This window comes from Diadema antillarum, unplaced genomic scaffold, assembly GCF_040938485.1.
Source record: "Diadema antillarum isolate AM-2024a unplaced genomic scaffold, OU_Dant_1.0 seq00000368_RagTag, whole genome shotgun sequence".
In the NCBI taxonomy this organism is placed as follows: domain Eukaryota; kingdom Metazoa; phylum Echinodermata; class Echinoidea; order Diadematoida; family Diadematidae; genus Diadema; species Diadema antillarum.
The window spans coordinates 3605574-3677662 of record NW_027271369.1 but is presented as its reverse complement, the minus strand read 5'-3'; the positions used below and the strand labels follow the sequence as shown (position 1 = coordinate 3677662).

Here is a 72089-nt window from a genome sequence, read left to right as displayed (position 1 = left end):
GGTATATAATACATTAGCTTTCAGCCAAATATTCTATGAGAAATCTAAACTTGAAAAAGCGTTTACTTTCTTCTTTTGCTGAGTGTATATATACATATATATAGACCTACATAATACACACACATATTATATACATATATGCATATATTATAAATATATATATATATATATATATATATATATACATACGTAGAAAACTTTATAGTTATAAACACAATTACGTGCCTTACAGATATGAGTCGCATTCCTCTCTCAATTTACTTTCTTTTAACAAAATAAGAATGGAGACTTTTTATCTTTTATGATGGATTATTCGACCATTATCACATTGAAACCAGCCTTTCCTCTTCATCACTCAGAGCTTTGGCTCTTCCAATATTTAAGCCCTTTAGATGACTTTCCGTCATTTTCTTTTTTTCTTATCTGGCCTTTTGCGTGCTTGGGGTCAATCACCGCAATTTCCTGTGGACGTGGACGTGGTCTCGTCTGCTTAAAATTTACATCTTTTCACGGACGCCATTACAAGCGGTTTTCGCTTCGTATTAAAGATGAAATTCCTCTGATGACGAGAGAAAATGTATTTTTGAATCGAATCTTCTTTCTTCGCAGGTGCGTAATCCTTTTAACCCTCATGAACCCTTCACCTAACAGCTTTTGATTTGAGCAGGGAGGCGTCACCTCCCTGATTTGAGCGAAGCGAAAGATTGTATCTTTGCGATGTGTTCCTGATGTATTTGCCCCCGTTGGCCCCCCGGGTCCCCATATTTCATCGCACGTCATTTGCACAGCACATCACGCATCGCCTCACGCCCCAATGCCAACCGTCCCTGACAGGCGGAGGTGATGGCGATGTCCGACACTGAACCAACAACCCTGCTATCTATGGGAGGTGAGAACGTTTTCCTCTCGGTGCCTGTCTTCCTCCGATGACCTTTCTCCTTTGACATGTCTAATGACAGCCGGATATCGCTGTAGGGGTCTAGTAATTTGGGATTATGACGACAAACTGTCTGGTTATTACATTCACGATTGATTTGTGTTATTTTTATGGTTCCATAAGAAAAACTTAGCAACATCCAATGACGTCGACGCGATTGAAAAAAAGACACACACACACACACACACACACACACACACAGAATACAAACAAGAAAACTTACCGAAATCATCAGCAAATGGAGTGTGAACCACTGGCGTAGCCAGGGGGGGGGGGGGCGATGGGGGCGGTCGCCCCCCCCCCCCCCCCCCCCCCTAAGATTTGGACCGGGGATTTGGGAGGCGGAAAAAAAATGCGTGTATACTGTATGCATGCACATACATTTCACTCAAAGTGTGCACCAGATCGTTGAATTTCAATTCAAAATATGCAAAATCTCTCGTGCTTGGGAGGGGGTATCCCCCTCCCAAACCCTCCCCCTCTGTGCCTCTTTCCCTAGCTAAGTACACTTTTTAGATTTACAAAAAATTCTGAATAATTCTGAGTGCACAAGACTTATCACTTATATTCCGAAAACTGAAGGTTCCCTCATGTATAAGGGGAATTTCCCCTTTTAATCGACCCTTTCCTCCCTCAGCCCCCCCCCCCCAATCAGGTGTTTTCTTTTTTTTTTTTGGTGATTTCCCAAATGTTGATTCCATCAAATATGCGTATATGAGATATCTCAATTTCAACCTTAAAAAGATAAAAGCTCCATGGGAAGGGAAGGGTGGAGTTAACACTCGCCCACGCCTTCTCCTGTGGCTATACCCAGATCGCTTTATTTCAATTCTAAAAACGCAAAAGCTCCGCGAGCGGGAAGAGGAATCCCCCTTCCCCTAAGCTCTACCTCACTAGACTTTATACATACGCACAGATGGTGCACATTCGGAATAAGAGCTAAATTCCGTGATTTTAACACTTCGATGAAAAAGTATCGCACCAAAAATTTGCACCAGATCGCTGAATTTCAGGTCTGAAAACGCAAAATCACCTTCGTGTGGGAGGGGATATGCCCCTATCTACACCCTCGTGTGCATGCTTTTTCTGTTTGATTGCTGAACAGACAGCGTTCATGATATTCAGTGTAAGAATTAGTACAAGAAGACTAGTGTATTCATATTATACCATTTTATAGGCAAATTGTTCAATAATAATCTACACTAAAATATACTGCAACCTTAAACAAGTAGGACTGTTTCAACTCGTTAAAACACGCAAAAACATGCATCAAATTGCACCATTTGCAACATCAAAATGCAAAAAGTTCTCACCGTGGGAGGGGGGCCACCCCCTCCCACACCCTCCCCTACCCCCTCGCTCGCTCCGCTCGCTCGGGTTTAGTCGCGTTCATGATATTCAGTGAAAAGAATTGATACAAGAAGTGTATCTAAATTATACCATTTTATAGGCAAATTGTTCAATAATAATCTACACTAAAATATACTGCAACCTTAAACAAGTAGGACTGTTTCAACTCGTTAAAACACGCAAAAACATGCATCAAATTGCACCATTTGCAACATCAAAATGCAAAAAGTTCTCACCGTGGGAGGGGGGCCACCCCCCTCCCACACCCTCCCCTACCCCCTCGCTCGCTCCGCTCGCTCGGGTTTTGTCGCGTTCATGATATTCAGTGAAAAGAATTGATACAAGAAGTGTATCTAAATTATACCATTTTATAGGCAAATTGTTCAATAATAATCTACACTAAAATATACTGCAACCTTAAACAAGTGGGACTGTTTCAACTCGTTAAAACACGCAAAAACATGCATCAAATTGCACCATTTGCAACATCAAAATGCAAAAAGTTCTCACCGCGGGAGGGGGGACACCCCCCTCCCACACCCTCCCCTACCCCCTCGCTCGGGTTCAGTCGTGTTCATGATATTCAATGAAAAGAATTGATACAAGAAGTGTATTTGAATTATACCATTTTATAGGCAAATTGTTCAATAATAATCTACACTAAAATATACTGCTACCTTAAACAAGTGGGACTGTTTCACGTCGATAAAACGCGCAAAAACATGCATCAAATTGCACCATTTGCAACATCAAAATGCAAAAAGTTCCTACCGTGGGAGGGGGGACACCCCCCTCCCACACCCTCCCCTCCCCCCTCGCTCGCTCCGCTAGCTCGGGTTCAGTCGTGTTCATGATATTCAATGAAAAGAATTGATACAAGAAGTGTATTTGAATTATACCATTTTATAGGCAAATTGTTCAATAATAATCTACATCAAAATAAACTGCTACCATAAACAAGTGGGACTGTTTCACGTCGATAAAACGCGCAAAATCATGCATCAAACTGCACCATTTGCAACATCAAAATGCAAAAAGTTCTTACTGTGGGAGGGGGACACCCCCCTCCCACACCCTCCCCTACCCCCTCGCTCGCTCCGCTCGCTCGGGTTCAGTCGCGTTCATGATATTCAGTAAAAAGAATTAATATAAGAAGTGAATCTAAAATATATACCATTTTATAGGCAAATTGTTCAATAATAACCTACATCAAAATGAACTGCCACCATAAACAAGTGGGACTATTTCACGTCGATAAAACGCGCAAAAACATACATCAAATTGCACCATTTACAACATCCAAATGCAAAAAGTTCTTACCGTGGGAGGGGGGACACCCCCCTCCCACACCCTCCCCCCCTCGCTCGCTCCGCTCGCTCGGGCTCGGTCGCTTCGCTCCCTCGCAGACTAACCGCCCCCCCCCCTAAGATTAAATCCTGGCTACGCCGTTGGTGTGAACCCAAAAATGTCTCAACCACTGACATTCTCTCTTGCTCTCTTCTACTTTCTTTTACATCTGGTTGACAGTTCTGCCCACAAAAATGTCTTTTCATCTAAGTTAACCAAAGGTTCAGAAGTGATGATTTTTTCTTTCTTTCATACAGGAATCGAGAACATTATGTGTGAATAAAATCACACAAGAAGAAAAAGGTTTCTAAACCTGAAACTATGTGAACTATGTGATACTTCATCATAATCTCTATGAAACCGCTTAGTGAGAGACACTTTGTGATAGATTTGGTAAAAATAGACCAGCAGAGATGGAGGAGAACTTTTTTTCCACTAAATGTTGGCAAAATAAAGGGTGTTTTTGTCTCCTACCCGAGTTACATTTCGTGACGTATTTGCATTCACATTGCGAAATATCCTGGCATTCCACCGTAAATGTCAATGCTCTTATTGACGTAAATGTTGTCAAATGAAACAAAAAGAACTGCCTCACGCTTCGTAAGCAGCTGTGTATATGTCTCGTTGACGGTTGTTTATACCGTTATTATGGATTGTTGAATTGTAAAAAAAAAAGAAAAAGAAGAAGAAAACGATGAAAAAATATCGTAAGAAGTTATAAAGATATCAGCAATACTTCTACAGTAAATTTTAACACAAAACCTTCCGAAACATTAACAAATATCTACTAAATCATGATTGCATCATTATAGAGATATATCATCTAACTTTATGGTTCGATGTTTCCTTAGTGTATATTCCAGTTTATCACACGTTAGTTACGTCAGTCCATGCGCTCAATATTGAAAATCATAAGCCAATCTACCATACAATGTTTAAGCGTCGGAATTCCACTAGTTTGTAATAAAGGACTCTTGTTTAGGATTTTTTTTCGTCGCGATGTCTTAGAACCTTTCCCCGACCCCTCTATGTTTACGCTGCATTCATCTGTCACCGGAAAATCACTTGCACTTTCATCGCTTCCAAGTGCGAGATGGCTCAAGTGCGAGGGAAAGACTTCACAAACTTAAAACCAAAAAACAACAGCTATATCAACCAATTCATATCTGATCAAAACAAAACAAAGCAAACAAAATAAAACAAAGCAAAGCAAACAAAGCGAAACAAAACAAGAACAAGAACAGGACATGACAGGAGAACTGAAGTCTAAACCTTGCTGTATTTTAGCTCCGGACATTTTGGAGCCAAGCGACAAGCACAGAGAAAAGGACATAACGTAGTGATGAAAAGAAGAAAAAAAGTACGTACTTCCTTCCTTCAGGCGTTTTAGCCTTATTACCGCGTGGCGATGAATAAATGGAGCTCCAACTGACTTGGGTTAAAATTTAACTGAAAAGTAAGAATGATGAGAGACAGGGAGAGAGAAAGAGGGAATAAAAAAAAAGGAAAAGGATGAGGATCAGTACACCTTAGGGGGAAAAACGATTGAAAACACTTCTGAGAGATCTCCAGTGTAGTATACCCTGCAGATATCCGGACTTTTTTTTTGCTTCTCCAGAGGCGAACTCACATTGTTGAAATGACTTCTCCTTCGCTCCATATTCACTTTCTCCTTTCAAGTCGTCAGGAAAGAAGATGCAGAGAAAAAAACAAAACAAAACAAAAAACAACCCAGCTTTATAAAGGGAAGTTCGGACACCATTTTAGTATCATGTTTTGTAACAGACGCTCTCTATAAAAACAAAACAGAAACTAAGAAAATGTGATACAAGTTTATTTGCCATCGGACTAATTTGCAGAAGAACATTAAGGAGCTTTCTGTAGACACTCAATTCAAGATAGCACCGTTAAAATTTTAGCTTGAAGTAACGCTTTAAAAAAATAATTTTACGTAACATTGATAAAGCGCTAAACTCACGTTTTCCTATAAGCGCATCAACATCTAAGTTAGAACCATTTCTCTACCAAATAACATGCAATTATTATTATAAACACAATAAAATGAATAGAAATTATATAGAAACAAAGTCAAGCAAAGAAACAAACAAAAAAGGCTTGAAATCTTAAGGTGTATCAAACCAGTTGGTTTTAAACTATAAGATCGGAAACTGTCCACCGTGAGGGGGCATTTTGAGTTTGAAAAAGATGACTTACTCCAGGATTTATTGTGATGGAGAAGGCTCGATTACCTTAGTTGAATCACGCTTTCCATGAAAGAAAAACCTTTGATAAGGGTATACATGCTTTACCTGATTTCAGCGTATCTCATTATATGCATACTCACACGCACACACACGTATAGATACACGTATTATATTATATAGTTATATCTTACACACACACACACACACACACACACACACACATATATATATATATATATATATATATATATATATATATATGTATATATATATATATATATTCTTACCTCTCCCTGACATTGCCTGCACACATTTTGTGCCATTTCCGTGCCGCACATGTTGCAAGCTGAGTTGCTCTTAACTCGGTCAAACTTAATTTAGGTTAGATGAGAAAATAACGAATTCAAATGAAGTCATGGCAGCTTTTGGAATTCATGGAACCATCTCTCAGTCGATTCCGTCAAAGCCGTTAGTCTTTACAGCCCCGCCGCTTTGTCGGGTGAACTCTTTTAAATGACCGCTTGACTATCAAAATGTCACATTTCCTATATATATACTAAAATAAGATTCTTCTCCAGATTATGACAACATCAAAAACAACAACAAAAGCATCTTTGTAGTTTTGATATCATACTTGGCTACCTTCTCATAAATTTCGAAAATAAAAATTGAGCCCATATCATAAGGAGATCAATTTATGCACTTTATTATTTCTTTATTGGATAAATGAGTGAATAAAAGATCAGAGTAAGTATGGCTAAGTTTGCCGCGGCGTCTCCAACGGAAACACTTGAATGCTGCCACTGTACGAACGTGATGGCAGAGAATGACAAAATCGAGCCCTACGGGACCTGCTCTTTCATGTCTACCGCTGCCAGAATGTGGTCTAATTTCCTTCATTCATGATTCATCCGAAACGATGTCAGTGTTGACGAATAGCGACCATTTGCTCCTCTGATATGGTCTTGTATGGGTGAGAATGAAGGAGGAGGGGGGGGGGGACGCTACGATCCCCTGCGGGTAACGAATCGCAGCTATAAACGGCAATATTGATAATCCCAGCGGCAGTAGAAGCAAAGATTGATCCTTTAAGAAAAAAAGTATCTTGGTGTTGGTGATGGCACGAATCAATTTATCCAATAATGATGCTGATTAATAAAAGAATGATGGCCTACGCCTCGGTCGACTCTGCAGTGACTGATGATTAGTGGAGATCTCCTACCCCCCCCCCCCCCCCCCCCTCAGCAATTGCAAGGGTTTAACTTTGTAAGCATTTTCATCAACATGTGCAGTTTCAAAGCAGTTGACCATATTCTCACCGAATTAAATAACTTTAAACCTTCAAACGCGATTATCTCGAAAGTGTGTTTTCCAGGCGCGCGTGTGCTAACGCCCTTCTGTCAGCGGCACGACGATTAGTGGATATATCCCTCACCCTGAGAAATCCATTCAAACGAATTTGCCTTCCATCAGGCTCAAATATCACTGCAATTCTATTGTGGAAAGAGAGCTTTGAGATAGAGGCTATTTTAGCTCTTGTGCCTATTATTCATTTCGAATTCTATCTCGTAAATGATAAATAGGTAGCAGAGTAGAATTATCAGACCTGTTAATGGACAATGAAATAGTATAGTAGTAGGAGTGATAGTATAGTGGTACCAGTGGTAGCACACAAAACTGTTGTTATGGTAGAAGCTCAGTTGTTGTTGTGTGCATTCGTTTGTTTAAAGAGTATAGTAGCATTGATATATTAAAGCTTTTGATGTATATGAGTGGTGGTAATGGTAAAGTAGTAGTTGGCAGTGTTTTACACGAGAAAAGGTGTGTGTGTAAAGTTCATGTTGGTTTAACTAGTCACAAGATTTCAACCACAGTTCGCACGATGTTGGAGGTGTCATGACAGCAGACACGAACACCTTTTCCAGCAAGAGGGATCGCCTTTTTAAAGATCTTACAGGCGCTGTTAGCTCTCCAGTATACTCGATTAGATTTAGGCGGGCCTGAAACCTCTCAAGTATCCCTTCTTCTATCATTTATCGCGCAAACATTTCGCAACCAATCGCGAGTTTTCGTCGGACCTCCCACTGACGGCAATGGGGAACTCCATCGACAGAAGTGTCCCCACGTGATTAATGTTGTCGAGGGGGCTTTGCATTAGTTAGACCCTTGGCTGACACCACGAATTAAGTGAGTGTACCCGACGGACCGGGGAAGATGTGAAAAAATAAACCTCGGCATGCACGGGCGGAGAAGTTGGCCCCTGGCGCCACATACTCTCCCGAACGAACCTTTTGCACGCGAGGTCCTTTCATGTTAACTATCATCATCCTTGTGGTAAAAGCAACTTTTTCGTCGAAGAGATAAAATAGACGAAAGCATGTGATTTTTTTTTTCTCAATGTCACATCTGCGACATCCGGTCCATTGATTCGTGACGTCTTCCGTCCATTTGTTATTAGACATGTTGGAATGGATTCTACGAGTTTTGCTTCTGCAGTTTCGACCTGTGTAATCACAGGAGAAAGTTTTATGATCGTGGATTCTCTTCTTTTTATGTGATGGTAAAATGAATGAGATTGAAGCAGTCGGAGAAGTTAGACACACACACACACACACACACACACACACACACATATATATATATAGGTATATGCATATATATGCACACACTTATATCATGGGTTTTTTTCTGTAAAGCTATTAAAAATATAGTTTTCACGTTGGACTGTCACCTTATAAAAGATATGCATTTTTTTTCCTCATGTACAAAATATCAAGAAACAATGACGTTATCGAACAAACATTCATATTATCTTCATTTCTATACTAAAATACCTACAACGCATAGGGAACAACGGATGAAACAAATAAATCAACCTCGAGATAGGGACTCATATCTTCTGTCTGAACCCACTCCTGTTGCGCGTTATTTTGTCAGGCCGATTCTTCATGGGACGTGTCCTTTGATTTATGTAGGCTGGAATCCACGAGATGGCCCATCCATTCTCCTTCGAATTCGTAAATCAAAAACGATATCTTCCTCTTTTTTTCTCTTCCTTTATTTTTGCTATTCCTACTCCCTCTGCCACACCGAAGCCATCATGTTGGATGAAACGTAATTTAGCAGAGACTATTTTTGGTCATCGGGACAGGGGCAGCCAGGGAAAGTGCACTGCACGCACTCACCTTAATTTCGCCCCTCCTTCCTCGTTCGCTGTGCATTATACTCAATCTATTATACCTCTGATTTTTGTCTCACGAGCTCCGCTGCTCCGACCGATGATCTTTAACGTTGTCCATAAATAAAGCACTTCGTTCAGAGGGCTGGCCTGGCGATGTACGAAATTCTCAGTTTGAAGGCAAATTTGTAATATCTATCTCCAAGGAAAGAAGTCACCATCAGTCTGTAATAAAACACATTTTTAATTCCCTTAGTTGTTCGTTCATTCATTCATTCAATTATTTTTTCCATCTCCAACAGAACTTGTAAATAATTTTTTTTTCACATAAAACATTTCATATATGTGTCAACATTACAAAATATGATAAATGATATTTATGGAAAAAAAAATGATGGGTAAAAAAAAGAACAAAGAACATTCTGAAGTTTACAAAATACAGGAGATGGGGAGGAATGATTGGCGCAAATCCTGCAAAAATAAGATTTAGATTCCTATAGTTAGGGATGTTAATTTAAAAATCAGAATCGCACAAATTGTTCATGTTTTGGATTAAAAGTCAAGTATTTCATGTGAATTCATATTTCGATTATTTCTTAATACAAATACATCATAGACAAGTAATCTATACCAACATCATGAATTACAAATAATCACACACGTGTTCTTCTTTAATTTACAATGGTGAAGAACATGCGGGGTCAAAATGATAATGATGCTATTTCAGAACAAAAAAGAAATCACGGTGCTAAGTTGATTGCAATGCAGACTTCGTGATGACCATGAAAGCTAGTGTCTACGTGCAAATCTATTACAATGATATATGAAGAAGACATAATGTTATCGAATGAATCTACAGATATGAAAATGCAGTGCTATACAGAGACAAACGAATTATTCCCACGACCAAAGCCTGTAGCTAGTAACAAACACGCTCCGAAATCTAACGTTAAAAAAAGACAAGAAAAACCTGGATACGAGTCTAGGTAATCTGTGGTCGCCATTGGACTTGACCCAAGTGTCCTGCCCTCTATAAATCACTTTTGGTATCATCACTGATCTAATCTGAGATGCTCCCACCATAAAGGCATTCTTCCATACCTGACATTGAATCTTCTCCGAACGTCGGCCATCTTGGTATTTATGTTCTGACGTCATGACGCGCATAACTCCCTCTGTGTTTCTCTTTTTTTTTTGTACTTAAGTTCAGAGTAGTTTATTTTGATAGGTTAGAGTAACTTTGCACATCCACAAAGGCATTTTTGTTCTGTTCACATATGTCTATCTATTATGTCTATCTATATACACGGTGTAACTGTGAAATGTGTCAATAAGTTTGTACAATACACAACATATTCTCACAGTTGAAATGACTTATTGTGACAACACGCTGATGTGTTTGATGGTAAGATCGTGTCAAAGCCCCAGTGACATGCCTTGTAACTAGAAGGTAATGTAAGGTGTAGTACACTTGTACTTCACATTATGAATTATTCTCGTTTACGCCGAGGTATTCCCTACGTCGAATTTAGCTCTTTTGCTCAGCTTAATGTATTTCGACATCAAAGGGTGACGCTAACTGCTATGAGTGATAAATGGGCAATTTTACCACAGGAGCTGTATTCATTCAATTTCCAATGCTATCTGTCATGGCATCAACCGCCTAACCCGCCCCTTGTAGTAACTGATACATTGGGTCTGACAAGCCAAAGGCATGGCGCTGAGTGCTGAGTTTTAAAAGAAATCCCCCCCGAACCAATTCATCCCAATGCGTGTGTATATTTATGTGTGTGTGTGCGCGCGTTGTTTGTAGCCTTGTTTTGTGCAATAGTTAATGAGTCACTGCTTAGACAATGGAATTTTGAGATACCAGACTGCATATATATTGCATGACATGGAACACCTGTGCGTATTGTGTGCAATGAGGTACTTGCCTGGTACCTCCTGGCAATTCACATCTAACGGTAGCTGCAGTCACACAGGACTGATGTAGATTGATACAATTTTATATGTATTGCATTTGTTTCGATCGACGTTGTGCGCGTACAAATTCCATGCATTTTTCGTCTTTGCCTTTATTTTCGGTCTTATCCAGAAGGATCTTCTCATCGCCTTCCGACATACATGTACACGACTAAATAGCGAAAGAGAATGTTCATTACCTTGTCCAAGGTAATCATCCCACCTTTTTTGTGGAAATAAATGTCGACTTGTAAAAATTCATCTATCAACAACAATTTGCAGTACATCATATATCATGTACGTTATAAACTCTAACAAAATGAAGTTCAACTGACATAGTCCTGTTCGTTTGTGTGTGTGTACGCAATTTCTCAGTAGAGTTTATGTCATTTTCCACTATTTGTGTTGTTGCGCATAGGCTTAACGGATACTTGACAAGACTGCGGTCGACGCATTTCCACTTAAATGTGATTTTTTTTTCTTTTGCCACGCAGGTTGTACATTATTGATATCCTCAACAACAACAACAACAACATCCACATGAGGTTTTTTTCTTCTTCCGTGGTTTATATAAAGGGCGGCGAGAACAAACCAGCGAAAGGGGCGATGTGTCCAATAAAAGCGAGAATGTGAGGATTCATTGACCGGCGATCAGTGGCTGAGTAGTTCGCTCAGCTCATCAAACAAACATTGTCGCCTTAAGTTGTGATGTGCAGTGACCTCAGCAAACAAAAGAAATGGGGAGGAAGAAAAAAAATCGAAGCACTTACTTCCAGACAAAATTAAAGAAGAAGGACTTAAGAATGTAACCGACTGATGAGGCGGGAAGGCCAACACTGGTGCGAAGCCAGAGCTCATTTTCTGGACCAATGGTTGAACTCAACGCATGATTATTGTAAGATTAGACGCAGTTGTTGGCAATGCTCCTCTTTTAATCTGCGCTCTTGGGGAAAGTGCACTAGCTGTTTGCGTCGCCCCTCCCCCTCCCTCTCTTTTTCTTTCCCTCCCTACCTCCCTCTCCTCTCCCCCCCCCCCCCATTTGTCTCTCCTTGCTTCTTCACACTTCTCTCTTCTCTCCTCCACTTTGATGAAACTCCTCTCTTTTTTATTTCTTTCATGATCATTGTAAGCAAAATAACTCCAGAGTTTGTCGGTCGAAAAATACCCCTACCCCAACCCCTCCCCCCCACCCCCCCAAAAAAAAAAAATGGGAGTGCAGAACAGCGGTGCATGTGAGAGCGAAGGGGGAAGAAAAGGCCGAGCTATTTACATTTCAGCTCACTGGCCAGCAGCCCGAAGGAAAGCCTCTTTTCATATTCGACTGAAAATATTTAGCCTGCTCGATATGGCAACAGTATCGGAAAGTATCAAGTTTCGTCGGGTTTTTTTTCCGCTTTATATTCGGATGTATGTGACACTGTAATACACAACATGCAAACGTGTGTGTGTGTGTGTGTGTGTGTGTGTGTGTGTGTGTGTGTGTCTATGTGTGTGTCTGTGTGTCACAGAACTCTACCGAGTTCTGTGGTGTGTGAGTGTGTGTGTGTGCGCGAGGGAGAGGGAAGAACCAAAATTTGGAACGTCTTCACTCTCTACTTTTGTTCCCTTTCTCCCCTCTTGCTCTACATGTGCGAGTATCAAAGCTCAATTCCCAATTGGGGCATGGTCTTGCCTCAATCTTCTCTAGATATTTGTGGAGCGGTGGTATTGGATATCACATGTTGTACTATGTCCAATGCTGAATCGCGGTGCTCGTGTGCGTAGTTGGTGCACGAGCAAGTATGATACACGATCTTATTCGAATGTGCAGGCGTTGGACCAGATGCAGCTGACATCTAAGTACCTGAACTAGATTTCTAGAACTTGAACAATATAATAAATAAACTGCATAAGAGTGTATTATGTTGTTAGAAAATCAATTCGGATAATCCGTTTGTTCCAATGCCGTGTATGTGATTTTATCTCATCTTTTTATCTTTTTTAAGTGTTAAAGGGTGTGTACAGTTCTGGTCGAGGTGAAGATTTAGCTTTTAACGTTTTGCGGGATATTCAGAAACCACTCTATGAGATGTCAAAGAGCATGCAGTTCTAAGGGGTATCAAAAGTTTATTCGATGAAAATCGGTTTTGAAATGGCTGAGATATCCAAAAACAAGGTGAAACAAAGAGATCCTTATAAAGTTGTGGTATGTCGCCTTTTATTATTAGCACTTTTTTGGATATCTCAGCCATTTGAAAACCAATTTTCATCAAATAAACGTTGAATCCTTCTTAAAATTACATGCTCTTTCATATTTCATAAGAGGCTTTTCATTATCTCACTTTGGAATGATCAAAACATGAATACCTACCTCAACCAGTACTGTACAGTCCCTTTAATATCATGTTTTGACGGGTGTATTTGATAATTTCCAACATTGTTCTTCGGAGAGCGAAATTAATGATGTTCAGACTTGTAGTAAGTTATTTTGATAGAAGAGCAAAAAGAAAGCGTCAAAAACGCAGTTAATTTCCGAGTGAATTTGTAAAATATCTTAAAGGTATAAAACAGCTCAAAAAGGAAAATGTTATAGTCTGTGCTCGGTTCGATGTCGACTTTGAAACAATCTTTTCTGAATAGACTCCCTCTAAACAAAGCTCAGAGAATGATTATGATTCACAGTCTTCTGAAGATAAATATGAATTCACATTGTACTTCTTTTTTTTTGTAGCACTCTGTATAATCCATTCTCTCATTGAATAGATTATGAAGATCAGAAGCTGGATAAAACATGTGTTGATTTGGATTTGGAATATCTTGTTTTGAGAATTGTCACCACAGAGGTATTTTTAAGGACAACTCTGAAAAAAAAAATTGATCTAAAAAACTCTAAAACATTTACAAGCGCAACAATGAAAATTCACCAAAATCGAATTATAAATCAGGAAGTTATGAAATGTTAAAGATTAGTTAGTTTGTTTGTTTGTATGTTTTTTTTTTTTTTTGGGGGGGGGAAGGGCAGAACAGTTGTGTTTAATCTTTAACTTGCTGACTAGATTTTAACTTAACCAGAATTGTCCTTTGACAACACAGAAATATGTATCAGTGGCACTGGATCAACCATGTCAACTGACATATTGCTTGCATTACAATGATGGACTTATGCACCTTATGTTGGCTTTATGGTATTATAATACATAAGTCACTTGAATGCGTAAGCGATCTCAGTGCATGCTGCTTTCGCATGGCGAGGATTACAATCTTGTTTGAGTGGGTGGCGGACGATCGCATTTTATGATGAAGCTTTGTCGTGCAAGCAGCTTTGGTAGAAGCGCCACCATTTCTATCACACACTGGCGCCACGCTAATACTTTTATGCCAATTTGATTGGCCGTCGGAGTGGTAGGCAGGCATATTGGGTGCAATTAATTATTCATTATTAAACGTAAAATGGGTTCTCCATTTTCTTCTCGCACAGTCTCCTCAGCCGACCCCCCCCCCTCCTACTCTTTGTTTCCAAAGCGACAGGTGATTTTTGTTGCGGCTGGTATTATCGTAGCGTATTGTAGGGTAATCAATGCATCTCAAGCTATTTAATGTAGAATGGTGCAAATCGATCGTTGTGTTGTACCCAACATATTCATTCACATTTGACCTAATCTATGTTGGTTTTTATTATTTTTTTTTCAGGTTATGTTCTCGTTGTCAAGGTAACGTCTAATGGACAAGAATTGACGCAAATATTGGAATACCAACCGGTGGCTGGCGGATGTAGCAGGTAAACCGTTTACATCTTTGTTCCCTGATGAATTCCGAAATTCTGCATGCAAAGCTAAAGTCAATGTTTCATTTTCCGACCGCTTTCACGCCAATTTCGTCGTCTTCTTTGTAAAGCATATTGATATCAATGTCTTGTCCATCCTGTTGTACTTGCAGTTCGTAATGCCTGTCCCATTTTTTTTTTAAATTCCGGTTAGAGATATAAATTTAACTTTGAGTCATGGCTAAAACACAAATGGCAAGATGTGTGATTATGCAATAGCCAAGACTGTAAATTAAAAAAAAAAAATCCCCAGACTTGAAGCAAGGCTTGTCACACAAGTATTTGTCCTGCATACAAACGTCAAGCTTCGTTTTATTGCGATGCGTGTACGCCGTCGAGAGCGTCTGACTTGTATCGTAAAAATATCTTGGCCCTAGTGAAATGGGAGAAGCCTCAAGAGCCGACCTGGCGTGTTCGAAAACTATTGAAACTTTACTCTGGAAATACAACTACACACGTACACCTCGTCATCATCTCTCACATCGCGTGCGAGTCAAACGTGTATAATGTGGCGCTTGGATAACCACGCTTCCCGGAATTATTATGAGGAATAATTTCCTACTTGACGCATTATTTCTTCCTTATCAGCCTTTTCACATTAGAACTTTATTGAAGATGCTGATGATATTTAGAGGTAGAATTTCCTTCGCGGACATAAATGCATCGAAATTATGATTTTTTTTTTCTAACTGCAGACGATATTTGATTTAAAGTTATGATAATATATATAGTTGTACTGGTTAATCATATGATTACGTTCACACAATGTCGTACGGCTATAGTTCCAAAACTTCCAACATGAAGGCAAAATTCTGTGCATTTCATACCAGACCCGTCCGCAGAGAGAGAACGCATGCAGACAGAACGCTAAGCGCTTTCGAAGCAATGGTCTGTGTTGAATTTGTAGTTTGTTAGCGACCGGATGCATGCCACCTTTTGCTTAAAATACCCTTTCCCCCTATCGAGAAACCAATTTTCTCTCTATCTAAAAGGGATGAACATCATGTCACGCTCACATAATACTCACGTTTACGCGGATGAATTCAAGGGTAAAATATTTTGTTTCCTTTCCCCACAAACCTTTTTTTTTCTTTTTGGTCCCCATTCACAGATAAAAGTGAATTATTGCGACTTTCTTTGATACTTAATGTGATGATCATGGTGATAACGCATCTGACCGAAAAAATCTGCAATATCAAGCAGAACATTGTTCGTGTCGTGATATCTTAGCATTTCTATTATTAATGGAGCATATAATTTCCAAACCCAGTAAAGTCCCAGTTATTTGAAAACTCAATACATGTATTGATTATGAAAGGTCAGTGCCAGTATTCAAACTTGTTAGAATTGGACAAGCCACAGTACATACTGCGTCCATTCCAACTATGAAGTGAATATATTGCATGTGAAATGAAATTAGCAATAAAAGGGCAATCACTTTTATATGGTGATTCACATAATATCATTGTCTTATATAGGCTATATTGAATGTTTATTTCCTTGTATTTTTTGAGTATCATTCGATGTTTAATGTAATGTAATTTGTTATCTGTTGTCAAGATGTGTTCATGATGAATGTGGGGCAAAAACAATTTTCCATCATATTTTTTATTCATAATTTGGACAAATTAATAAATGAAACGAAATTGATAAGATAATGCATGTGTGTGGGTGGGTGGGGACCTACACTCCGAAGCAGATGCTTGTGGGGGCAGATATAGGTCCCCAGAAAAGAAGTAAAAAACAATCACACACACACACACACACACACACACACATACACACACACACACAACAACAACAACAAATGTTTCTCAAAATAATTTTCTTTTAGAAAAAAAAAAAACGTTGATTCCACATACAAATGTAAAAGTCTTGTATGGTGGCACAAAATACAAAAAATTGGAAATATATAGCGCCTACGAGTAAACTGCAACATTTTGATTTAGGTTTTCAGTTTTTTATCCCATTTTGTTTATTTTGTATTGATTTCCTCCAGATATCGCAAGGAAGGAACAGTCTCATAGAGACAATAACAATGGTAAATACAACGGCAATAAGACAATCAGCGCTTAAAATAAAAGAAGAAAACAAATACCAATCTAGCTAGGCCTATAGTATATAGGCCTACATCTGTATAACGTACGTCGGACATGGACTTTCGCAAGCCTGTACCTATGGTTGGTAAATAGCTATCCGTCTGAAAGTTATGCTATTTAGTATATGACCACATCAGTCAAATCAAATTGCAAAAGCTAGGTTCTAATATCCTGCTGTATACAACTAATAGGCCCTATTATGATACTGCTGATTGTATTCATTGGGGTAGTTCCTTTACTAATGATAATAGATATTGGCCCTAATAATAATGATAATAATGATGATGATGATGATAATGATGATGATGATGATGATAATAATAATAATAATAATAATAATAATAACAATAATAACAATAATAATATTGATAATAATAATAATTGTTATTATCAATTGTCATCATAATCATTTTTATTATCATGGTTATCACCGCTTACGGCTGTTGTCTTGTTATAGTTATTGTTGTATATTTTATTCATTATCATCATCATCAGTGCACTCTTTGGTGTAAAGGATTTTCTAAAAAAAAATTACATATATGAATATTGACTTTGTCACTATGAACTTGGTACCTCATTAGATAATTAGTGTACTATAAATAGCATTAAAAAACTGCCTCAGTCACAAGGGTTATCGTTGTTGTTATTATCATATTTATCACCAATATTGCAATCTCTCGGAATATTCACAACGCTCTTCAGTTGTTATTTTGTTAACATGAATATCTCTTTTTGTTGCACCACTTTCACGTTAAATTACTTTCTGTGAGACTCAACTTCTTCGCAAATGGAATTCTATATAATGTCTGTTGGGTCGTTTAGGGGCCCATAAAAGCAGATCAATCTTGTATCCCCGTCACATAGTCGGCTACTAATTTGGTTTAGGGCATGAACCACAGATAATCTGTGGCATGAACCCAGGGCCTAGAGCTTTTGTCCAGGCCGCATCACTTTGCGGATGGATATTACACAATCCCCTTTCTGTGTGTAACAGTCATTTCGACCATAGAATTTTCGGCCTCAAATTTTCGGATACCACATTTCAGTGATTCACTCTTCTTCTTCTTCTTCTTCTTCTACTTCGTTCTTCTTCTTCTTCTTCTTCTCCTCCTCCTCCTTCTTCTTCTTCTCCTTCTTCTTCTGGTTAAGTCTGCCTCCTTCAATTGCCTGAAGATTCTTGCAGACTGTGTTATTTAAGCTATAATACAGTTCATTCACAGATATTTACAGGCACATATATAACAAATTTGAATGACTATAGCCACGATGAAGTAGTGAAGTATAAGTACTATACACGGAAAAACTGTCAGATATACTGTTTCTACGCAGAACTGATAACCAAACAGATAACAGAACTGAGGTGGTCCTCCTCCCACACGATGGAGCTTTTGCATTTTTTTTTAGAACCGAATTTCTGCGATCTGGTGTACACTTTTAGGGGATCATTTCGAAAATTTTAAATAAATGAGATAAAATGAATATTCAAAGACATTGCAAATTAATGTGTATAAAAGGGCCGAGCTGTCACCTCTTTTTCGCGTGTGTGTTTATCGTGTATGATTTTCATAGAACTGGAACAAAGGGGAGGGTGTGAAGATTCTGCATTTTTTTCTGAACTGATATTTAACGATCTGATGCACATTTTAGGGAAATAAATGAAAAATGCTCAATTCCATTAAATAAGAAAAATGCCGACTGACTGTATAAGTGTAAAAAGGCTAATTCCGCTTTTGCGTCATTTCACTTTAGTGAATCAGGCCTATAAATCTTTTGAGATGGTCAGAAGGGGGATCGAGGGTGAGGGAGGCAAGGGTGGATCTAGCTTTTTTTTTCCAAGGAGGGGGTTTAAGAGGCTGAGCTGGGTATTACGAGGGAGCGTTAGCGACCGAAGCGAGCGGCGGGGGGGGGGGGGGGGGGGTGAGGGTATGGGAGGGGGGTTATCTCCCCTCCTACAATATGGAGATTTTTCAGTTTTAGGGTTGCCAGCTTGCGATTTTAAGATTGTTCTCCTTTTTTTGCCTAAATATTTTTTTTTTTTTTGGAGGGGGGGGGGGGGGGGAGGGACTGCAGCCCCATCCGCGCGGCACGCCGGAACACTTCTGGTTTGGGGGGGGGGGGCAAAATCTCGACGGGGGGCACATTCATGTGACGGTGTGAGATCCTCGGCGAGTGAGCGAGGCGAGCGAGCGGGGGGGGGGAGGAGGGTGTGGGAGGGGGCGGTATGGACTTTTTGTAAAAATGGAGTACAAAAGTCACATTTATAGAGCATTTAAAAGCAAATTTCTACGAAATTACACAATGGATAGAATCATTGCGAAGGACTATGGTAATTTTTATGTGACGGTGTGAGATCCTCGGTGAGGGTGTAGGAGGGGGATACCCCTTCCCACGCATAGGGACTTTTTGTAAGAACAGAGCATAAAAGTCGCGTTTATAGAGCATTTAAATAAAATTTCTAGGGAATTAAACATGATTAAAAAATCACGGCGAAGGACTCTGATCATAACTTATGCAAACTATTAATTTTACTATAAGTATGGACAGAGCGAGAGAGCCACTCTCACTTTGCCATTTCGTCTGAAATGTATTCATTAAAAGCTAAAACAAAATCGCATATTGTTCGAGCAATGGAAATTATTCTTGTATTACAAAAAAGCATAGAAAAAAAAAGGTAAAATGTGTGGTTTACTAAAAGTATGTTCCACGGGGCACTCTCGAGGACGCGAGGCTACCATTTACACTAAATCTACTTATAAGTAAATATGGGTGCTGTTCGTTATTCCGAAGGTTCGTTATTCCGAAAGTTCGTTAATCCGAAACACACAAATTCCCTATACCTATATAGAGGTTCGTTAATCCGAAAATGAAAAAGGGTTCGTTAATCCGAACACGTGGCGTTATTCCGAAGGTTCGTTATGCCGAAGGTTCGTTAATCCGAAAATGAAATAGGTTTCGCTATCCCTAAGGCTCGTTTATTAAAAAATGAAATAGGGTTCGTTATTCCGAAGGTTCGTTAATCCGAAAATGAAATAGGGTTCGTTATTCCGAAGGTTGGTTGATCCAAAGTGATATAGGGTCCGTAACGAACCTTCAGAACAACGAGCTTTGTTTCATTTTGGAATAAACGAACCTTCGGAATAACGAACCTCATCACATTTTCGGATTAACGAACCTTCGGACTAAAGAGCCTTCGAAATAACGAACCTTCGGAATAACGAGCTGTAACCGTAAATGTGTATAGATATAATAATGTATATTGTTAGTGTATTATAATTTTCGCCCCGTAATAGGGACGAAAATTTTGCATTTTCAGTTATGAAATTGACAACTTTTAAAGAAAAAAATGCCTTTATTGTTCATTTTGGTCTTGAAATAATTGATTAATTATTTGTTAGTTTGTGTGTTCTTTTTTTCCCACTTGGCAGTCCAAGAGGGGGGGGGGGTTTAAACTCCCTAAACCCCCTGAAGATCATCGCCACTGGGAGGGGGGGGGGGTACACAACGGAGCTTTTGCATAGAACTGAAATTCAACGATCTATCATATTTGGGGGGGGGGGGGGACATCTATTGAGGGTAAGGCCATTCCGACGTGAATCCTGGGCGTGAATTTCAATTCTGAAAATACAAAATCTCCCTCGCGTGAGAGGGGGATAGGCCTACCCCTTCCATACCCTCCCCGTTCCTTCCTAGAAGAATACACTTTTAGATTGACAGATATCCAAAAAATGTTTCATCTAAAGTGTGCACCATCCAGGTCTGTCACTTCGGTTAAAAAGAATGCAAAAGTTCCGTAGGGTGGGTGGGAGGAGATATAATATCAATTAACGGAGCCCCCCCCCCCCCCCCCCCCCCCCCATCGAGTTAGTACACTTCTGGGATTGAAATTTTCCCAGATTATATCATAAATGTGTTTACAAGATACTTTCATCTGAATTCTGAAAAATGTTCTTGCATTTTTGATAGAAAACTGTCCAAATAACTTTTCCAAAGCGTGCACCAGATTGCACAATTTCAATTTTGAAAATGCAAAAAAGAAAAAAAAAAAGAAAAAAAAATCTCTATCGCGTGGGAGGGGGATACCCCCTTCCCCTTCCGGTCCTTTTCCTTTTTTTTTTCTTTTTAGATTGACAGATTTCCAAATGTTTCATCGTAAACTAAAAGTGTGCAGCAGGTCTGCTACTTCAGTTACAAAAAAAAAAAGAACACAAAAGACCCGCCGCGGGTGGGAGGGGATATCTTCTTTCGATCAACTCTTTCCCGCTTGGTTTCCCATTAAAACTTAAGTACACTTTGGTGGGGATTGACAGCTTTCCGAATTCCATCAAAACTGTTCATTTGTATTTGTATTCTAAGAACGAAACACGAGGGGCACCCCTGGATCTGCTATGAACAAACTTGAAATTACAATCATTCATGCACTCACTCATAGTTTTATCTTAGCTCTATCACTTCTGATTCTAAAGAAGATTTTTAAAGATTCTTTCATTTTGGGAGGTTTGGGCCCCTTGGGGCCCTCCAGGTGGGATACGGTGCCCATTTGAACAGATTGAGATCCTATGCCCCTAGGGAAATTATCTGCCAAGTTTGGTGAAAATCGGTCATGGGGTTCTCAAGAAGAAGATGAAAATGTACAATTTAGGCCCAATTAGGACCCCTCCCTACCCCTGGCCCTCCCCTGGGTCCCAAGGGGGCACCCCTGATTCCGCCATTAACAAACTTGAAACTACAGTCATCAATGTACTAACTCATAGTATTAACTTAGCTCTATCACTTCTGGTTTTAGAGAAGAAGATTTTTAAAGATTCTTTAATTTGAGGGGGGGGGGTTGGGCCCCCTAGGGGCCCCCTGGGTGGGGCATGGTGCCCATCTTAACACATTGAGTTCCTAACCCCCTAGGGATGCTACCTGCCAAGATTGGTGAAAACCGGTCATGGAGTTCTCAAGAAGAAGATGAAAATGTACAATTTAGGCCCCATTAGGACCCCTCCCCACCCCCTCCCCTGGGACCCAGGGGGGGGGGGCATCCCTGATTCCGCCATGAACAAACTTGAAACTACAGTCATTGATGTACTCACTCATAGGATTAACTTAGCTCTATCTCTTCTGGTTCTATTAGAGAAGAAGATTTTTAAAGATTCCTTATTTTGGGGGTTTGGGCCCTCGGGGGCCCCCTGGGTGGGGCATGGTGCCCATTTTAACAAATTGAGTTTCTAACCTCCTTGGGGATGCTACCTGACAAGTTTGGTGAAAATCGGTCTTGAGGTTTTCAAGAAGAAGATGAAAATGTAAAAAGTTTATACGCACGACGCATGACGCACGACGCACGACGCACGACGCACGACGGACGACGGACGCCGGACGGAGAACGATCGCAATAGCTCACTTGAGCCTTTGGCTCAAGTGAGCTAAAAACTCACTCGTATGCAGGGACGTCGACCCTGGAGGACTGAGGGGAGGGGGGAGGCAAACACGTCATTTTGTCCCTCAATAATTCCTGAAATGAGGAAAATTTTCTTGCGTTTTGTCCAAACATCTTATCGAAAGTGTGCACTAGATTGCTAAATTTCAATTCTGAAGTTATGTCAGATCTCTCTCGCATGGAAGGGGAATACCCCCTCCCCCGTTCGGTCTTCTTCCTTTAGGCTTAGTACAGATTTAGATTGACAGATTTCGCAATGCTTCATTAAGTGTGCATCAGATTTACATATATTATTTCAATTCTCATAAATTCAAAAATTCCCTCATTCTTTTAATTTACTCCCGCCCCCTCGGTTCCTATCCATTGATTTAGACTCTGCACATTTTGGGGATTGATAATTTTCTGAATATTCCACAAAAGTGCACATCGGATCATTATAATATGTCAGATCCTAAAAGTGCAAAATTATGATAATGGTATAGATCCTAAAAGTGCAAAAGCCCCCATCGCCCCCTAAGATTTGGACCGGGGATTTGGGAGGCGGAAAAAAATTGCGTGTATACTGTATGCATACAACATGAATGGGTCTCCCTTTCAACCTTTCATCAAGTAAGATCATAATTTCTTTCAATATTTCACTCAAAGCGTGCCTGAGATCGTTGGATTTCAATTCGAAAAATGCAAAATCTCTCGTGCTTGGGAGGAGTTACCCCCTCCCAAACCCTCCCCCTCTGTGCTCCTTTCCCTCTCCTTAGTAGGCCTACACTTTTTTACATTTACAAAAAATTCTGAATAATTCTAAGTGCACAACACTTATCACTCACATTCCGAAAACTCAAAGTTCCTCATGTACAAGGGGAATATTCCCTTTTAATCAACCCTTTCCTCCCTCAGTTCCCCCGATCAACTGTTGTTGTTTTTTTTTTTTACAATTTCCTAAATATTCCATCAAATATGCGTATACGAGATATCTTAATTTCAACTTTAAAAAGGCAATAAAGCTCAATCGTATACGGGAAGGGTGGGGATAACACCCGTCCACGCCTTCTCCCTGCAATGCCCCTCCCCCCCCCCCCCCCCGCATACAAGTAGATTGTGGCTACACTTTGAACATAAACAGTTTTCCAAATATGCAAGAGAATGTGCACACCAAAACGTTTAACTGCAATCAGAAAAAAAAAAATATTATACAAAACCTCCTTCCACAGACTTGCTACACCTCTCTTCTGATTGACAAATTTCCAGATATTCCCACCAAAAAAGTGTGCGCCAGATTGTTGAATTTCAGTTCTAACACTGAAAAAAGCTCCCTTGAGTATGGGAGAGGTATCTTGTCATCCTTCCATTGCTTGGTACCCACTATAGACTTAGTACACTTTTGGGAATGACAATTTCTGAATTTTCCAGAAAAAGTGTGCTCCAGATCATTTTATTTCAATTCTAAAAACGCAAAAGATCAGTCAAGCGGGAGGGGGAATCCCCCTCCCAAACCCAAGCTTTACCTCACTAGACTTTGTACATACACAGAGATGATGCACATTCACAATAAGAGCTAAATTCCTTGATTTTAACACTTCCTTGAAGAAGTATTGCACCAAAAGTTTGCACCAGATCGCTGAATTTCAGGTCTGAAATGCAAAATCACCTTCGTGTGGGAGGAGAAATGACCCTTATCTATACACCCTCGTGTGCATGCTTTTCTGTTTGATTGCTGAACAGACAGCGTTCATGCATCGTAAGAAAGTTATCTAAATAATACCATTATACCTAAAAGAATTGTTCAATGATAATCTACATCAAAATACATTCAGCAAAGAAAGAAAGTAAATTCTTTTTTGAGGTCATATTTTTCATAGATTTTAGTGAAAATCAATGTATTATATACCATATTAGAGGTAATTTAAATGGTTATTAAGCTAATAGGTTAATTAAAAAGAAAACTTTACGCTTGAGTGAGCACATTCGTTTTTTTCCTCCAAGGCACAAAATTAAAAATTGCAAAAATTTTCAAATTCCCTTCACGATAACATTGACAGCAAAAGACCAATTTAACACAATGAGAGACATGAATGAAATAGGAAAAATAAGTTTTTGTTCTCTTTATCTCTCGTAATAAGCTCCAAGAAAAACAAAGTGGGAAACTAAAGGGGAAAAATAAGAATTTTCTGTCACGTCAAACGTCATATGATATAGGGAATTACAAGCATAAAGATGATTAAATGAGCAGAATCTCTTCATTTATTTCTTTTAATCTAGTGATTTAAGAATCCATGTGACAATTTCAAGAACCGAACATTATTTACAATTTCGCTCGAATTTCTCCCATTTTTGTTAATTATTACTTCTTTTCTTATTTTACTTGAATTTAGATCTGATATAAGATGCTTTATTTTCCTCCATTATTTTTAGCCTTCATTGATCTTTTGGGCTTCAAAGATATCATAGAGATCAAACGTTTATTTTTGCAGCTTAGTCTATTTTCAGTCAATTTGTGTGAAATTTGTTGTTTGTCCTTATCGTTCTATGGAAGAACACATACACATCATGAATGACAACTTGTTCAGTTTTGCAATTTTTACTTTTGTGCCCTGGAGGAGAAAAACAATGGTGTTCACTCATGCGTAAGGTTTGCCTTTTCGTTGACCTACCAAGTTGATAGCTAATTAAATTACCTTTAATATGGTATATAATACATTAGCTTTCAGCCAAATATTCTATGACAAATCTAAACTTCAAAAAAGCGTTTACTTTCTTTTTTTGCTGAGTGTATATTGCTACCTTAAAAAAATGGGACTATTTTCAGTTGATAAAACAAGCGAAAACATGCATCAAATTGCACCATTTGCGACATCAAAATGCAAAAGGTTCTCACCGTGGGAGGGGGAACACCCCCCTCCCACAACCTCCCCTCGCTCGCTCCGCTCGCTCGGGCTCAGTCGCGTTTATGTTAATCATAGTGAATTAATACAAGAAGATCATTTAAATGATACTATTTTATAGGCAAAATGTTCAATAATAATCTAAATCAAAATATAACAAGTGGGACTGTTTCAAGTCGATAAAACACGCAAAAACATGCATCAATTTGCACCATCATGCAACATCAAAATGCAAAAAGTTCTCACCCTGGGAGGGGGACACCCCCTCCCACACCCTCCCCATCCCCTTTCTCGCTCCGCTCGCTCGGGCTCAGTCGCATTCATGATATTCGGAATAAGAAGTGATAGCAGAAGTTTGTTTTAATAATACCATTCTATATAGGCAAATAACAATTCAATGATAATCTACATCAAAATATACTGCTGCCTTAAACAGGTGGGAATGTTTCAAGTCGATAAAACACGCAAAAACATGCATCAAATTGCACCATAACATTTTAAGAGACGAAAATGCAAAAAGTTCTCACCGTGGGAGGGGCATACCCCCTCCCCCACCCCCCCCCCCACCCCTTCGCTCGCTCCGCTCGCTCGGGCTCAGTCGCGTTCATGATATTCAGTGTAAGAATTAATACAAGAAGCTTACTTTAATGATGCCATTTTATAGCCAAATTGCTCAATAATAATCTACATCAAAATGTACTGCCATCTTGAACAAGTGGGATTGTTTCAGGTCAATAAAACACGCAAAAACATGCACCAAATTGCACCATTTAAGACACAAAATTGACAAATTGAAAAATTGAAAAAGTTCTCTACAGGAACTTTATTTAAATGATTCCATTTGATAGCAAAATTGTTTGATGATAATCGACATGAAATTGTTGCTACATTAAACAAGTCGGACTGTTTCAAGTCGATAAACCGCGCAAAAACATGCATCAAATTGCACCACTTACAACATCAAAATGCACAAAGTTCTCACAGTGGGAGGGGGACACCCCCCTCCCACACCCCCCCCCCCCGCTCGCTCGCTCGCTCGGCCTCGGTCGCTCCGCTCGCTCGGCCTCGGTCGCTTCGCTCCCTCACAGACAACCCCCCCCCCCTCCAAGATCAAATCCTGGCTACGCCGTTGTTCGGAGTCGCATCACTGTGTTGCTTGCACCCATGTCCGTTTCCATGGTAGGCTGAGCACCCAATTTGGTATACCCTCTTCATCCTCGTCTCGGCAACCGGAGGGCTCCGGTTCCCCATCGTCGGACGATAGAGGCTCGTACCTGCCAACATTTTTTGATGAGCTATACCTCTGCCCGTTTTTCTCCGTTACTGTACGATTTCCTGATCTCGTCATGTCCACAAATTGATCACAAACAGTATCAATAGTCACCACAACACATTCTCCATGTTTGAAAAGCAAACACTTGGAGCAATTCCGTGAAAAATCAGAAATTCGATGAATCTTTCTCACAGTAAGAACGGATAACGTCGTGACGTCGTTGTTGTTATCACTGCGAAATGTACCTTATCTACACCCTCGTGTGCTTGCTTTTTCTGTTTGATTGCTTAACAGACTGCGTTCATGATATTAATTGTAAGAATTAATACAATAAGTTTATGAAAATGATATATATACCATTTTATAGGCAAATCATTGTTCAATGTAATCTACATCAAAATATACTGCTACCTTAAACAAGTGGGACTGTTTCAAGTCGATAAAACACGCAAACATGCATAAAATTGCACCATTTACAACACACAAGTGCAAAAAGTTCTAGCCCCCCCCCCCCCCCCCCCCGCTCGCTCCACTCGCTCGGGCTCGGTCGCGTTCATGACATTCAGTGTAAGAATTGATACAAGAAGTTTATTCAGATAACACCATTTAAGGCAAATTGTTCAATGACAATCAACATCATAATATACTGCTACCGTACAAATGGGACTGTTTCAAGTCGATAAAACACGCAAAAACATGCATCAAATTGCACCATAACAACATCAAATGCAAAAAGTTCTCACCCTTGGAGGGTGGACACTCCAGCCCACACTCCCCCCCCCCCCCCCCTCCCCCCCCCCCCCGCCCCCGGCCCTTGTTCGCTCCGCTCCGCTTCGGTCGCGTTCATGATATTCAGTGTAAGAATTAATACACGAAGTTTATTTAAATGATACCATTTTATAGCCAAATAATATTGTTCAATAATAATCGACATCAAAGTGTATTGCTACCTTAAACAAGTGGGACTGTTTCAAGTCGATAAAGACATGCATCAAATTGCATCATGTACAACATCAAAATGCAAAAAGTTCTCACCGTGGGGGGGGGGGGGGACGCCCGTCCACCCCCCAGTCGCTCGATCCGCTCGCTCGGGCTCTGTCACGTTCATGATATTCAGTGTGATAATTAATACAGGAAGTTTATTTTAATGATACAACTTTACATAGGCAAAATTGTTCAATAACACTGCATATGTCTACATGGTACAGTCTGCTTTGTCGAAATATTGGGTCCCGTGAGATTTTTGTGCCAAAATGGATTTTTTTTTTTTAAAGCGAACTTGGTCAATTATTCTGTGGGTGCTGAATCCCAAAAAAATTTGGTTCCATTTTTTCCGACCATGTCTTCAGCCCCCATTTTGAATTTCAAAATGCCTGCCATAGCAAACTGTATTTTGAACCAATTCTCATAATGTGAGCATCATAGAAGGTTCAAATTTGATGCAAAATGCGTGTTTATAATGTCAGACATTCTGATACTCCATTTTCTGATAATGTAAATAGTTTTGATACAATTTCTAGGCAGCCATCTTGAAATTCAAAATGGCCGCCATTGCTAAATATATTTTACCCATATCTATGGTTGTAAGCATTATAAAATGGAAAGTCAAAAAGGCATAAAGCATGCTTGTGATGTCAGACATGCGATTATATACATTCTTTTTTAATGATGGATCATTTTCTTTGGCGGCCATCTTGAAATTCAAAATGGCCACCATAACAAATGTAATTGGGCCTGTATCTAATATCGTAAACATTGTGTAAGGTTCTAATTTGGGGCAAAGAGCATGCGTATGCTTTCAGACATTCTGAAACACCTTTTTCTGAAAGGATGGTTCACTTTGATATTGAAGGTGGCTATCTTGAAATTCAAAATGGCCGTCATACCAGAACGTATATTTTGACCCATATCTCATGTTGTAAGCAATAAAGAAAATTCACATTTCGGGCATAAACCGGGCTCATGATGTTGAACATTCAGATGCACTTTTCCCCTCCCTGAAATTGCAGATCGCTTTCGAGGCAGCAATCTTAACATTCAAAATGGCTGTTTTCAGGTAAAAATTTCTGGTTATTATACAATCAACTTTTAGACATAATGAATGTTTATGGTGGTGTACAGTGTACATTCTTTTAAACACACACACGTACATATAGGGCCTATACATTGGGTGATTTCAAGTTCGGTGCTAGTGCTAGTGCTAGTGCTGAGATAGCACTAGCACCGGCGATAAAACCGAACTTGAAATCACGTCGGTGTTGGGAGTTGACCTCAAAATTATGACGTATTTCCGGTTGCTGGTGTTTGGCTCGGTGTTGAATGTCGTCTGCTGAACCGAGCTCCGCCGTTTGTGTTAGCGATTTACGTGCTTTTTCGCCATTGACTAACACTAGCCCCTAGGGATTAACATTTTCGTCATTTCAAGTTCGGTGCTGGTGTTAGCGTTGCCGTGCGAGACTCTTATTCACGTCCATAATAGATGCACGTTTTACGTGCAAAGTCTATGCTAATACAGTGGTCGCCCACGAAACGTACACGAACACTCTCGACATGGCTTCATAAATCTGAGCCTGGGAGCAAAATTAAGATAGTTGTATTTTGGGGAGTGGATGAAATTTGTGGCATTTTAATATGACTTCCTCACTATGTCTCTAAAACTACGCAATTTTGGCTACATCTTTTAATATTTGACTGTAATCACGCGCAATAACTTTTTTCGTCGCGCAATTACCGCGGAGCTCGCGGTGCTGTGATTCCAACACCTAGTGCTGGTGATCGATAATTTTGATCGGTATCGCCTGTAATAATGGATTATTCACATTGGCCGCCACTCTTGAAATTTAAGATGGATTTCGACCATATTTGGTGCAGTAAGATCTTTAAACTAAACCAGGTAAGCATGCTGGAACACTCATGTGTATAAGTCAATCACTTCAGTGAATTGCGTAGGCAGGACTGCTTCCTGTCCTGTAATAGGTACACTGCCATGTTGAAATGCAAATGGCTGCCATGAGAAACATTCCTGTAAAAGCATTGCGTGTGGGTAAAAATTGTGAATGGGAAATCATGTGATTCTGACGTCAAAACAAATGACTTTCAAAAGAACTAAATGCCCCATTTAGACGATTTGGTTGAAGAGTTTACAATATTAGCCCTTCGATATTCTAAGAAATCATGGGATAGTCGTAACAGAAAATGTCTTCTCTAAGCTAATTCCCTGCATATTATATGTTTTTGAAGTCACAGCACTTTTAGGCTGTATAATACACAGAGGAGAATTGGTGCTATCTTTCAGAAACAATGACTTTTGCATTTCTTGCTATGACCATGACAATGAATTCCGTGGCTACCGTTGGTGTAGGAAGCTCCAAGCATTTAATTGAACATTTTATGCATATACCCTCTGGAAATTACAATGTATATAGGGACGATGCACGATTGCACAATCGTCATTATCCAAGCACCTGAAAGTACTCATTAAGATGCACATAATCAGGTGGCGGCGGTGATGATGGGATCAATGAAAGACATTCGTTATTAGTCCATGTGTGTAGTAGGTCCACATGGTTTAACCAGCCATATCATGAATGTTTTGTCTTTGCTAATCTTTGGACCTGCTATTACTTACATCTCCAAAAAAATATAACTCTTTTAAGATTTCCTCTAACGATTTTTCCGTCTTGAACAAAAAACAAAAAGTATCATCAGCATATTGTAACAGTTTAAGTTGAAAATCATAGCCTGCTAATTCCATAGGGCGAATATTTCTGTTTTCTCTGATGCTGTTGGCCATGAATCCAGCTGCTAAAATGGTGATGACAGTGGATATTCTTAAATTGTTGGACTCCTCTTTCAACATTAAAACTTTTCGATATCCAACCATTAATCAATGCAGAGCTTTATATGTGTGTATAGGTTCCTAAAGAATACGAATCCATTTTCGAAATGATTCACCAAAATTTAACCTTTCTCAGCACAAACTCAAAAATTTTATATGTCTAAAACATCAAATGCTTTAGCTAAATCTGCTAGCATTATTGCTCCGGTTTTACAGCTTTTCGTAACATATTCAATAATACCTTTCGTCAACCTTACATTTACTAAGCGGCCCTTTATGTATCCTGTCTGAGTTCCATTCACATTTCCGCCTATAATGACCTTACTTACGGCTGCTATTATCTTGTAGTCACCGTTTAGCCACCTCCTTGGTTTACTCCAGAGTGATAGGTCTCCAGTTCTTCAGCTGTTGACTGCCACCTTTTAAAAATAACAATGTGATGAGACTTTTTCTTTGGGTATTTGACATCATTCCAGATAAATCATTTTCTTTCAAGACTTCTACGAGAAACGTTTGTATTCTCGGCCAGAACACCTGATAAAATTCAGCAGAAATTCCACCTAAACCGGGTGCCTTATCTTTTTGCATTGCAAACACAGCTTTTTTACATTCTTCTTGTGTGAGTAATCCTTCACACATTACCTTATTTTCGTCAGAGAGACGCTTGATATTTTGTGAACAGGTATAATTTTCCAAGCTTTTCTGGTTTGTGTTTCTTTTTTTGCATAATTCTTGTGCGAGCTCGTATACCAGCTCCCTTGGCTTCGTATTTATATATTTCCCTAACTTCTCTTTTACATCAGTATAAGATAAAAACTTAATAGGCCTACCTCTTCATTACAATCATTCACATCATTGCCATTTTCAAGTTCACCTAAATCAATAGTTTTGCTTCTGGTAACAATTTGGAGTCTTTCTTTCCAATTAAGTGCTTTTTCTTACTGTGAAAATTCACAAACTTAAACTTTAAACTTTTCCCATCTCATTTGCACAGGCAAACAGTTTGTTGAAAATGAATCTATAATTCTGAAAATTCCATTTTGGTAACAGATCCTAATAAAAGGGGTGGCCTGTCGCCTTTTATTATTATCACTTTTTTGGGATATCTCAGACATTTTTGAAAACCAATTTTCATCAAATAAACGTTGAATCTTTCTTAAAGTTACATGCTCTTTCATATTTCATAAGAGGTTTCTCATTATCTCACTTGGGAATGTTCAAAACATAAATCATCACTTCATCCAGTACTGTACAGTCCCTTTAATCTTGGCCGAATTTTTTCGGACGACTCTCATCTCATAGGAATTTCTCACCGCGCCTTGAAGCGGTGGCAAACTGCACGGTACGCATGCGTAGACTAGTTCCCCACCTGCAGCGCATGCGCACACAACTCTGTCTGTCTCCACTGGCGGCGGAGACATTCTGCATGGCAATCATCACTCCAAATACAGCGTGCGCACCGCGACCGTACCGACGAGCACAGATTTTTCGGAGACCGCATGTAATATGATTGTGCTGAATGAATACTCACAGTAAGTGCATGCGCGCACGTACGTGTACGTACGCGAGCGCGACCGATACGACCGTACGTTGTACACCGTCGACGCCGCGCCGCCGACGCGACGAGCATTAGACAAGCACATTCTTTTTGCTGGTTCTCATCTTACTTCCTTTGACCTCAGGTCCATCAGGCAAGGCAAAATTGCGATTTTTAGCGCATTCCGACGCCAATTAGCAACTATTAGCATGGCCAGGCCCAGAGTTTTCTTCGACATTACTGCCGATAAAGAGACCGTCGGTAGAGTGGTTATGGAGGTGAGATTTATGATCATATACTTTTAAACTCTCAAGTAGAGCGTTGCTCGTTGAATTCAAAGTCGTGTGAGTGCTTCGTGGTACTCGATTGCACGTTAGAGTAGCACGTGAAATCAACCTGTCACATACATGTCCCAGCCCAGTTCCTTTTTACCCAGGGCACCGCGCCGCGCACATCTAGAACTTTCTTCAGAATCAGTGAATATTTTCTGTGTGTGCTAGAAGCTCGCAACAAATCGCATTTCCTGCCTTTTTTAATCGTTACGGGCGCTATCTGGATCTGGATGAATACGCTGAAAACTGGATAGAGTAAATTATCACTCAGCGCTATCACTCTGGATAGGGTATCTACTCGGCGCTAAAAAAAGTAAATTTAGCTTCTAGGTAAAAAAGTAGATCTACCAAAAGTAGATCTACCAAAAAGTAGATCTACCAAAAAGTAGATCTACCAAAGGTAGATACTGATCAGTATCATATAGACCTTATCGCAAATAGCTTCACGCAAGGGACGATGGGAAGGAATAGGGAGCAAGAGCGCCGCCTATTGTCTGAATGGTCGTTGGACATCGCATTTAAATCCATGATTTTAGATATGATGCCTCAAACCGATTTTGCTCAAATTTCGTGAGTAACTAGGAAACTTGTGAAGCTTTATGGACATAATCAAGCGAATTGCCGCAGTCCTTTCATTTTCGCGTTGCATTGCAAAAAAGCGTGGAGACTCCTTATAAGGGGTGCCCCGGGGGTTACTTATAAGGGGGACGGGGTTACTTATAAGGGGGACGGGTTACTTATAAGGAGGGGCCCCCCTTGTGAGTGGGTTTCCCGAACTGGAATGCGACCATGCGACATGTTAGCAGCCGACGCGTCGTACGTAATGTGTACAGTGCTGTGTACAGTACTGTATGTAACACGATCTCATCGATCGTATTCAACCTTCTACTTTCTTCAACTAAAACATCTCACATTTGCCTTGCGAAATCGCTGACCCTTTTGATTTTGAAATGTAATAGTGGGGCTAGATTTGACATATGATTGCAATAATGACCGAATATATTCTGGCAGGTACGAACCATTTTTGTTTTTCTAAGCAGTCTTGTTACGAAGAGACGTAATAGCTTGTTATAGTGAGTGTTACTGGTCATGACCGTGGAGATAACGGTGGCGATGTGTGCGTGTGTGATACGAGTGACAAGCTAATCATGGTGTGAAAGAGGTCGCCGAAGCTATTCTATAGCAGTTAGGCCCTATATTATCAGAATATAATTTGATTGCTCTGCTTCACACGGATATTTGTATTATTACTTTTTTATTATTTTCTTCTTCTTTTTTTGCAGAGGGTTTGTAAATCAAGAGCAATATGGCAATTTTGTTACGAATGTGGAATACAATGGCACATAATAGCTCAGCAGAACCGAAAGAAGTTTATAAACTGTTAAAAAATATAAATTTTTTATTACTTGTACCTGAAAATAAAGTGCTTGTATCAAAGTGTGATAACTTGATTTTTTTTCTGTTTCCCGACCCCAAGTAAGAACTATACCCAGACTTCTCAACCGGTACAGGTCATTTGTTAGATGTAATTATTACCCTGAGATATAATTAATTTTGCAAATAGACTGTCTAGTTACGGGCTACGGATACGGCTGGGCTGTCGTTCCTGCAAATTGCAAATGGTAAAGAATAATGAGAAACACGAGGGAATCACAAATTGTGAACAGTAGAGCTCAGAAAAATGTACGGAAGATAAACAAGCAGAAAAAAAAGAATTTATTTTGAACCCGAAATCCACTCCATTCAATAATTATTCAAATGAACTGAGTCCTTTATAGCAGTACAACACTTGTAAGTATATCATTCCTCTCTCATAGGGCCTTTCCCATTCTTTTATCCCTCAACTCATCTGAGGTTGCATTTTCATTTATATGTGATGAATGATATCATTCTGTTTGAGTCATTGTTTCCCCATTGCATTTTCGTCAAGATAAATCGATGTATGAATAATTATTCATGTAACAATTATGAATTTGCATGTAAGCTCATTCCGAATAATTTTGGAGAGAGTTGGACAAGAGATTTTTCATCAAAGCAACATGTGTGTTGCCCTGTCTGTTTCCGTTGAGTCGCAAGAAGAAAGCAAAGAAACTAGAAAATAAGATGTGGTGTTTGAGGAACAGGCATATAAGTGAAGGGAAAATAAAATTTATCAAACAGAAAGGTTGCTTGATTTTATTTTATTTTTTAACTCACTCCTTGAACGGTAGATTTCCAATACTTAAGATCACAGCAGTACATATAATTCATTCCATTTTAAAACTTAATGAATAACAAGCCACACAGACAAACACACACACACCAGTACACACACATTCTTTGTTCTCTGATTTATCTTTTTATGCCTCCGCCACGAAGTGGTGCCGGAGGCATTATGTTTTCGGGTTGTCCGTCCGTACGTACGTCCGTACGTACGTCCGTCGTCGCGTCCGTCCGCTTTCGTTTACGCGATAACTTGAGTAATATTGACTTGAATTTTGCCAAACTTGGTCCAAGTATAAAGTATGATGGGGCAATTAGTTGATTAGATTTTGGGTGAAATCTGCCAAAGGTCAAAGGTCAAAGGTCAAGGTCAAATCATGAAATTGTATCCGTTTACGTGATAACTCAAGACTGGATGGAGCAAATTTCACCAAACTTTGTAGGAGGATGATGTATGATAATTGGACAATTACTTGATTAGTTTTTTTAGTGAAATCGGACTGAGGTCAAAGGTCAAAGATCAAGGTCAAATCCTGAAATTTATCTGTTTACGTGATAACTCAAAACTGGATGAAGCAGCTTTCACCAAACTTGGTCCAAGGATGATGTATGATGGGACAATTAGTTGAGTAGATTTTAGTGACTTTGGCAAGAGGTCAAAGGTCAAAAGGTCAAGGTCAAATGCTAAAAATGTTGCTATTTCCCCAATATCTATGCAATGCCCTAAGGTATTTTCTTGAAACTTGGTGTAGACATGTACTACTGCATAAAGATTCTCCAGAGAGAGTTTCATGTCATAAGGTCAAAGGTCAAAAGGTCAAAGGTTAGGTGAAAATGTAATATCACTTTTCTCACAAATGGTTCAATGTATCTTCGTGGAACTTGGTACATACGCATGTACTGACTGGCAGAGATTATCTAGGGAATTGAGGGGTCATAGGTCAATAGTCTTGGGGTCAAAGGTCAAGGTCAACTCCTCAATATTTTAGTATTTCCCTCATACACTAGTATATGAAATGCTTGCATTATTAGTTTTCAAACTTAATATATACATGCAGTACCTAATGGAGATTCTCCAGGAAATTTCCAGCCAGAATGTCAAAGGTCAAAGGTTAAGGGTCAAAGGCCGGTTTCAATGCCCCCCCCCCCCCAAAAAAAAAAAAAAAAAAAAAATATATATATATATATATATATATATATTTTGTACTGTAATTGCACTCTTTCTTCATACCTTGGAAATTATTCAATCAATGCATAAACTTATAAAAGGGTCCGTCAGAATTCAATTAAAAATTCTCAATTCCCCAAATATGTGTACCTGCACTCTTCGACAATTATAGCAAACCCAGTTCAAGGAAAGTGAACATTCAAGTCATTTCTGACAAACCTGTCATATCAATATTTTGCCAGTAATGTGAAACTGTCATGGATCACACATTGTGAAGACATTGTACTATACGCCTATTGGGAGAATCATGCATTATGGCGGAGGCATCAGGCGCCATAGCGACATTTCTAGTTCTCTCATACATCATACAATAATTGTTGTGTACTTTATTGAAAACAACGAACAATACGATGCATGTCGTGGAAGCAGATCACCTGGCCATAGCTCATGCAGATCTATTATGGTATACACGGATGGGGAACATTGGCAATAAGGGATAAACTGGTAGTTCCACAAATGAAAATGATTACAAAAAACTTTTTTGCGATAAAATGTACATGTATCAGTGTTCGCGTTGCTTCATGCCGCATGAGCTTATGATATATTCGCTATCTACGTACTGTACTCGCCTATCCTTTAAAAAAAAAATATGCTTGAAATCAGTTACAAAAAGCTGTAAAAACCTACGAGAAGCTATGTCGTTCTTGTCATGTGCAGTAATGTAACAAACATTGTTTTATTGCCTTTGGTTGAAGAATCAGAGTTGTAAAAAAACGCGCTGAACACTGTCACTCCGCGAATCGTATGGCTTTGCGTATGATTTTAGCAAGGCTACGTGGCTGAGATTTGAGACTAACACACCACACAGACTATTGCGAGTTCAAAAGGGTACGAGTGCTATGGGTAACCCAACGCAATCTCACACTCACGCGGCGCGTTCGCTCGCAGTTAGTCTCTTTTCCAAACCCTAAACAGGAGACTACGTTACGTTATATATATAATAGATGTGTGTGCGTGTGCGTGTGTGTGTGTGTGTATGTGTATATTGTGTAACATATGCATGGTCTAATCTTGAGCCCCCTCCAATGTTTGCCCCCCCCCCCCAATCCAAAACTGCTTCTGGCGCGCCTGTTTTAAACTGTTATTTGATCTTATTCTAATAAGACGTAATATCATGGACTGCTTTTTATGTTCTCCATTACGTTAGTAGATGCCAGGAAAACATCACTTACGGGGTTCAAATAGCTAAAAAAAAAAAAAAATCGGCGCGACGCCACGTGGCTCCACGCGGCTCACAGACATCGCCTTGTGGACGATGCTCTGCATCGCCATTGGGACATCACAAACCCAGGGACCGCGGAGCCAGGGTCGGCAAAAAAGAAAAAAGATAGAGCATGTAAGTATGCTTAAAATCGCAAGCTGGCAACCCTAAAAATGGAAAAATCTCCCTACTGTGGGAGGGGGGATACCCCCCTCCCAAACCCTCCCCCCCTCGCTCGCTTCGCTCGCTCGGGCTTGGTCGCTACGCTCCCTCGCAATACCCAGCTCAGCCCCTCAAACCCCTCCCTTGGAAAAAAGCTAGATCCGCCCCTGGAAATTGAGAAACCACGGGGTAGTCCCTTTTCAATTGGAGGAAGAGTTGAAAGCAGTTAAGAAATCACTGCAACAGGAGCTAAGGAGGGCTTATTGGAATTATGTGGAATCTCTTTTTTCTATCGATGAAGATACCACAGAATTTGAGAGTATGAAGAGATTTTGGGGCTTCATCAAACACAACAGGACTGATAATACAGGAATAAGAGAACTGAAAAGTGATTGTATTACGATCACTGATCCAATTGCAAAAGCTGAAGCATTGAACCAACAGTTCAAAAGTGTTTTCACCAAGGAAACTCCCATACCGAATGACTTACTACCGGAAACCTCGGACTTTGAAGAAATGGAGGATATTTTGTTTACATCAAAGGGTGTAGAGAAGTTGCTTTGTGGTTTGAAGACATACAAGGCCCCTGGACCGGATGGTATAACTCCACGAGTCTTGAAGCAGCTGGCAAAAATTCTGGCTCCAATTCTTTGCAATATATTCCGGTTGTCATATGAATTAAGTGAAATACCAAATGATTGGCGTGAAGCAAATGTTGTACCAGTCTACAAGAAAGGTAATGCACTTGTCAATGTAATGACGCACCCCACTACCCCCGGACATGGGTGCGTCATGGTCATTTTTTGACTGACCACACGGGGTTTTTGACGGACACCACAGTCACTTTTTTGACGGACATAACGCTGCAAGTGACGAACACCACAGTCACTTTTTTGACGGACAACACGTTGAAAGTGACGCACACCTCGGTCACTTTTTTGACGGACATCCTCGGTACATTTGACGCACCCCCGTAAATACTGAAACGATTTTTGCATACGTTTTATTCAAGCAATTTCATTTTCTTTTGGTTCGTACACATAATTTGTAAAAGTTTCGGCAAGTTTTCCTTACCATGTAAGCACCGTATTGTCATTCACTGTACATCACGCTGCTGCTACGATATTCCGTACAGTAGTATGTATTCTGTGCATGCAATCCATACATGACGGTAGGTACACACCACGCCACGGCATTCATATTCCCGCTCGAGTACTGCGTAACTACAGCCTAGTCGCGGTACGTAGAGATTCGCACAGCTAACTAACAGCGTCGCGCGCGCGTCTGGCCAGCTGGTTGGGCTATCCCGCGAGCAGAAAATGGCATGCGGCAGGCAGTTCTTCTGCTGCCGTTTCGACAGGAAAGATTGAACTATGTTGTTACATCGCTGAACAGTCCCTGGTTTGAGATTGAGTATGCATGATTTCATGGGTTTGTTGGAGGGAAAATGTAAGGAGAAAGGGTGGCTTTTAAATTCTTTGCTTGCCAGATTCTGGCAAGCATTTTTTCCTCTTATTCCAAAACGCTTCCCGACTTTGATTTTCACTTGCCGCGGGAAAGTGCTCACTGTAATTTCACTCGCGGTACGTGTATCCGGGACCGGTAGCGTGCAAAAATGCGTGCAGTTTTCCATAGCCAAGTGACGTACCAGGACCCACCCCTCGGTTCAAAATAATGCGTGTTATTTTCCATAGCCAAGTGACGTACCATGACGCGCCCCTCGGTCAAAATTTTGACCGACAATGATGGGATTTTGACGCACCCCTCAGTCAAAAATTTGACGGACAAAGCTGGTAAAATGACGAACACCTAGGTCACAAATTTGACGGACCAAACGAGGAAATGACGCACCCATGTCCGGGGGTAGTGGGGTGAGTCATTACATTGACAAGTGCATAATCGATCTACTCCTGTAAACTACCGCCCCATGTCGCTGACATGTATTTGCTGTAAACTAATGGAACACATTTTAGCCAGCAAAATTATGAAGCATGGGGACGAAAATAACATCATTTTTCCCCTAAAATATGGCTTCCGTAAGAACATGTCACGTGAACAACAATTACTTGGTTTCACAAGCGATTTACAAAGGAACTTGGATGCAGGGCGTCAAACGGATGTTATAGTCATGGATTTTTCAAAAGCTTTTGACAAGGTTGGACATGAGCGGCTTTTACGTAAACTGGACTACTACGGTATCAGGGGGAAAAATCTGAAATGGATTCAAAGTTTTCTCAATGGAAGAAGTCAGAGGGTTGTTTTGGATGGTATAAACCCTAACTAGGCCGGGGGCCCCCCCCTCGACGTTCTGCGCGATGTATCGCAATCGCAAAAAGCTATCGCCGCGACGTTTCATGACTTTTTAGCTCACCTGAGCCGAAGGCTCAAGTGAGCTATTGCGATCGCTCTTCGTCCGGCGTCCGTTGTGCGTCGTGCGTCGTCTGTCGTCTGTCGTGCGTAAACTTTTTACATTTTCATCTTCTTCTTGAGAACCCCATAACCGATTTTCACCAAACTTGGCAGGTAGCATCCCTAGGGGGATAGGATCTCAATTTGTTCAAATGGGCACCATGGCCCACCTGGGGGGCCCCAGGGGGGCCTAAACACCCTAAAATTAAGGAATCTTTAAAAATCTTCTTCTCTAGAACCAGAAGTGATAGGGCTTAATTGATACTATGAGTAAGTACATTGATGACTGCAGTTTCAAGTTTGTTCATGGGGAATCAGGGGTGCCCCCCTTGGGACCCAGGGTAGGGGGGTGGGGAGGGGTCCTAATGGGGCCTAAATTGTACATTTTCATCTTCACTTTGAGATCGCCTTGTCTGATTTTCACCAAACTTGGTAGGTAGCATCCCCAGGGGGATAGGATCTCAATTTGTTCAAATGGGCACCATTGCCCACCTGGGGGGTCCCTAGGGGGCCAAAACCCCCTAAAATTAAGGAACCTTTAAAAATCTTCTCTAGAACCAGAAGTGATAGGGCTTAGATGATACTATGAGTAAGTACATTGATGACTGTAGTTTCAAGTTTGTTCATGGGGGAATCAGGGGTGCCCCCTTGGGACCCAGGGGAGAGGGTGGGGAGGGGTCCTAATGGGGCCTAAATTGTACATTTTCATCTTCACTTTGAGATCGCCATGTCTGATTTTCTCCAAACTTGGTAGGTAGCATCCCTAGGGGGATAGGATCTCAATTTGTTCAAATGGGCACCATTGCCCACCTGGGGGGTCCCTAGGGGGCCAAACCCCCTAAAATTAAGGAACCTTTAAAAATCTTCTCTAGAACCAGAAGTGATAGGGCTTAGATGATACTATGAGTTAGTACATTGATGACTGTAGTTTTAAGTTTGTTCATGGGGTTGGCGGATTCATTCCCCCCCCCCCCCCCACGCCCTTAGGACCCAGGAGAGGGCTGGGGAGAAGTCCAACACTTGTAATGGAGCCTGAATTGTACATGTTCATCTTCTTCTTGAAAACCTCAAGATGAATTTTGACCAAACTTAGCAGGTAGCATCCCTCGGGGATAGAATCTCAATTCCTTCAAATGGGCACCATGTCCCTCTTGGGGGCCCCTAGGGGGCCCACCCCCCCCAACATTAAGGAATATTTAAAATCTTCTGCTCTAGAACCAGAAATGATAAAGCAAAGTTAATACCATGAGTTTGTACATTGATGACTTTAGTTCCAAGTTTGTTAATTTGCAGATTCAGATCCAGGACTGCCTGCCCCCTCCCCCCCCCCCCCCCCCCCGAGTTGAGGGGGGGGGGGGGAGGGATCCATATGCAGACCTAAAATTTCCAATGTTCTCAGGTAAGAGTGTGCAAGAATGCATGGAAGGTGGAATTGCGATACTCAGGTGAGCGCGTGACCCGCGGGTCTCTTGTTTCTTTCGAGTCTCCCGCATCTTTTGACACCAGATTTGTGACGCCCGGGCGCGCGGTTCCGAAGTTACGCGTAAATATGTACATGCATGTCAGACCAAAAATTGCTCAAAAACGTTAATTCGTGTACAATTTCAATGCAAACTGTGCTTACTGGCAAATTTCATAAAAGCATGATTATTTTGGTGTTTTATTGATTAAAATCAATGAATAACATATTTTCTTGTTCGGAGCGATGTCGCGGACAAATTTCATGGAAAAAACAATGAAAAACATAAAGTCGAAAAACAACGAAATACATAAGAAATTCAAAAAACAATAAAATGCTAAAGAATTTTTCTGATATCACAATTTTTTAAAATTACATTTGCTAAGGACTCTAAAAAGAATATTTACACAAAAAATGTGCCTGTTTTGAGCTTTATTTTGTGATTTATACCAATTAGTCTGATTTTATGCATCATCATGCATAAATAAGCATAATTTAGCATAAATGATGAATTTTTGAAAAATTAACTTAATGGTATTTTAGATTACATCATAGGCAATGTGTGTGCCAATTTTCGTCGCGATCGCGCGGTCGACGGCCGAGATCTGGAGGGGGGGCCTGGGAGGCCCCCCCCCCCCCCCCCCCCGGCTCTATCAACTACCTAAATAGCCCGGCCTAGTTAGGGTTAAATCTTAATAGTAGCGGTAGGATCTGGAGTGCCTCAGGGGTCGGTTCTTGGGCCTTGCCTCTTTCTGCTTTACATCAATGACTTGCCTGATGGTCTCGCATCAAAGGTTCACCTTTTTGCCGATGATGCGATTTCTTACATGACCATCGACAATCAACATCATACGCAAAATCTTCAAGAGGACCTAAACAAAATTGGTGACTGGGCGAAAAAATGGATGATGGATTTGAACACAGATAAGTGCAAGGTTTTGACAATATCCAGGAAAAGAAGTAAGGTGCAACACGTGTATCATCTAAATAACGCCCCTCTTGAATCTGTTGAATCCGTGAAGTACTTAGTGTAACCATCACTTCTGATTTGAAGTGGACCCAACACATCAATAATACTGTCAATAAAGCCAATAACGTGCTTGCATTTCTAAAAGGCAATCTTCGCATAAAATCTTCTGATGTTAAAGCCACAGCTTACAAAACGTTGGTTCGACCAATTGTTGAGTATGCTTCTACAGTTTGGGACCCATCTACCAAGAACCTAATCCACCAAGTGGAAATGGTCCAGAGAAGAGCTGCGCGATTCACTTTAAATTGCTACCATAACACCTCGAGTATCACCAAAATGCTACAAGAACTTGATTGGACCACTCTGGAACAGTGCAGAGAAAATGACAGGCTAATTATGATGTACAAAATACACAATAATCTTACTCCTCTTTCAGCACAGGACTATATTATCAAACAGGCTACTCAGTTAACGAGAGCCTCGCAACCACACTCCTATCAGGTACCATATTCGAGAACTGAATCGCATCGCCATTCGTTCTTCCCAAGAACTGTAAGGAACTGGAATTCCCTGTCGTCAGACATTGTTTCAGCGCCTTCTGTGGGATCATTTCGAAACCGTCTAACGGTTGATCACAGTGGCTAGTTGTTTTCGTCAAATTTTCTATGTGCTGGTAAATATCTGTAAATAAATTGTATTATAATGTAAATAGCACCAGTCTGCAAGAATCTTCAGTCTATTGAAGGAGGCAGACTTAATCAGAAGAAGAAGAAGAAGGTATAATTTAGTTCTAACGTTAACTTTCGCGATTTCGCACTAACCTAATTTAGATTTCTACTAACGCTAGAGCTAGTTGTAACGTTAGTCTATAATAATAATAAACCATATTTATATGGCGCATATCACAAAAATAGATTAACAAACTAGACTAATGTCTCTATAGCTCTAACTGTTCTGCGCATTGAAGGAAAAGGAACTATCTAAATAGATTAGAAATAAGGAAAATAGACATGTGTGAGAGAGAGAGGAGGCAAAAACAAGATGAAAAGTGACAGAGCTGTGATAAACATTGCTTAGTTTTAAACCTGGTCCACGGACATGTTAAAGAGATATGTTTTCAACAAATGTTTGAAATCATGTACTGTATTAGTTTGCTTAAGATACATAACATGGGTAATTTGTTCCATAACTGCTGCTCACTACGGTCTGGCTGCCATATAGGCCATGTGGTACACAGTTTAAGCAGCGCCTCAGTCAACACAGCGCAAGCGCAGATCCCTGACATGCATAATTCATGTCGCCCCGAACTCACCGAGAATAGGGAGCTTTTGATTTTAGACGCGCGGACGTTCAAAGGGAAAAAAACATGGTCTGAGCGTGCGCAGTAGCGCACGTCAAGCTACTGCGCACGCTCAGACCATGTTTTTTTCCCTTTGAACGTCCGCGCGTCTAAAATCTAAAGCTCCCTATTGCCTGCCGCTCCACCGCTCAACTCCCGATTGCCTACAGAATATCATTATCTCGACTATCGGCTGTGCGATCGCAGCAAGGAGAGAGCTAAAAATATCTTGGCCGCTTCTCACTCTGGCTCTCTCCGCTCCGCGATGCCCTGGCCAGGTCTTACCTTGTTGCTGATTGGCTGAGCCACGACTGCATTGGCCATGTGTATTGTAAGCACCGTCTCGCTCGCTGCATCGCTAGCATGCACAGTGCATGTAGTCAGTGCGTGTAGTCACTGCACGCAATCCCGCTCTTGTAACCCGTTTGTATGTACCCAAACAGCCTCGCAGCGCACCGCTGGTATCGGGTAGGTCGCTCGCTTCGGAAATCTAACATTATCAACATTGATCTATGCACTTCAAACATCCTCGCACATAACTATACACAGCCCAGTCGCTGTACGTAGGTACGTCGCGACAGGGCTGTACAGGCGGGACCACCAACCGCGAAGAGAGCTCTGTAATCGGATTCCGATCGCTTTCAATTTTGATACTTAAGATCATTTTTGTCACCTCAAACTCATCTAATACAATCTTTAATAATAAGACTCTATATCTATGCTATCAGTATTCAAATTTACGTTATGAAACTTACCGAAATTGATGATTATATCCAGCATGTCCAAACAGTACATTGTCTTTCACGCCAGGCCAATTTGAATACGCATTACGTATACGTGATGTGAATGCCCCATGGAGCTGTATGCTATGGAACGTGCTGCTACACTCAAGCAGCGCACGCACGCATAAGATCTCTCTGCAGCAGACGACGTTAGGCAGTAGGCCCTACGCAATACGATACTCAGTATAGGTTCTGTAATACAGTACCAGTACGTTCTCACTGCATATGCCGCGCTCGCTTTGGAGCATGAAGGCGCCATTTTGAATTTTGCAACGATAAACGGCACCCGGATGGTCAGGAATTGCGCCAGAAATTGTTATTTTTTTGTTCCACGGACTTATCGCAAGGGCTCTCTATGGACCCGGTGTGGTGAACAATTCTTCTGTAATACAAGCATGCATTTAGTGTGAGTAACATATTCTTTGTAGAATAAAAGTATACATTTTCATAAGTTTTTTAGTTGTGTTGAGGTTCCTCACTTTGAAGCTGCATGCCTCGCCTGTCAGACGCTGTATTCGCACAGCGTACTTACAGCGTCTGGTCGGGCTACCTCGCACATACATTGCACATACTCGTACTTGGTAAAAGTAGTATCAAAACACTGATAAATCGCTCGAGAATCCATCAAAAAATACCACGAGGATGAAAAAAAAATTGCATGAATGACCAAAACTACTCCTTTGATGACTTATTCCTGGCACAGATTGCCGGAAAATTACATAAAATAGGGTGAAATTATACGGAAAATCTCACAAACACAAACTAAGACAAGGAAATTCAGGGAAACCTTTGAGGTACCAAAACTTTATATTATCTTTTATCACCGTACACATTCTCACAGACACTGACCGAGCGGATGACAAAGAAAAAATTGGCAAATGAGGCTCAAATTTCGTATTTTACGGTAAAATGTCTGTCTTGAACATTTCAAATAGTTCATGCAATAAAACCTTGTGAGAAATTCAGCAACTGGTTAGACTCTACTTCTAGTTTACGTGCTTTGTCTATGGGAGCTGCACGCGCGGGTGACGAGTTGCGGGCCCCTAACAGCACACAACTATTCCGCATCGTTTGCGTTTGAGGACGGTGGCTACAAATTTCCGATATCGATCAGTGAACTTTTGGTTAATATCTATTGAAATCTTCAGCATTTTTCCTGTATGGTATGTGAGTTGGATTTCATAGAATTTCAGTCGTGAAATGTGATTCAAACATGCACAAATATTAACTAGATATTCTATGAGTAATGACGAGGTGCGAGTCATTTAACTATAAATTTGAGGTAAAATGTGAATTTCTGCGTGTGTTTACATTTTTATGTCGCTTTTTTTGCGATTTTGGTCCACACAAAAGTTCTGTGAGGCTCATCTACGAAATCTTGTGCATACAGAATGTCATTAATACGCAAAAATGTGCATGTCCGGTATACCATGGTGTCCGGTAACACCATGCTTGCCCCTACCCGCACCCTTCTCGATTGCATCTAATTCACGGCCCTAGGTCGGCAAATTTAAGCTTGTAGGGTGGTACATCCAATTACCGGACGCTTTTTTCGTGGCTTTGAATTCCGTACTCAGAGGACAAAATTTCGGCTAAAAATAATATCACTTATTCACAGACTCCTGGAAATTACGAATTTAGCCAACTTATGTCAATTGTTCGCTCCAGTTTTTAGAAAATATGCTTCAAACATACCCCTCTGAAAAAGTTGTCTTTTTGTGTGGTGCAAAATCGCATTGTATTACCGGACACAATATTCGCAATGAAATAATCAACATCTTTCGCACCTATAGTCCTTGCACCAGAATCACAATTTATCCCACAAATCACCGTACACATTCTCACCGAGCGGATGACAAAGAAAAAAAATATCAGCAAGTGAGGCTCAAATTTTGTATTTTACAACTGGTTAGACTCTACTTCTAGTTTACGTGCTTTGTCTATGGGAGCTGCACGCGCGGGGTGACGAGTTGCGGGCCCCTAATAGCGCGCAACTATTCCACATCGTTCGCATTTGAGGACGATGGCTACAAATTTCTGATATCGATCAGTGAACTTTTGGTTCTATTGGAATCTTCAGCTTTTTTCCTGTATGTGAGCGGGATTTCATAGAATTTCAGTCGTGAAATGTGATTCAAACATGCACAAATATTTCAAATATGAAGAGGTGCGGGTCACTCAATTATAAATTTGAGGTAAAAAATGTGAATTTTTTCGTGTTTTTACATTTTTATGTCGCATTTTTTGTGATTTTGGTCCACACAAAGTTCTGTGAGGCTAATCTATGAAGTCTCGCGCGTACAGAATGTCATTAGTATGCAAAAATGTGTGTGTCGGTAATACCATGGAGTCCGGTGACACCATGCTTGCCCCTATAGCAAAATCAACATTTCAAGAATGCACTACACTCGCCAGATTAATGAAATAATCCCAACATTTTGGTAGAATTTTCAACGTAAAACACACATCAACCAGCCGTCGTCACGTTCAAACGGCTCTGAAACATAATATGAATCCGTTAGCCAATGACATGCGAGGTAGTTTCTACGTGTTTTGTTTAATTAAAACACGTACCTCGCATGTGATTGGCTAACAGATTCAAAATGGCGACTTACTGCTAGCGAACGTGTGATGTTGCGATATTGATAAAATTTCTGCGTTATAACCTAGTTACTGTGAGTATTTCAAGTGCACAATGTGAGAAATTTACCCCAAATATTGCTGCATAATGTGTCATGTCATGTCAAACTTGTTTGAATGTAAAAAAAGCTGTCTGAACTTTGGTTTATCGTAACATTCGATCTGTGCGAGACCGCTGGCAGCGCATCCCTGCAGGAGCCAGCATCATTGACTTCGATCTGTATAAGGAGGGGATCCGTAAAGCCAGACGCAGTCTCCGCCGAACATTTCACCGACGACCAGATACAGACCGATCTTTTGGTCAAAACATTTAGTACAGTACTGGTTGAGGTGGGGATTCATGTTTTGAACATTTCTAAATGAGATAATGAGAAACCTCATTGAGTCATATGAAATATGAAAATTTTAGGAAGGATTCAACATTTATTTTGATGAAAATTGGTTTTCAAATGGCTGAGATATCCAAAAAAAAGTGATAATAATAAAAGGCAACAGGCCACGCCTTATTACAATTAGAGAGGAACCTGGAAGAACGACATCTTATCCGGTCAATGGATTTGAAATCTGTGCGCATGCGCTGGCCGTCAATTCAGTGTAGCTCTCCAAGGTTCCCCTTGACCGAGTCACATTAAGTCATCAATTCAAACAGAAAGGGACTATTGGCAGAACCAAACGTTGCATGTTACCTGTTGTCAACACCTCAACTTCACCTGTAAGTCTTCAAATTGAAGAAACTTTTCGATTTTAAGTTGATCCGTGCTACTACCCCTGTCATGATCCTGAATGCTACAGTGCACAGCCCCATTACACTATGTGTTGGGGCTGGTTGCAGTTAACCCTAACCCATTAGCCAATCACATGCGATGTAGAAGACTAGAACGTGCAACAGGAATGGTCCCTTCTCGGCCAATAGCCTTCGAGCACAGCTTGCGTACCATACTTACGTATTAAATGGTTACTTGAGCTAGAGAACAGCGATGTTGTGATATTGCTCGATGTGGATCATGGTGGATAAAAATTCTGTGATCTAACCTAGTTATTTTTAAGTATTTTAATTGCATAATGTGGAAAAGTTACCCCAAAGATTGCTCAATGTTATGTCATGTCAAACTTGTTTGAATGTAAAAAAAGCACTGCATGGTAACGTTTGCTCTGCATGCGACAGCGGACAGAGCAGCCCCACAGGAACATCACTACAAGAGCAAGTCGAAGGTTAGCCTACGGTCTGTATAGGAGGGGATCCGTGAAGCCAAATGCAGTCCCAACGACCAGATACAGACCGATCTTTTGGTCAACTTTCTCACCTGTTTTGTCAAATAATCTCCAAACATCCACACACTCACTCTATAGTCCAACAGCCTCAAATATTTGCATATGAGTGAGATTCAACTCCAGTAGAAAAAGGAATTTTTCCACCATTTTGACACACTTGCACAGTCGGAATATATGTCGATCGCAGCTAGTTTGCTCGATCGCAGCTAGTTTGCTCTGCGATAACTGCAAGGGCTGCATTGCGCAGGAGCAAATAGCGCAGCATGGTGTACAAAACACGTTCAAGGCAGATGAGCGCTGCGATTGATCTGAATGGAGGTATCTGACAGCGATCAGAGCAAGTTCTATGGTATCTTTAAAAAGAATACATTTCCCGCCTTTTTCCCGGGGGCACATTGTGCCTCCCTATATTACTTCTTTATTATATGATAAGAGAAATACCATAGGAAGTATGCTAAATTCATATGTTTTCTTTATATTTCTTTGTCCCCTGGGTGTATGCTTTTATTTTATATCAATCATTTTCATATTTGCCACAAATGAAAAGCAAGTCAGCCTTCACTGTTTGTTGTGGTTGAAATTTCTCAATGTCAGCATGTGGCGGGCACTATTCATCACATAGAAATAGATTAAACCTATGATGTATTGCTTGGGATAGGTACAACAATATTGGTATCACATTTAATATTTCCATAATATTAGAATTTTGAGTTTGCAGATTGATGATATGATCAACAAATGATATTACAGGCAAAGCTTGTGTGAAAATGACAGAAAATAAATGGGGTAGTCTTTGGAAAATGCTGTATTTTCTATAATTTCTATTATATCTATTGTTTGATGCCTGCCCGTGCATCATATGAAAATAAAGAAAATAATAAGAAAACCATTTCAGGGTAATTCACAACCATAATTACTTCACATTTTGGTTCTCCAGCAAATTACAATCAAGAAAACCCACATTTCATCCATTATTATATTGTTGATTGAAATTGGAACAGAAAAACATGCAAAACCTGACGAACATGGTTGTCAGTCTATGGTTGCTATGGCAACCAGCAATATCAAACATAGCTAAATTATATACCAAAATGTTCGTAATAAGATTTTAGGAAAAGTCACCAAGTTTGGTTGAAATCGGGTAAAGGGTGTAGGAGTGGCAAACGAAAAAACGGTGCCCCCATTGTGCTCCCCCCTTGTGCTTTAGGGTTAAACAACAAATCACTGCTAGCAGCCATGCAGGACCCCGTTTCATAGAACTTGTCAATAACAAATTATGGTAGCTGTTATGAGCTACTGGAATCCTTGCATCTGATTGGCTGAGAGCAAATTTGTTATAGAAATGTGGTAGTTGTTACTGATCGCAAGTTTTATGAAATGGGGACCCAGGTGTCTCTGATAAGGTGAAGAATAATGCACTTGTCAACTGTAGTCCCGGCCCCTGGGTACCCGGGGGATGGCTGGGACTTGCATCCCACTTGCAATTTTGGGATGTTACACCACCCAGCCAAGTCCCGGCCAAGTCTCTGACAGGTCGGGCAAAATTTTCATGGAAATTCCCCGCTAAGTCCCCGGCAGGGCCGGGCAAAATTGAAGTTGAAATCCCCGGGCAATATTTGTGCAGAAATCCCCGGCCAAGTCCCCGACAATCCGGGCATATTTGCATAGAAATCCCCGGCCAAATCCCGACCCTCAAGGCCCAGTCACACTGCCCAAAAGTCGCGTAAGTTTGCATGAATCGCGCAAGAAATTTGGTTGTGCATGCTTGTCCGCTGAGAATTTTCGCTGATTTTACGCGATAAAAATCACTGATGAATTGCGCAAGAACTACGGAAATATCACTAAAAAAATCACTAAACCACGCACTTTCAGCACATAGGCACGCAAAGGCCCCAAATAGGGCGAATTCGTGGTTGTGCGCGACGACTGAGGTCCACGGAAAATCACGCATAATCTGCGCTTTATCACAATGAATTCCGTATGAATCGCGCATGATTCGCACATGAACGTGATAGCGGCAACATTTTCGCAAACGATCACTGATATTCCACGCATATTTCGCGTATTTTTCGCGTAAGAACAACGCAAACTACACGAGAATTACGTAAAACAGCGCAATACTGCCTAAACTTTTACGCATAGCCGAGTTTTGAGCTGCTCAAAAACCTGGCCTTTGAGGACCTGTCACACTGCCCAAAAGTCGCGTAAACACATGAATCACGTAAGAAATTCGAGCCTTACGCGATACATGCCCGATCCAGTGCGCATTTCATGATTTTGTCTACAACGTTGAACCTTCGTAGTTGTCAGCTGATGTGCGCCCAGATCGGTGCTTTACGCAATTCTGGGTTTTGAGGAGCTCAAAACTCGGCTTCGCGTAAAAGTTTACGCATTATTGCGCTGTTTTTAAGTAATTTTTGCGTAGTTTGCGTGGTTCTTTTACTGCGAACAATGCGCGAAATATGTGTGGAATATCAGCGATTGTTCGCGAAAATGTTGCCGCTGTCGCGTTCACCAACGGCTCTCCACTGATGATTAGCAGACATAAATAATGACGCATGTTTCGCGCTTGTAACACCTACGTATCACTGAAAATCACTGAAAAAAAAATATTGGCGTAGGCCTATGATGTATCTCTAACAGAACACGCAAATAAGCGCATGTAATACTTACGAAATACTGATTGATGAATCACTAATGTATCACTAACAACTCACATATGATTGTGGCGCCATATTTTTGCGTGATCTTTCCGTAGTTCTTGCGCAATTCATCGGTGATTTTTTTCATTGTGTAAATCAGCGAAAATGGTCAAATTCTCGACGGACAAGCACGCAACACCAAATTTCTTACGTGATTTATGCGATTACGCAACTTTTGGGCAGTGCAGGTGACCGGAGCCCGCATGGAATCGTGTAAAGCGCCGATTCTGGCACACATCCGCGGACAATACAATAGAAGGTTCCACGTCAGAAAAATTCATGAAATGCGCAAATCGCGCATGTTTTGTGCTAGGCTCTATTTTCTTACGTGATTCATGCGTTTACGCAACTTTTGGGCAATGTTACCGAGTCCTCAATTGCAATAGCGGGGAAATTGCTAGTCAAGCGAAATGATTTGTGGTCACATTACCGTACTGGAAATGGTACAAGTCATGGTCAACTCTCAAGCAAAATCTGGCTCAATCCCGGCCAAAATTCCCGCCCCAAATGCCTGTCATTTGGTTGGAGTGAATTTCCCCCTACAAGCCCCGGTTTATTCCCCACCCACCGGGGCAAAATAAGTGAATCTCCCCCGACAAAGCCCGGTCCATTCCCGACCCACCGGGGCAAAATAATTGAATTTCCCCCGACAAGACCCCGGTACATCCCCGGCCCACCGGGGCAAATTAAGTGAATTTCCCCCTACAAAGCCCGGTCTATTCCCGACCCACCCGGGCGAAAAAAATGCTGAAATCCCTGCCCAACTTGGTTGCAAGTCCCGGCCATCCCCGGGTACCCATGGGCCGTGACTACAATTGACAAGTGCATAAGAAGAACCCCCCATGGTAGATAAAGAGAAAATGTTCTGACAGTGTGTCACCCAACAAGCGTGCGGCAGATGCCAGCCACCTGGCTTGGCTGGTGTAGTGGTAGAAAGAAATTTGTGTCCGTGTACGTATTAATCACCTTCAGTGATAGTTCTAGTTTTCTCAGATTTTGTGAGTCCACTGCTGATTCTTTAACTCGGACCTTCACATGAATGTGATGTTGTACATGTCTCTCTTCATGACTTCATTTTACAATCACAAAGTTAACCTCTTGCACAATTGTTTAGAAGTCCTGATTAAAAAAAAATACACTTGCATAATGTGGCATGTACAGTACTAGTAATCCAAGGCACCCTCACTCTGGGTTAAATGTGCAGATGTGGGTTCATCAAATAGCAAAAAAATATTGCATGCTGAAGACAGACACTCTGAAGCAAAAATCCTGAGTTCAATTTCAAAATGAAATAAAAAGGACTAATTTGTAAATTGTGATGCCCGTTGCTGTACAGTTGAACCTCTCTTATCCGGCCTCCCTTTATCCGGATCTCTCTATTATACGGACGCAATCTCGCCGTGATTTTTTTTCAAATAATTACGGGAGGAAAAGGGGATTCCCAACTCCTTGAGAACTCCTACACAAACACACATGAATTACGTATTACTTCCAACATGATTAACATACATTACATCAAATTTCCTTCCAAATTGCTTACCTTCAGACATTTTAACATCCCCAAACATCCCCAAATGTAACAATGAAAAGGTTGCAGTATACACGTTGCTACATTAACAAACGTTTGGTGGAGGGCATTGAGGGCATATTTGCGCGCGTAATCATAATTTTGGCTTCTAACAACGCGTCTGATTGGATGGAATAACAATCAGATGGGAGGAACCTAAGATAATTATAGGGGACTTAATCATACCTTAATTATGTCCTCAGAATACTGATTTTGTTCATGATTAAGGGCCCATTAACTTCTCGACTTAATTACAAAGTTAATTACGGTCTTAATGATGACCTCAGAATACCACCCCTGTTTTCCAAATTGCTTTTCAAACACCAATAGTCAAAACCATTACCAGTGTATTCAGATGTGTTTAGGTAGACCATGAATTGTTACATAGTTAATTTTTGTGTTGCACTTGTGACTTGATGCAAATTTGGACACTAGCAAATGTGAGTGAAACCACATCAGAAATTTAACTGAAAGAAATTGTGGTTCGGTGCATGTATGGCTTCCTCACAAGCATGAAGTAAGTTTATAGACTTCTCCAGTTAAATGATTGCAGCGTTATGGTCCTTTTTAATTTTCCCCCCACTTCAGTCATCTGCTTTTGGCCACACAAATAGGGTGTGATACCAGAGATGGGCCTGTATTTCTTGCCCTTACCCTCAAAGGGTGCATTAAGGCATTACTTTGTACATTTCATTATTCATGAACATTTACACTGTAAAACGAGATATATAGGCGCATGAAGTTTTCGTGAATGGGAGTCAAGAACCATTTTTGCGGCATTGAATTTTCATGAATTGTCACTGTTGGTCTATTCGGGGCATGTAGTGTCTAGACAAAAACTTTCGAATGTGTTTTGAGATTGCGAAATTGTGAAATGCATGCTAACATTCCTGGTTTAATAGTACTTAGTCTTCTATGTTTGGCCATTAGAAGTTAAAAAATTAAGGAAGGTCTTCAATGGAAATAAATATATTTGCAAGGGAAAATAGAATAAGCAAGACCTGTTTGAGTTTGTCTGTCTGTGGATATACAGACCAGTGTACTCCTGTAAGACTAAATTCAGGCTACAACTAGATAAAAATTCAGGCTGCAATAGTATCCTCTCTTTATTTATTTTTATGCCTCCGCCACGAAGTGTTGCCGGAGGCATTATGTTTTCGGGTTGTCCGTCCGTCCGTCCGTCCATCCGTCCGTCCTTCCGTCCGTAATGTTATTTTGTGGACAGCGTATCTAAAAAACTGTTTGAGGTATCCTAATAAAACTTGGCATGGCATGTATATGTATGAGTGGGCGAAGTTGTGCCTATCAACTTGGGCGCACACGATCAAGTTCAAAGGTCAAAAGGTCAAGGTCAAATGCTCAAAATTTCACTATTTCCCCTATATCTGTGCAATGCCTGGAGGTATTTTCTTGAAACTTGGTGTATACGTGGTATACATGAACTACCAAATAAAGATTCCCCAGAAGAGCTTTGGGTCATGAGGTCAAAGGTCAAGGGTCAAAGGTCAAGTGAGAATGTTAAAATTTCATTTTTTTCTCCATACCTCACAAATATTTCAAGGTATCTTCATGGAACTTAGTATTTATGCATGTACTGACTGGCAGTGATCATGTAGGGAATTATGGGGTAAAAGGTCAAAGGTCAGGGGGTGAAAGGTCAAGGTGAACTCATCAAAATGTCATTATTTCTCTCTTATCTATGCAGTGCCTGCAGGATTTTGTCTTGAAACTTAGTGTATGCATATATTACCCAATACAGATTCTCTTGGAAGTTTCTCGCCTAAAGGTCAAATGTCAAAATGTCAAATGTCAAGTGAAAGTGCTAAATTTCACTTCTTCTTTAAACTTATACAATGTAAAAGGGTCAAAATTTGGGTACAAAAATCCTCAAATCCCCAAATACCTGCACTCTTAGACAGTATAGCCATTCATCCAAATAAACCTTGTTCAAGGATAGTGAACACTCAATGTATTTGTGACAAACCTGTTATTTGAATATTTTGCCAGTTATGTGAAGCTGTTATCACACATTGTCAAGACATTGTGCTATAGACCTATTCGGAGAACCATGCATTATGGCGGAGGCATACCAGTCGCCATAGCGACATTTCTAGTTTTTGTATTGTTTATTTGTATCAACAAAATATTGATGTAAATAAAAGATCCAAAGGACTTTGTTATATATTAATAGGAGTCTATTGTATGTACAAAAATGTACTGAATTTTTTTACACATAGCCACTTATTGATTTCATGTTTTTGTGAACAAGCATACATTTTACAGGATTTGAGGTGACCCTTTAATATGATCACCTTTCTGATTGTGCAGAATGCTGAGCACATTTCCTCTTTGCCGATTTTACCTGTCTCGACTCTATTGCATGAGCATAATTAGTTTGGTGGTGGTAGTCTTCCATGGTTGCTTGGTAACAAAGCTATGTATGTCGCTTAAAGGGAAATGAGGCCCTTTTTTTGTTTAGAAGGCATTAATCATCTTATTTCATATGAGGAAAGGATACAGTTTTTGTTACTAAGCAGCCTGAACTTAGGGAACCCAAACTCGAAGAGCAATGTGAATCAAGTGAAAGCAGTAACATTCGTAGAACACATTGTCCGTGAAAGTTTGAGGAAAATTGGACAATCGATGCAAAAGTTATGAAATTTTAAAGTTTTGATGTTGGAACCGCTGGATGAGGAGACTACTAGAGGTTATGACGTATGGGTGAACAACAATATACTGTATACGCCGAATACTTTGCGAGGTTTTTATTTTCGCAAATTTCGCGAGTCAGGTGCTATTCATGAAAGTAAAGACATGCAAAAGTTCTGACTCTGATTGCGTTTACATTTCTCCGTTCAGTACAGGACTCCAAGATCGTGAATTTAACCACTCATGAAACTGTCGGGAATTCCCGATTTGCGAAAATTTAGACTTGCGGAATATATGGCGTATACCGTAAAGAAAATTCCACGAAAATTCAGCGAGCATTGTTATGAAAGAGCACTTGACTACCGGGTAACCACTTTTAGAAAGCAGGAGGAATAATGCATTATGGCGGAGGCATACAGTACCAGTCGCCATCTGGAACCCATTCTATGTTACTGTTTGTGAAATTGCTAAACCAAATGCATTTGTTTTACTTTCATCTGTTCTCTAGCTGTTATGTGATGAAACTGATTTCAGTATTATTCATGGTCAGAAGTGTTCTTAAATGGATCGTTGCATTTACTTCAGCCCCCCAAATTTCAGATTTAAAGATTTTAGGTGCCTGAACTGGCTACCAGGAAAAAAAAAGTTAGCATCAAGCCATACTTACATAATCCAAGACCCTACCTTAATAATGGCCCAAATGTTCCATTCTTCTGACAAAACTTTTGTCTAGACAAGATTTGATGCTGGTCAAGGGGAATGTACAGTCAAACCTGTCTATAGTGGCCATCCCAGAGAGATGAAAAAAATAGCCATTATACACCTAGAAAGGTTGTCACTATAGACAGGTTATCCAACATTTTTTGTGCATTGCCTACATGTATCGTATACAATGTACAACTCCTAGCGTATGGCACAATGTGCCTGGTTGTTTCTGTTTGCTGACCATTGCTAGTCACTGATGGGGTGAACCATGAGGTGTCGGCTTCATTTGCCTGTTTTCTTGTGTGGGTGGTTTGGAGGACAACTTCATCAAGTTGGCACCCTGCTCTTGCGATGGATGAATGAAGTTGGATCTTTTGGAGACCCCTTTGGAGTCGGGGGGGGGGGGGGTTAAACCCCCTTAAAACCCTTGCTTAAAACAACATAATGGACTATCACCAAACTTAGTGGCTGCTAAAGACAAGTTTGACTACATGTATTGGCAGGCATTGAACTTTCCTCATTTTATCTGCTCTCATTACAGCGTCTCTTTCAGAAAACACAATGCTAACCAGTAAGTTTCTCTCTTTTTGCCTTCGCAGTTGCGGCCTGATGTCGTGCCTAAGACAGCAGGTAGGCAGTGTCATCCTGATCATGTCGGGTCTTTTGCAGCAATTCTAGATACACACAGTGTGCAGTCATCTGAATTATACCCCTTAACATAATGTATAGATGTGGAAATCTTTATCCCACATATATCACCTCGAGTCATATTCTATCATTTTGAGCACAAGAAATAACAAGTGTCATTGGTAAGATAATATTTTCCATTTCCTTTTGTCAGTCACTGTCTAGACAAAATGTTAACCTGGCAATCCAGAGACCATGTTTTAAAGCTTAGATATGTTGGTGTATTGGGAACCATACTGAACAGCATCCACACCTATTCAAAATAATGTTTGTTTCTGTGCATGTGTGTAGATACAGAGCTCTGTACTTCTATTTAGTCGATATGTCACTTTCATCATGTAGTTGAGCTGTGTACCGGGTATATCATTAATAGTTATAGGTTTATCTATCCTTGCTGCCTGTGATAATTTGAACATTCATTATGGACTCTTCACCATGCTTTTTACACTGTATTTTGCAGAAAACTTCCGTGCACTCTGCACTGGTGAGAAGGGCTTTGGCTTCAAGGATTCCTCCTTCCACCGTATCATTCCAGGCTTCATGTGCCAGGGAGGCGATTTCACCCGTGGTAACGGAACTGGTGGAAAGAGCATCTATGGCGAGAAGTTTGCTGATGAGAACTTCAACCTGAAGCACACTGGTCCTGGTATGCGTTAGTTATGCCCTAAGAGTGTCCAAGGATGGTACTATTCTGTCAGATAGCCACTTTTTTTTTCTTATTTTGTATGTCTGAAAATGCAACAGTTGATTGCAGAATCATGGTGCGAAATGTCCCGGGGGGTGTCAGTTAAGATAGGGTTAAGATTTGATCACAAGAGCATTGTTTGTATGCAAAGGTCTGGCTGTCGAGAGTCAAAAGTTGTTCTTGTCGCCTGATTGGTCCCATCTTTTCTGCTTATGCTCAAGCTAGTTTATTGCATAGAATAAGAATCAGGGTGCTACATAAGCACTTGCCTGATTGGCAGGGGCAAGTGAAAATCAAATTCGGGCAAGTGTTTTTGAACAATGATAAATGCTTGCCCAAAATTCTTGAAGCCACCTTTTCTTCACTTATTCCCTCAACAATCCCACAAAGTCAAACAGGCAGAAGCCCAAAGATAATGACTGTTTAGTGATGCAACACACTTTATATTCATTTCAGCAACTTTCCAACACTACGTGAAGAAGCCCAAATACAATGCAACGGTAACACTTGATCACACCAAGTTTGTTACTCCATTGTGTTTAAGCATGCGAATCAATGTGTGCTGTTTTTTAAGCCCTTAACTAACACATGATTTTCTTTGTCATTACCTCCGCCAAGGGAGGACGTTATGTTTTCGTTACCGTTGGTTTGTTAGTTAGTTAGTTTATCAGTGTGCAAAATAACTCAAAAAGTAGTTAACAGATTTGGATGAAACTTGCAGGAAAGGTTGAGAATGACACAAGTAACAAACGATTAACTTTTGGTAGCGATACGAGAATTTTGGGGGAATTTATGAAGGATTTTTGACATTTTGGCAGGTGGGGTCAATGAACTTGGGAGTTCAGGCTGCGCGTATTGAGGTTTGCATGCGCGCACTAAAGTGTGTGCTCTAGTTTCTGCTAGGGGGAGGCGCGCCATGCAGCTGAGGGTTTATGACGTAACAAAGGCTTCTATATTGGGAAATCTGGCAACTTTCAGCACACAATACTATAAGTACGTATGGGTGGAAATCACTGATATCTCTATGGAAGAACAAGATCAGTGGTGGAAATGAGCTGCATACTTGGCGGAGGTCTGCGCTCTCGGAGTGCTTTTCTAATTCTAATTTCTTTATATTTTGGACTTTCTTTTTGGGCAAGTAAATTTAATGTTCGGGCAAGTGTTTTGCAGCAAAATTGAAAATCTGCAAATGGTAAAATAAAGTTATGTAGCACCCTGAGAATAAAATTGCAAACAATCAGTCCCCTCCGCCACGTGAAAGTGGAATATATCTTACCATTATGTCTTGAGTAAACTCTGTGGGAGAACAAGGAATGTTTGAATTGCACCATGAACATTCAACTTCTGTGTTCGCTCCTGTTGCAGTGACAGTCTGTATACTGCATTGGTGCAGTAGCAGTGTAATATTTTGCGATTTGGCACTTGTATGACAAGTTTGGGATTGGTTGAATTCCTGATGAAGAACTGCGGTGAAGGGATGAGTAATAATGAGCGTTATCTGTTCGGGGGTTAAAAGTAATTGATTTCCAGCCTTTGAGATGATTTGCTGTACACTTTTGATATTGGAAGCAACATTTTTCAAGTTCAAGCCACCACAAAGTATATGGCATACACTGTGGCTCTCCCACAGGCACAGTCCAGCAGGTGGAAGAAATTCTGTCCCCACTAAGGTTATGAATTAAGGATCTAGGTTTCTTTCCTTTTTTTGTGGACAGTGTTAATGGCCATTATTGATGTCACTTCTCAACTTAATGCTTCTTTTCAGGAACCCTGTCCATGGCCAATGCTGGTCCCAACACTAATGGCTCCCAGTTCTTCATCTGCACAGCGAAGACCACATGGTAAGATCAATTTTGTTCCTCTGAATTACAGTGCTCTCCCATTATAATGAACACAGTCCTAATTAAATTTCATTACAACAAAATCAAATTTCAGGTTCCAAAATTATCAAAAGACAGGGTAAACTTGATATAGCAAACTCTGCTGTAATGAGATATCGGTTACTAAAAGGAAACTTCCGTGGTCCAAGTTTTCCTTCCACACAAGTCGACAAAGAACACTACTCTTATAGTGTGGTTGGCTGTTAGGAGATTAATGCAATAAGGAGAAAGAGTTTGTTATTCCTAAACAAAGGAAAATATGATTACTAAACCTGTTATAGCAAGGTAAAGCAAAATGTCTTGGTAATTAAAGCTTTACTTCACCTGTGCTATCAGGTTTGAAGGCAGTGCTGTTAAGATTCTACTGCTTGATGGGATGCAAAATTGTGTTGTACATTTTACAGTGCACTCTGCCTAGCGCTGCAACGGATCAAATCCGTTTTGTAGCCTGGCCATGTGTGGCTGTAGCATTAGGCATACATACATCATCATGATGCAGTAGGTGTGAGGCAATCTGATGCTGTGATTAGCTCTCTACTGGAGAATTCCCAATCTTTACACTCACTTCCATAATGTGAACAAATTATGCAAAATGTGTCACTTATAGTAGCATTACTAATTATATGCAAACGTCTTTAAATTAGTCTTCCACACACAACAAACACTTGCCAGAACCCCATACATGTACATGTATCAATTTGCACATGATTGTGACACAATCGCACGCAAGCTATACATTATTGACCTTTGACCTTGATTTTTTGACCTATATTGTACATTTTGCTACAAAATGCTACTCCTTCGCCATTTCTAACCCGATTTCGATTCCGTTTGCTTTATGTGATGGCACTAGGTGAGGGCTTCAAAACTTCTACACAGAATTTTGACCTTTGACTTCTTTGACCTTTGACCTTGATTTTTTACCTATATTGTACATTTTGCTACGAAATGCTACTCCTTCGCCATTTTTAACCCGATTTCGATTCCATTTGCTTTATATGATGGCACTAGTTGAGGGCTTCAAAACTTCTACACAGAATTTTGACCTTTGACTTCTTTGACCTTTGACCTTGATTTTTGACCTATATTGTGCATTTTGCTACAGAATGCTACTCCTGCGCCATTTCTAACCCGATTTCGATTCCGTTTGCTTTATGTGATAGCACTAGGTGAGGGCTTCAAAACTTCTACACAGAATTTTGACCTTTGTCTTCTTTGACCTTTGACCTTGATTTTTGACCTTTTACAACTTGAACATTCTTTAACCCTGTCTGTGTCACGGGCCGATCTGATCGGCCCAAAGCCTGCCATATAAATGCTTCGGCCTATTTGATCGGCCCTATTTTGATTGACAGATTACTTCAAAAGCTATGACACTACCACTCTATAAACTCATTTGTGATTGGTTAACAGTGTAAGGAAACGATATCCAGTGTGAAAAAAGCGTCCCCACCTTTAACCAATCAGGAAAGCCTTCTCAAAGTCCAAGAAATTGTGGTGGCCATGCCCATGTTCACTTGCATTCAGACTGCAATGTATCGTGTACAGTTTTGCTATAGGTTTCTTGTGTGGAGAACTTTCACGAATCTGTATATGTGGGACTGTAATAGAGATCGCCATGTGCAATGAAAACATCGTACACATGGGTCAATTTTCATCTATTTTATCCAAGTCAAAATAGTAAAATATGAAGTAAAAACACCCAGGATAGGGATTTTAACATCTTTGAATTCTGTGAAGGCATATAGTTCCAGTAATATCGGCCTCATAAATGATCAGAGACTCCAACCCCAAGCACCTTCTGATCTGGAGATTCTCCCGCCCGAAACCCCTAGCAAACTGGAGACTCCAAGTTGATGTGTGAGAAGCGCGAAGTTCCTAGGGTTCTAGATGTTCTCTGGTGCTATCTAAGGCTTATTTTTTCGACATACGATAGCAATAAGTAAGAAATCCTATCCACCGGGAGACACAGAGCCAGGGCGGGAGAAATCAAATCTCAAACGGGAGAACGGGAGATTTTGCAAAAATGGGCTTTCGGCGGGAGATCTCCCGTCGAAAACGGGAGAGTTGGAGTCTCTGAATGATCTGTAGAATAGATGAACACTGCACATTCAGTGCAGCAGTTGTTACTGTTTACTCAGCACTAACAGCAGTGCAAGGTATCTCTAGTTAGCCGGGGCCAGCAGGGCAGGTGTAAGGAGCAATAGGGTTACAGTAGCCTCCTGCTGGCCGTCTGAAGCTGTAAGTCTTGATGTTGGGGTATGTTTGACTATTTATTATTATTACATAGGAAACCATCACTATGCAAAACTTCAGTTCAATGCAGGTTTATCATAAAGGAAATGACTGCTGTGATAGTTAATTCTCTTTCAATGAGGAGAGAGCAGAAAGTCATAGACTAGCATATGATCAACTGGAATGGACACTGCGAAGTCTGAATATTTTCAATACCAGGGGTAACAATTGTTATCCTTAGATTATCTCATCATTATGGCAATATCATAGGACAAGATTAATCTAAACTTAAAATGATAAGCACAATTCACTTTGTATTTTCAGCTTGACAAGATACAAACACGCTTTATCTATTTTCAGGCCAACATCATTCACAAAATCAGAAATAACACAAACTGTGTGAAATCTAGGGTGTAATTGCCACAGACTTTTGTTCATAAAATGAAAAGCACTGATGCTACGGTGGAAACTCGATATAATGAGATGGTCGAGACCGAGTCATTTTCCTCGTTATAGCCCATATCTCGTTATATCAGTAGGCATAAAAGAAAGCATAACAAAAGACATTAATTTGCACATGTGGGACTACCCATCATCTTTCAATCAATACTGATTACTTGATAATGTGTGTGAGGGAATTACTCACCTTTATGGGTAAGAAGATGTTTTTCACCAATGAAATCCAATATCAAGAATGTGTTTCTTACTGTCCCCGCCGAACGAGTTCGAGCAGGGGACTATGAAACGGGCTCCGTACGTGTGTGTGTCCGTCCGTGCGTCCGTGCGTCCGTCCGTGTGTCCGTCCGTCCGTCCGTGTGTCCGTCCGTGTGTGCGTCCGTGTGTGATCAAAATGTTCAAAATGCTACTCCTTCGCCATTTCTAACCCGATTTCGATTCTGTTTGCTTTATATGATAGCACTACATGGGAGCTTTGAAACTTGTATACAGAATTTAAATTGTGACCTTTGACCTTGACCTTTGACCTATATTGTACATTTTGCTTCAAAATGCTACTCCTTCGCCATTTCTAACCCGATTTTGATTCCGTTTGCTTTATATGATGGCACTAGGTGAGGGCTTCAAAACTTCTACACAGAATTTTGACCTTTGACTTCTTTGACCTTTGACCTTGATTTTTGACCTATATTGTACATTGCCTACAAAATGCTACTCCTTCGCCATTTCTAACCCGATTTTGATTCTGTTTGCTTTATGTGATGGCACTAGGTGAGGGCTTCAAAACTTCTACACAGAATTTTGACCTTTGACCTTGATTTTTGATCTATATTGTACATTGCCTACAAAATGCTACTCCTTCGCCATTTCTAACCCGATTTTGATTCCGTTTGCTTTATGTGATGGCACTAGGTGAGGGCTTCAAAACTTCTACACAGAATTTTGACCTTTGACTTCTTTGACCTTTGACCTTGATTTTTGACCTATATTGTACATTTTGCTACAAAATGCTACTCCTTTGCCATTTGTAACCCGATTTCAATTCCGTTTGCTTTAAGTGATGGCACTAGGTGAGGGCTTCAAAACCTCTACACAGAATTTTGACCTTTGACTTCTTTGACCTTTGACCTTGATTTTTGACCTATATTGTACATTGCCTACAAAATGCTACTCCTTCGCCATTTCTAACCCGATTTTGATTCCGTTTGCTTTATGTGATGGCACTAGGTGAGGGCTTCAAAATTCTACACAGAATTTTGACCTTTGACTTCTTTGACCTTTGACCTTGATTTTTGACCTATATTGTACATTTTGCTACAAAATGCTACTCCTTTGCCATTTGTAACCCGATTTCAATTCCGTTTGCTTTAAGTGATGGCACTAGGTGAGGGCTTCAAAACTTCTACACAGAATTTTGACCTTTGACTTCTTTGACCTTTGACCTTGATTTTTTTACCTATATTGTATATTGGCTACAAAATGCTACTCCTTCGCCATTTCTAACCCGATTTCGATTCCGTTTGCTTTATGTGATGGCACTAGGTGAGGGCTTCAAAACTTCTACATAGAATTTTGACCTTTGACTTCTTTGACCTTTGACCTTCATCTTTTTACCTATATTGTACATTTTGCTACTAAATGCTACTTCCGGCGGGGACATATATTACGCACCGCGTAATTTCTACTTTTCCTTGTTAATAGATGTTTGAATCTGTAAATTATATAGCTTGCGATTGTGTCAAGATTGTCTGTGGATTAGTATGTGGTTATGGTATGGGTGTGTGGAATATATGGTCTGCGAAATGCTATGTGTGTATGTGACACATTCTGTATGTACATTATGACTGCGTGTGTGTGAAGATGGGGAATTCCCTACGTAGAAAGCCAATCACAGCATCAGATTGCCTCACACCTGCTAAACGTCATGATGATGTCATGTATACATATGGCCATCCCACCACATTTTCTGCATGTATCAGTGTGCGCGCACACACACACATACACGTACAACATGCGGTGCTAGCTGGAGTGCACTGAAGAAAATATGTGTGTACAAGACAGTTTTTGGCGCATCGAGCTTTAGTACAATCTCGGGAGGTGATAGCACAGGCGAAGTAAAGCTTTACCCGCGGACATTTTGCTTTACCTCGCTATAACAGGTTTGATTGGCTATGTTTTTCTTTGTTTGGAAGTCACAAAATTTATCTAGTTATAGCAGTTATTTCGTTATAGCCGATCTCGCTATAAAAGTAGCATTTTAAATAGACTTGTGTGGAAGGAAATTTGGGACCGGGAAAATTTCCTCGTAGTAACCGATATCTTGTTATAGCAGTGTTCGTTATATCGAGTTTCTTCTGTATTGATAAAAAATTCATATCCTCTGACAGCTGAATAAATTCTCTACAATATCTGTGAGACCTTTTTGTGATGCAAGAGCATGTTGTGTGAAGAAATGAGGTGGTAACATGAAGAACGAAGTCCGCAATGATAATTATGTGACATAAGAGGGCGTCCTACTTAAAAAAATTAAGGGCGCCCTCACTTGGATTATTGTGTATGAAAGTTTAGACCGTAAGCTTTTAAATGATGTATAACATGACACATTAATGTCAATTATAATAATCAGAAATGGCCATCAACAATCTCGTGTCAGCGCACTGCAAAGTGTCTGAGCAGTCTGGCTACGACGTATGTGACACAAATAGGGTTAAAATCATATTTCATCGGCGAAAAAACACACATCTGTTTATACATAAAGGTGAGTATTCTGTACCACACATTGCGGGGGCGACCTGTGGCCCCACATGTACCATTTAGTGTTGTACTGTATGTTATGCTCTTTTATGCTAATTGATATATATAAAACGACATATCGGCTATAACGAGTAAAACTGCATGGTCTCGTCCCTCATGTTATATTGAGTTTCCCCTGTATGCCTTTATTTTCGTTGTTTGGCTATAACAAAATTTGATGTAGCAAAAAAAGCTGCTAGTTCAGGGGTACTACCATGTTACGATGGGAGTTGTGTGCAATCTGTTAATCACTTTGATAACTAGAGGAGCTCTCAGAGAGTGCAGACCTCCGCCAAGCTGCTTATTTCCACCACTGATCTTGTTCTTCCATGGAGATCATTGATTTCCACCCGTACTTATGCATGCGGAAAGTGGCTGATTTCCCAATCTGTAGAAGCCTTTTTCTTACGTCATCAACTTTGATCCAGCAGCGCCAAAGCTCGCCTAGTCACCCTAGCAGAAACTAGAGCACGCACATTAGTGCGCCTGTGCAAACCTAACACAGACAAACAAACGTACCCCCAATGTAGAAAGTGTTCAATTTGCATTGCATCGTGCCATAGCGTCGTTGAACATGATCGCTCAGGTGAAGTAAAGCTTTACCCAAAATGATTTTGCTTCACCTCGCTATAACAGGTTTGATTAACTATTTTTTTTCTTTGTTTGGAAATCACAAGTCATCTCATTAAAGCTATAACCTCGTTATAACCGTACCTCGTTATAACCCTACGCATCAAAAACAAAGAAAAACATAAGCACGACGTCATACCCGTCAATTTTAAGAACATCCTTCACGTTGCTATTACACAACTATGGATTGTTATTATTGAGACAATAAAGGGAAATTATTTGTGATTTGATACTTTAAAAAAAGAGACGGAAAAAAGAAGGGGTTGAAATGCGTTAATTCTTTATTTTTTTTTTCCAAAAATCTCTTCGCGTAATATAGTTGCACATTATGTTCTTGAGAAGTAGTCCTACTCGGCAGGATCATATTCGTGATTCTTTCTACACCTATCTCTTCTTCTTGTATCGAACCATTCTGAAAGAATGTTTTTTTTCGTTTGTGAAAGACAGTGTACATGAGGGTAAAATGACAATGAACAAAATCAGATTGTATGGAATGTGTTTAAGGTTTTCTAAACACCAGCGCAAATAGAGTAACATGCGTTGTTTGTCCTAACTTGCGAGATATGTTACGCTGTTGGTGCCCAGCGGGAATGTGATAATTTCATGAATCATTTCGGCTGTAATCCTATACAATGTACGATCGTTGCACCGGAAGGGATAAAAAAATGCGTTCTATATTTCCTTTCGAAAATCTCCTCACATTTCGTACACCCGTTTTTGAAAACTATGCCACAGTGTCGAATATGGAAGGCTGTGATCCTTTTTACGCAAATCTTTACCTTATAAACCATTCTGAAAGAAAGAAAAATCTTCACTGTGAAATGCAGTGTTAAATGACAATGAACAAACCCAATCTATTCAAACTGTTTTATGTGTTTGTTTCTTTTTCTAAACACCAACTTAAGTAGGTTAACGTGCTATTCAACTATTTTTACGCTACTCAGTACTGTCCTTCGGTGGGATCGCGATGATTTCATTAATTATTTCGGCTTTAATCATACACACTCATATTTTGTTACATTGTAATGAACAATCCCAGATCTATTCAAACTGTTAAATGCGTTTGTTTCTTTTTCTAAACACCGACTCAAGTAGATTAACATGCGTTATTCAACTACAATGTATTTTTACGCTACTGTCATCTGGCGGGATCGCTTTGATTTCACTAATTATTTTGGCTTTAATTATATACACTCACAATATTTACTAGCCAGCAAAACAACTGGAAGTCTGGACTAAAAATGACAAGATACAATGATGAGTTGCTCTCGCATTCCAATATTATTGACCATATTAGCCACAACAGGGGTCGCATTTAACTTTTTTTTTTACTATCCAGGCGGACTACTTAGAATCAATTTTGACACTGAAGCAATATTTTGGCTAGCCAGACGGACTAGTTACTTCAGAATTTTATGATTTTTAGCTAGTCCGACGTGATTTTGGGTGGCCAATGGCCAGCGGACCATTGGCAGTTTCGAACCCTGCACAAGTGTCACTACTAAAAAGTTTTTGAATGCATTATATTTTTTTTTTTCTCGTTGCACTGTGGTCTGACCTAATATCACGCACGCGTGTCTCATGAAAAGTAAAATTGAATGATTCCATTCAATGACATTGGAAGATATTTTTGTGTCTTATCGCGGGGTTTAGAAGAAAACATGAACTCCTGCAAAACGGGAAAGAGAATTTGGCTTTCAATGTTCCGTTTGTCGCGTGTTGAAAAGCGGCAAGTCAAGAAATAGAACCTGGCAAAAAAGAAAATGGAATGACTATGATTATGTTATGTGGTATAGAAGAAACATGGAAGGAACGGTACTCGGTTATTCGTCACTGATAATGGGCGGTAAAGAAGGATAACGGCGAGACTGAAACGTTTGTTTCCGAGTCTTCCCGCTTCAGATAGTACATGGAGTATGTACATGTAGAGATCGAGACGGAACGGGCATTTGTGCAGTGTGTTACTACGTTCTTCACAGACTATGTAAAACGGGGATAGTGGGAATTCGCTTTTCAATGTTTCGTTCGTTGCTTGTTTGAAAGCGGCAAGTCAAGAAATGGAACCTCGTTGTATCCGATCAAATTGCTTATGTTTTTCTTTATCATGATGCACCGAAAATGTCCTTGTTATAACCGGAATCTTGTTATATCTGAACTCGTTATAACCGATTCATTCTGCCATAGGTTTACATGCAAAGGAAAACGGGACAGACGTGATCACCTCATTATAAGCGGTTCCTCATCATAGCCGAACTCGTTATAACAGGGTTTCACTGTATATGGCATGCAAAAATATTCGCACGCTTTTATTTTCATGCTAGCTTCTGGTTGCGCGAAATGCGCGAAAATTTCAACACCGTGAACATTTTTACTTTTACAGTAGTGCCATGTGCAGATTTGTGGAATTTATTGTGGACCTTGAGCACATATACGGTTTATGTATTTTTTTTTATAATAATAATAATAATAATTTTTTTATTACTATTTCTTGAGCACTCAATCATGCTTTTTTTTTTTTTTTGATGCTGCTATGCCATCATCCTTGTTCCTTGTGATTAGTTAAGAGTTTTGAAAACATTCTTATTCCTAATCACAATGAATTCTGGAACTCTGTACCCATTTTATAGATGTTAAAATGCAGAAGTCTAAAAATCACCTTGGAGGTCTCTTTTGATGCGTCTATTCTCATTTGCCTCTTATTTTCATTTGGTCAGGTTGGATGGAAAGCATGTGGTGTTTGGATCTGTGGTTGAAGGAATGGATGTCGTCAAGAAAATGGAGGGATACGGTAGTGATAGTGGCAAAACCTCCAAGAAGATCACCATCGCCAACTGTGGTCAGCAGTAGAAAGCCCTTTTTTCAGCACCAGTCATTTTATCCCATAGAGACTGGTAGCAGGGTCCCTAAGTGTCAGAGAAGGTGATTTGTATTGTATGTGTATTATGTTCGCATCTAGAGACTGTCAAGAGAAATCTCTGTAGAATCACTCAGTGAAAAACATGTGTAACTTGATGTCCATGATGACTGATTTCAATGGGATGTAAGTACAATTGATACCAGTGACTTCATACAATTCAATATGTCACATGTCAGGCCAGCAGTCTTTTTTTATTGTCTAAATTAGAAGTGGAAAAAAACAGAATATGTGTCTTTAAGACCATAATTAATATTTGTAATTTGTAGCACATTTCTCTTACAGTCATGGCAAAACAGTATGTACTTGTCTCTGTTATATTACATAATTATGTTGCATGAGATGTGTATGGATTATACTGACACATGGTAAGCTGAGTAACTGTAGTTGATTATGACGGGTTTAAGATTGCTATTGTGAGAGGATTATGTACCTGTGCATCTTGATCTTTAATTTTCAGAATTTGATATCACACCTGTAGCTGCAATTTCAGTTTATGTACAACAATTTAAAGGGCCATCTTCTGTGAAGATGCTTTTTGTATGGTCACAGAACTGCGCAGATATGCAAAAAATAAATCATGCTTGAGAATACATCGTCAGGTCTCCATCACCTAATATCTGGTGATCATCACTTTCCCTCGTGGCTGACAATCATTAAGCTAAGTGACATACACAGATTACATAGGGGTATTTAATCTCTCCTTACTGATGAATGACAATTAACATTTTGCTACATAGTAGTAAAACTATGTTCTTGTGCCCTTTGGGGTATCTTAGGTCTTCAGTGTGTTCTGTGTTAGTTCTGCAGTGTACAAATTCTTTCTATTCTCTCAGAGCTAGCAGTCAACGGTGTGTTTGTATTTTTGTATCACTAGTAGTCACTGAAAAGTGTCAGGCTATTGGCTCAAAAATAGTTATGTCCCTCTCATTTGCAAAAGGTAATGAATAAAGACTGATAATATTTACAAATTTTCCTCCTCACAACCAATGTGATAAGGCATGTTTATTTATTTATAAATGTATTTATGATTTGCATGTTGAGGCTTATGCAGTGCAAATTCATGTTGACTTGTGTTGACTTATAATACCCTCACTGATCATCACAAAAGTGGCTAATGAAGGCCTTATACATGTATTTTCTGATAATCTTTCTGCTATTTTACTTAAGATTACTTGCATACGGTAACAGCAACAACAACAAACAAACAATCTTAAAGGCAAGATTCTGTTGATGACATAGCTTTGTCAATTACTGCGAAATTACTAGGTAATTTAACAAAAGACACTGGAATGGATCTTCCTGTAAACTAAACCTATCTTGCACTGTATGGATATATGCAAGTTATTTTCAGTTCACAGCAAGTTGCCTTCCAGTGTCTTATTAAATATGAAAATAGTTTAGCGGTGATTGACACAAACCTATTCAAAGAATCTTAAAGGCCCAATTTACCTTTGGGAGCAGTGACTTAAAAAATGTTCAAGATATCACATTCGATGCATATGTGTAGGTCAATTATATCACAAAACATCCTACCATATAAAATTTTTGCAATAAAGCCTAACTTACAAGGATATATCACTATTTTCCTCAATAAACCGTAACTGTAGACGGTCAAGTCTAAAAATATTTTTATTATAACTATTGTTATAATACTTGACGTAGATTATACTTACACAGCTGTAACTCACATTTTAGACTTATTTTGGAGCAGCTATGTTGGGTTTTTGTTTCATCTGCAAATGGTAATCATATCCTAGTAATCTGGAGCAAAGTAGAAAAGTTATAAAAATGTATGGCACATACTGTATTTAGATAACCACTTGGCGATTAAGGTATTGTGAATTAACACAAGTCAACACATGTGTTTCCATTGCATACAAATTGTATGTATTTTAAAGCCAAACATCAAAAGGTGTTTGTGTGTGTGTGTGTGTGTGTGTGTGTGTGTGTGTGTGTGTTTGCATGTGTCTGGGCATGTGTGAGGGCATATGTGAATGCTTGTGAGCCCTAAGTTCGTGAATCCAGAATGGGTTGATTACTAGTAATGTTCATTATTCATTCTGAAATACAAAGTCGCTATGCTTCGATGGAGATTGAATTCAAACATTTGCAGCTTTATGCCGAATGTTTATTTCGAAAGTTTGTTTATCCTAAAGGGATGGTCAGTGTTGGTAGAGATGAGAATTGGGCTTTTAACTTTTTGCGAGATACCAAGAAAACACATGGTATAGTACAGAGCATACCATTTTAAGAGGAAATCAAGTTTATTTGATGAAAATCAGGTTTGGAATGAATGAAACATCCAAAAACAAAGTAAAACAAAGCAATCATAATAAAGTGTGGGTCCCACACTTTGTTAGAGTCTCTCTTTTTTGATATCTCAGCCATTTCAAAACCTATTTTCATCAAATAAACTCTGAATTCCTCATAGAATTACATGCTCTTTCATATTTCATAAAAGGTTTCTCATCTCATCAAAAAATGTTAGAAACCTGAAATTAGGTCTCAACCAAAACTGTATGATTCCTTTAATTTGAAAATGAAAGGAGGATGAGTGGCAACAAACCTTGGGAATTGTTAATTTGCAGATGAACAAGCCTTAAGAATAATGAACACTAATACCCCTTGGAAGGAATCTACCAGTCTTTATGCCAATGCACGTATTAAGTGCTGTGATGACTTCAGTTTCGAGTCGGTTCATGAGAAATTGGATGATGGACGGGGGATGGGGGGGGGGGGGGTCCAATATTGGGATCAATTTGCATATTAAAACTAATTTCTAGAAAACGTATATGTATGGACAGATTTTTATCGTACAGTTGTACTTGGTACCAGGTAGCCATTTATTGCTACGTGTATATGTAGTTTGATAAAATATGCATCTGTACAAATGAGCCCCATTCTCTGCTTTTTGGCTTCCATCAGGGGCACAATGTTCCGGGGATGAGGAGATGAAGTCCCAAAACTTACGAATCTTTGTAAATCTTCGCTAAGTTTGTGCTATAAGAGTAGATGGATTGCTGACTGTGTAGCTTTAATATCGGTTTTCCCATCCATTTTCCCACTTATAAAAATCAATTTCAAAGATATTTTATTCAATTTCGTCCCGAGAAGCGCACTACATGCAAATCCAAACTTCAATTTTGACAATTGACGTTGTAATTAGATTTTTGTTAACCATTTTCAAAGAAAACGCTTTCAAAATCATCAATTGTCATTGAAATTCGTCTCCTCCGCCCATCTACTTGAGAATGTAAGGATCAATTTCATGTATGTTTGCTCAATTTCATGAACTTTTCAAACAAATTAGTCAGATGGTATTAATTGTGGTACAGTCGTGCTCAGACGATGCCATGCATGACAGGAGATTGAAGGATAAATGTTAAAGAACATTAAAAACGGTAAAGGCATACAATTTACAATCATTTACAAATCAAATTTGTCCGTCACACACGCACACATAACAGCAAAAGCAATTTTGTCTTTTAGTGATACATTCTTCCCATTACAGTTAAATCTCTTTGTCTCCACCATCCCAAAAGTCTGAATATCCAATGCAGAATACACTCCTAAAATTCTTCATTTCAGTAGCAATACACTATATTTCCCATGGGTAACCTTCCAGATCCTCCCTTTTCCTTTCCTTATTCTCATTATCTTTTTTTTTTAAATCAAAATTTACTGAAATTTCATCCTAGTACGGAATTCAGAGCCACGAAAAAGAAAAGGTGTCGGGTGATATTATCTCTCCATATATACACACACATGAGTATATATATATATATATATATATATATATATATATATATATATATATATATATATAAATACACACACATATGTATATATATATATATATATATATATATATATATATATATATGAAGAAACAAACTGGTAATACATTTTTTTGCCAATAAAAAGAATTTACTCAAGTCGAATAAACTCATTTTTAATTGGCCAAAAACGCATTTCCAGTTTGTTTCTTCATTTTTGCGTGGAGCGAATACGTGAATTCTCAACATGTTTATGTATACACACACACACACAGACGCACAATTATTTCAAGGAGAAACTTTTGATGCACATGAAATGCAAGTCATTCTAAATCTGCCTATTTCATTAATAATTTTCGTTTCATGTTGTTCTACATTACAATGGTAACAAGCTTTTACAGTGAAATGTAGCCAAGGATATTCTGCACCAAAATCATACTACACAAAAGAAAACTGATATCTTTCTGTAAGTTTACTAGTATTTTGTGAAGAACTGCAGTATGGGAGTCTCAAATTCGGCAAGGGTCGACCGAGTTGGAGCTTGTTAAGATTTTGTTGATATTTTGGTCAGCTATAATGCATCAGC

At 39.9% G+C, this 72089-nt stretch overlaps 1 protein-coding gene across 1 annotated transcript; it reads left to right on the top strand.

Moving 5' to 3' along the window:
* The first annotated feature begins 31935 nt into the window (after positions 1–31935).
* LOC139731336 (peptidyl-prolyl cis-trans isomerase-like) lies at positions 31936–68710 on the top strand. The gene is made up of 5 exons (XM_071642229.1): positions 31936–32103; positions 56044–56074; positions 56592–56777; positions 58582–58657; positions 67525–68710. Exons 1-5 carry the CDS (start codon positions 32035–32037, stop codon positions 67655–67657), a joined length of 495 nt encoding a protein of 164 aa, XP_071498330.1. The 5' UTR covers positions 31936–32034; the 3' UTR covers positions 67658–68710.
* The last annotated feature ends 3379 nt before the right edge of the window (positions 68711–72089 follow it).

Coding starts and splice junctions, on each gene's coding strand:
- LOC139731336 (XM_071642229.1), top strand. CDS start 32,035: ATGGCCAGGCCCAGAGTTTTCTTCGACATTACTGCCGATAAAGAGACC. Junction 56,778..58,581: donor CCTGAAGCACACTGGTCCTG/GTATGCGTTAGT, acceptor GCTTCTTTTCAG/GAACCCTGTCCATGGCCAAT. Junction 58,658..67,524: donor TGCACAGCGAAGACCACATG/GTAAGATCAATT, acceptor TCATTTGGTCAG/GTTGGATGGAAAGCATGTGG.